The sequence below is a fragment of the Rhinoderma darwinii genome, chromosome 2 (genome assembly GCF_050947455.1).
Source record: "Rhinoderma darwinii isolate aRhiDar2 chromosome 2, aRhiDar2.hap1, whole genome shotgun sequence".
NCBI lineage: Eukaryota > Metazoa > Chordata > Amphibia > Anura > Rhinodermatidae > Rhinoderma > Rhinoderma darwinii.
Window position 1 is genome coordinate 371,282,213 of NC_134688.1, and position 72,089 is coordinate 371,354,301.

Here is a 72,089-nt window from a genome sequence, read left to right on the forward strand (position 1 = left end):
AATTCTCCATGATCTGGTTGATCCTCTCATCTTGCCCATTGCACTGGGGGTGGTAAGCTGAGGAAAAGTCCAAACTCACATCCAGGAGTTTACAGAGGGCTCTCCAGAACTTAGAGGTAAACTGAACCCCCCGGTCGGACACAATGTGAAAAGGTAAGCCATGCAAGCGAAAAATGTGTTGAATGAAGAGACTCGCCAGTTGGGGAGCAGAAGGTAGGCCGGTCAGCGGGATAAAATGTGCCATCTTAGAGAACCGGTCCACCACCACCCAGATGGTGTTGCATCCTGCTAAGAGAGGAAGGTCTGTGATGAAGTCCATTGCAATGTGCTGCCAAGGGGCATTGGGTACAGGCAGAGGTTGAAGCAGGCCGGCAGGCTTGGAGTGAGAAACTTTGTTAGAGGCACACACCGTGCAAGAAGAGACAAAGTCCAGAACATCTTTAGGTAGCGTGGGCCACCAGAAGTGCCGAGCAATCAGGTCTTGGGTTTTACAGACACCAGCGTGCCCAGCCAGTTTAGAACTGTGTCCCCAGCGGAGAATTCTTCTCCTGTCTGCCAACCGAACAAAAGTTCTCCCCGGAGGGATGTCTGTAATCTGCAGCGGATTAGCGGTGACAACGCAAGATGGGCCTATGATAGTCTGAAGGTACTCTACCGCGTCCTCCGTCTCAAACGATCTGGACAGGGCATCGGCCCTCACATTCTTGTCAGCGGGACGGTAGTGGAGCAGAAACTGGAAACGGTTGAAGAACAGAAACCACCTGGCTTGACGAGAATTCAGTCTTTGAGCGGACAGAAGGTAGATACGGTTCTTGTGGTCGGTGTAGCTCAAGATGGGGTGAGCTGCACCTTCTAGAAGATGTCTCCACTCCTCCAGATGGCCAGTAGCGCCCGATCTCCAATAGAGTAATTGCGCTCAGCAGAAGAAAACAGTCTTGAGTAGTAGCCAAATACTACTGCCTTTCCTTTGGAGCTCCTCTGGAACAGAAGTGCACCTGCACCAACAGAGGAAGCGTCCACTTCCAGGGAGAACTGCCGAGATACGTCAGGGTGATGGAGGATCGAAGCTGAAGTGAAGGCTTTCTTGAGGCTAATGAATGCGGACTCTGCCTCTGGAATCCACACGTTGGCGTTCACACCCTTCTTGGTAAGGGTAGAGATGGGAGCCGTCAGAGATGAAAAGTTCGGAATAAACTGCCGGTAGAAATTGGCGAATCCCAGGAACCATTGTATGGCCCTTAGGCCTTGAGGACGTGGCCACTCCAGGACAGACTTTAGTTTCTCAGGGTCCATATTAAGACCTTGATCCGAGATGATGTAGCCCAGGAAGGGCAAAGACTTCTTTTCAAGGACGCACTTCTCCAACTTGGCATATAAGCTATTCTCTCTTAGTCGCAGAACAACTTGAAGGACATGCCTCCGATGGGTCAACGGATCTGGGGAAAAAAAATCGAACTATCATGGAGATAAACAACAACACAGACATAGAGGAGATCTCAAAAGATATCATTGACGAATTCCTGAAATACTGCGGGAGCGTTACACAGTCCGAAGGGCATCACTAGGTATTCGTAGTGCCCATCGCGGGTGTTAAATGCAGTCTTCCATTCATCACCCTGGCTAATCCAGATTAGATTATAAGCCCCCCGTAGATCTAGCTTCGAAAAAATTTTGGCTCCTCGTATGCGATCAAACAGCTCGGATATAAGTGGCAACGGGTATTTGTTCTTGACCGTGATCTGGTTGAGACCACGGTAGTCAATGCAGGGTCGAAGAGATCCATCTCTCTTTTTAACGAAGAAGAAGCCTACCCCAGCCGGGGAGGAAGATTTTCGAATAAAACCCCTCTCCAAATTCTCCTTGATATAGGCTGACATAGATAAAGTCTCTGGCAAGGAGAGAGGATATACTCGTCCACGGGGAAGAGAAGCATTAGGAACCAGTTCAATCGGACAGTCATAATTCCGATGTGGAGGCAACGTCCCAGCCTCTCGTTTGCAGAAGACATCCGCAAAACTGGCTTACTGAGATGGTAGAGTGGAGAGTGATTGAGGCAGAGGGGGCATAACAGGACGGACCTGTGAAAGGCAATGGCTATGGCATCTGGAACCCCATTGAAGAACCTCTCCGGAATTCCAGTCAAGGACCGGGGCGTGTAGGCGGAGCCATGGCAGACCCAGCAGGATAGGATTGATAGCCTTAGGTAGTACCAGGAATGTGATCTGTTCTGAGCGAAGAGCTCCGACATGTAGTGTCAATGGCTCCGTGATGAGCATTATCGGATCGGGCAATGGTAGACCATTCACAGAGGCAACAGCCAGGGGTCTCTCCAGACGGACTGTGGGTAGGCGTAAACGATCCACTAGATCCTGCTGGATGAAATTAGCAGCCGCTTCAGAGTCAAGATAGGCGGAGAAAGGATGTGACTTTTCTCCAGAGACGATGGCCACAGGAATCGATAATCTGGAAGAGGTTTTAACGTTTGGAGATGTTCCACCTAGAGTTGCCTCTCCAACCAACCCTAGGTACTGGAATTTCCGGGTTTCTGTGGGCATTGGCGCACAAAATGACACTTAAGGCCACAATACAGACATAGTCCAGAGGTGCGTCTGCGCTGCTTTTCCTGTTCAGATAACTGGACTCCTGCATGGGTTCTTCAGGTAGCGCACTAGGGGAAGACAATAATGGTCTCTGGACCGAGGGTGCTGGTCTGTGGACCCAGCTCTCCTGTCGAACCTTTTGAGTGCACTCCCGGATTCTCATATCAACGCGGGTGGCTAACAGGATGAGGGCATCCAAGGTAGAAGGAAGGTTGCGGGCCGCCAATTCGTCCTTGATGTGCGAGGACAGTCCCTGCCCGAAGGTTGCCACCAGTGCCTCATTGTTCCATGCCAGCTCGGCTGCTAGGGTACGGAAGGAGATAGCATACTCCCCTACTGTGGAGCCCTCTTGCTTGAGGGTCAACAGAGTGGCTGCGGCAGAGGATGTTCGACCCGGCTCCTCGACCACGGCACGAAAGGACTGCAGGAACAAGGCTAGGTCCGAAGATACAGGTCCTTGTTGCTCCAAGAATGGGTTCGCACATGCGAGGGCCTTGCCAGCGAGGAGGGAGATAATAAACGCCATTTTGGCCTCCTCGGAGGGGAAGAGATGAGGCCGCAGCCTAAAATGAACCGTGCATTGATTAAGAAATCCTCTACATGCTCTTGGATCACCGTCGTAGCGAGGAGGAAGAGGCAGAGGAACTGTGGATCCGGAACAAACAGGAGGAGTAACGGGCAGTGGCACAGCCACAGCCTCAGGAGGAAGAACCGGGGGTGGAACAGTGAGTAGATCCAGGCGGACCAGGATATAATTCACAGCCTCAAGGAGTTGATCCTGACGTGTGCGTAAGTCATGCATCTCTGTCTGTAACTTCTGGACTGCGGTCTTGGGCTGGCTAGCGGGTTCCATGGCCTGAGCGTACTGTCACGGTCACAGGGTATGTGGACCCACTAGGCCGCTCCGCCGTAGCGGGGAGGCAGCTGACCAAGTCACAGTCTGAACGAAAGTCAATAGCAGATAGCAATGCTTGGGTACCTGAACTAGTTCAGACGGTGGCTGGGGCTTCAGCACGGATGGAGGCCGGTGCGGCAGGTAGCGCCAGACGTGGCGGGCAGTATCTGATGCAGCAGAAGACACTGGACATGGAAAAAGACACTGGACGTGGCAAACGACACTGGACATGGCAGAAGACACTGGACGTGGCAGAAGACACTGGACGTGGCAAATGACAGCAGGTGCAGTAGACACGACTCCAACACTGGTAGGTACAGGAACAAGAACAATACGGAATACAGGAACGGGTAACAGGGCACAGGTAACAACTGGAACGGGGAAACACTAACAATATGGGGGTATTATTTAGTCACTATGTGGTTATGGTGTGGCTATATTTTTCAGTAACAATATGGGGGTATTATTCAGTCGCTGTGTGGTTATGGTGTGTCGGTATTATTTAGTAACAATATGGAGGTATTATTCAGTCAATATGGGGTTATGGTGTGGCAGTATTATTCAGAAACAGTGTGGGGGTATTATTCAGTCACTACGTGGTAATGGGGGTGGCAGTATTATTCAGTAACAGCATGGTGGTATTATTCAGTAACAGTATGATGGTATTATTCAGTCACTGTGTGGATATGTTGTGGTGGTATTATTCAGTAACAGTTTGGGTGTATTTTTCAGTCACTGTGTGGTTTTGGTGTGGCAGTAATATTCAGTAACAGTACAGAGTATTATTCAGTCACTATGTGGTTGAGGTGTGGAGTTATTATTTAGTAACAGTATGGAGGTATTATTCAGTCACTATGTGGTTATGGTGTGTGGTATTATTCAGTAACAGTATGGGGGTATTATTCAGTCACTATGTAGTTGTGGTGTGGAGTTATTATTTAGTAACCGTATGGAGGTATTATTCAGTGACTATGTGGTTATGGTGTGTGGTATTATTCAGTAACAGTATGGGGGAATTATTCGGTCACTGTATGGATATGGTGTGGCAGTATTATTCAGCAACAGTATGGAGGTATTATTCAGTCACTATGTGGTTATGGTGTGGCAGTACTATTCAGTAACAGTATGGGGGTATTATTCAGTCACTGTATGGATATGGTGTGGCGGTATTATTCAGTAACTGTATGGAGATATTATTATGTCACTATGTGGTTATGATGTGGCGGTACTATTTGGACCTTATATTGTGTTATTATTGGTAATATTGATCTTATATTAGTGAGCTGTGTTCAGTAACAGTATGCAGGTAATATTTCATCTGGTATAGTGGTATGGTACAATAACTGCATATGTATGTAGATAATTTTTTTGTGTGAGGGGGGGGCGGGACATTTGCTTTTGTGGCTTGCAGCACTCCTGTACGTCTTAGAAATCAGCGATACAATTCTCTGCACACCGTCTGCTGAATCTGCATTATTGATACAGTAAGGCTGTGTTCACATCAGTGTTGGGTTTCCATTGATTGGTTCCGCCAGACCTTTCCACCGGAAGGACCCATCAGCGGAACGGCAAATGGAAACCAATGCTTCCGTTTACATTACCATTGATTATAATGGTAATGCTTCCGTTGCAAATGGCTTCCGTTTGCCTTCATTCCGTAAGGTATTCGTTTTCTGGAGTAAATCAATAGCGCAGTCGAAAAAAACCCTGAAACCTTATGGAAACCATTAGCAACGGAAACATTACAAATGAAATCAATGGTAATGCAAACGGAAAGCTATGGTTTCAAGTTGGTTTGCATTCATGGGTTCCCCTGAAGTAAAGATATGACAGAAGCCATCAATGGAACCGCGACGCAGATGTGAATAGTCTCTAATTCAGAATTTGAGGCCCCACTTTAAGCTTTGCCAAGGGCCACGCTGTCTAAAACCGGCCCTGCTTACTTTCCTTCCAAACTAGGCTTGCCCCTTCCCTCCCTCTCCCAATACAAAGCATAGATGTATATCAACAACTTGTCCAGAAAATATGTAATTTTCATAATGTCATTACCTTAATCTATCTAAAATCTCCAGTTTAGAATTTGCCACCTAAGATTATTGGTAAATCTATATCATTTTAACGTTATTTGTAATTTGGGATAAATGAACTCATGACAAATGTGATCAATATGTGCACTCCAATAGCATTGGTACTGCGGGCTAGGTACGTTCAGAGAGAGAAAACGTCCCCCCATAAATTATCACATAGGCAGCTCCATAATATATCAAAACACAGAGCAGAGAAAAGAGCATATAGCCAGAAATATATGTAGAAAATAGATATTTTATTAACATATATAATCAAAAATTGTAAAAAAAATTTTAATATATATATTGAAAGGACAAGACTCTAGTAAAAAGGTTAGGAGCGATTACTATCAATTATAGTACAAGGTAGGTTAGCAGTGCTACCAAATATCTGATCCAATTCATACATTCAAATAAAGAATTCCCCTTTAAAAAGTAGAGGATAAATTGAAAAAGTGTGCACAGTCTATGTTTAAGTTTAAAGCGACCAAGAGGATTCAAAGATCCTTATAAAGTGCTAGTGCATAAAGATAGGTGAAACAGATGGCAGCAGCTTACCCATAGTATAATGTAGTGATAATCAGTACTCGCTCCAGCACATAAGCCCCAACGCACGTTTCGCTGACAAATTGCTTCCTCAGGGGGAGATATGCGTGTATATGTACTATGCCTTGCTACCCTTTTATAGTGTGGTGTATCTAGGAACAGTAACGACGGTTCTCGGCGCATGCCCCGTGACTCGACCGGAGGCGAGGACTGCCCCACTTCCGTCTCCAGGCGCTGGAGCGCACATCCGGATTCCCGATGCGTAACGGGAGTTCCGGGCATGCGCAGTGCACCATCGGAGACGAAGCGGGGACAGCGTCACACCAGCAGCTGACACGGGCATGCGCACTCATCGTATTGCAGGACTTCAAATATGTAAGTAGAGTAATGTCTGTTTGGGTGTAATTATTTATGTGTGTTCACAAAAGCAATGCCCAACTAACCTCACATAGACATGAAAAAAATGTCTTTGAGTCTGAACAGGTTACATAGTTACATAGTTACATAGTTTTATTCTTTTTATCACAACTATTTATCATTTTTTACTATCTTTCTTCTTCCTTTTTTTACTTTTGAGTACCGTATATATCGGCGTACAAGACGACTTTTTACACCCTTAAAAAAATGTCAAAAGTGTGGGGTCGTCTTATATGCCGGATATTGTCTACATATTGTCTACACACAGGTTGTGTGTTACCTTGTGAGCCTGCAGTCCGGTACACAGGCTCCCGGGATGCACGGAATCCGCCACGGATCTGAGGGAAGCCGGTATTAGCCGCCAGGGAACATCTCTGTAAGATCCTCTGGCCCGCCCTTTCCTCTCATTCCCTGCCTCTCAGATCTCGCGCGATGAAGCAGCCTATCTGCGCATGCGCGAGTTCAAAGAGACAGAGAGTCCTGGGTCCTGCCGCCGATGCCCATAGTGAAGCGCTCCTGCACGAAATGGTGAGTATATCTTAAATTCTATATTTTAAGGGTAAAAGTTGGGGGTCGTCTTATACGCCCAGTCGTCTTATACGCCGCCATATACGGTACTGATCTTGTACTATCTCTTGTATTATTTATTATAATTTCACTCACTTTTTCACTACATCCATATAGCCGCTGGTGTGACGCTGTCCCCGCTTCGTCACCGATGGTGCACTGCGCATGCCCGGAACTCCCGTTACGCGTCGGGAATCCGGATGTGCGCTCCAGCGCCTGGAGACGGAAATGGGGCAGTCCTCGCTTCCGGTCGCGTCACGGGGCATGCGCCGAGAACCGTCGTTACTGTTCCTAGATACACCACACTATAAAAGGGTAGAAAGGCATAGTACATATACACGCATATCTCCCCCTGAGGAAGCAATTTGTCAGCGAAACACGCGTTGGGGCTTATGTGCTGGAGCGAGTACTGATTATCACTACATTATACTATGGGTAAGCTGCTGCCATCTGTTTCACCTATCTTTATGCACTAGCACTTTATAAGGATCTTTGAATCCTCTTGGTCGCTTTAAACTTAAACATAGACTGTGCACACTTTTCCAATTGATCCTCTACTTTTTAAAGGGGAATTCTTTATTTGAATGTATGAATTGGATCAGATATTTGGTAGCACTGCTAACCTACCTTGTACTATAATTGATAGTAATCGCTCCTAACCTTTTTACTAGAGTCTTGTCCTTTCAATATATATATTAAATTTTTTTTTAACATTTTTGATTATATATGTTAATAAAATATCTATTTTCTACATATACCGTGTTTCCCCGATAGTAAGACACCCCCGATTGTAAGACGTATCGGGGGTTTCAGGGGGGTCGGCTAATATAAGCCGTACCCCGAAAGTAAGACATATGTCTTACTTTCGGGGAAACACGGGGGTATTGCCGCCTCCTGCCCACTTCCACTCCCACTTAACGCCGAAGGACGGATATATCCGTCCTCAGCAGCTGCTAGTTCGCGCAGGAGGACGGATATATCCGTCCTGTGATGGCGCGGGTACTGAGACTGTACCCACGCGATCAGCGGCAGGAGCACGGCTGTTATACACAGCCTGGCTCCTGCTGCAACTTCCGGAATCGAAGCGCGCGCCGATTCCGGCAGTTTAACCCATTAAATGCCGCTGTCAATAGTGACAGCGGCATTTAATGTGTTTGACAGAGGGGGGAGCTCCCTCTGTCACCCGATCGGCGCCCCCGCAAACAAATCGCGGGTCGCCGTCGGGTTTCCATGACAGCCGGGGGTCTAACAAAGACCCCCAGGTCTGCCTTCAGCATCTGCCTGTTAGGCGATGCCGGAGGCATGACCTAACAGGTTGCCTGTCAGTTTTACACTGACAGGCAATAATGCTTCGGTATACTAAGTATACCAAAGCATTATATATGCGATCGGCACATCGCATAGTGAAGTCCCCTGGTGGGACTAAAAAAATAAATGTAAAACAGTTAAATAAAGTTTGTGGAAAAAAAAAAAAAAAAAAAATAATTTTTTTACAATATAAGACATACCCCGAAAGTAAGACATAGTGGGGCTTTTGGGGATAAAAAGAAAGTAAGACACTGTCTTACTTTCGGGGAAACACGGTATTTCTGGCTATATGCTCTTTTCTCTGCTCTGTGTTTTCATGACAAATGTGGTTTGAGCTAGAAAATCATGGAAATTGTCAATAGAACCAATATTTGTATGTGTAGTGAATATACTAAAATATGTATTTTATTTTAAATCATGAGAATGGTTCTTCATAAAATGTGACCCACGATACCTATATGTGCATGAGAACAACAAACAAAATAATCTCGTCTACAGTTTAATTATTATTGTTGACTTATGAATCCAACCCCCAAGTTGCTGGTATATTAAGCAGCGTATTCATCCCAAGAAGCCAACTAGTCTGAGCTTACCTGTCCTCCTGATCTCAGCGTTTTCTGAATCACACGGTATGTATTGTCATCTTATTCCCTTTCATAAAAATGCATTATTATTTAAAAAGTAAGAAAATCTTAAATGTAAATTTATTTTCAGCAAATTTTATGTATATTATGTATAGCATAAAGATGGGGGAATCTAGTCCTTTATTCCCAATTGGTTAAGGGTGTGGTAGCATTAAAAGGCTATGGACATCTATGGTGTTTTTTTTTTTTAATGCAATGTTTGTATTTAAGCATTAAAATCATTTTTGTAACTTGCTTTTATTAAAAATATTGCACCATTTAACATCTGCAGCTTTTATGTATTACATTACATAGAAGCTGCAGAACGCCATTGTCAGCCAAATCTGTCAGTAAGCTGGCATGATGGCTCGGTCTGCAGCGGCTTCTGTGTGCTCCTGATCCTCTAAGCCTAAGGGCACGGCCAGACGTGGTGGAGTTTTTCCTCTGCAAATGTTGGTGCAGATTTGGGACAATTAGCAACGAATCTGCACCAACATTTGCATATTTGACAGGTAATTCAGACATTGCAGTAAAGACAGCGGACTTGCCACAGATTTCAGATTTTGCATTGCAAATGCTGAAATCCGCAGCGAAATTCTGCTTCTTCTCCGCAACAGACAGTGCATGCTGTGGAGGGAAAATTCCGCACTGCTACCTATGGTCCGCAGCGGAGTTTTTCGTGATGTCTGAACTAACTCACCTAAAAATGTATTGAAATAACTGTAAAAAACGGCCGCTGGAGAATTCCACTGCGGACTGTCCGCAGCGGAATTCCACAGCTATTCCGCCACGTCTGGCCGTGCCCTAAGACTCTGTTCGAATCTGTGCAGAGGCTTTCTGTTGCTCTGCTCTGTCATGGGAGCAGAACAACGAAAAACCAGAGCCGGCGGATCCATCACATGATGGAAACCAACAGCGTCCGACCCATTGACTTTTATAGTTTTTGTTGAATTTCTGTCACAGAGCCTCTGACGCAGATGTGAACAGAGGCTAAGATAATGGCTCAGGAGCACACAGGAGCCACTTCAGACTGAGCTGTCAGACCAGCTAACTGATGGATTCAGTGTGCTGCTGTAGTGAAGCTGCAGAAGTGTTAGGCTGGGTTCACACGACCATGTTACGTCCGTAATTGACGGAACGTATATCGGCCGGAAGACCCGGACCGAACACAGTGCAGGGGACCGGGCTCCTAGCATCATAGTGATGTACGATGCTAGGAGTCCCTGCCTCGCTGCAAAACAACTGTCGCGTACTGTAATCATGATTACAGTACGGGACAGTAGTTCCACGCAGAGGCAGGGACTCCTAGCGTCGTACATAACTATGATGCTAGGAGCCCGGCTCCCTGCACTGAGTTCGGTCCAGGTCTTCCGGCCGAAATACGTTCCGTACATTACGGACGTAACATGGTCGTGTGAACCCAGCCTAACTGTACAACATATTTCTAAAAGCAAATTCCAAAAGTGCTTTTTATGCTTTAATACATACATTTCATTAAAAGAAAGGCCACCAAAGGTGTCCAAAACTTATAACCAGCACCAGAGGAGGGGCCTATTTTAATCTTTGCTGTGTACTCCCTCATTTCTACGTAGCCACATAATGATAGGTATTGCTCCATTTCTTACACAGAGAAAAAACATCTGTTTGAAAGATAGATAACTATATAAATGACAGGTGAATAGAAGAATAATGCATGTAATCCTAAAGAGGATCTATGATAGAGACAGACGTCAAGAAATGATGGCAACATTCAGATAGCCTTATACACTAATAATGTAGATGCTATTGTACCCACTGAATAAAAAAATGAAAACCGTGTGCCAGAAACATCTGCTTTACTGTCAAATCTATTTATATAAGTGCATCACAATTGTTGCATTATAGTTTTCTTAGATTATGCAAATTGATCTGGCAAGGAGACAACCAATTTTAATAAGGGCATCTATTACATGCCCTAAATAGACTAAAGGCTCTTTACACAGAACGTTCATTTCCGGTAATTTCCCTGTGTAAACAGGGCAACGATCAGCAGATGAAGGAGCAAATGCTCGTTCATCGACTGATTGCATCGCTTTAAATGCTGAAACTATTATCGTTGTCAGCAGTGAATCACCCTGTGTATACAGGAAAACATGCTGCCTAGATGATAATAATATATGGGGACGAGCAATCGGAGTAACGAGCGCTCACCCCCATACTAGCTCCTTGTGAAAGGAGCAAACGAGTGCCGATCAACGAGATGTCTCGGCGCTCGTCCACATGGCCCACGTCGGGTGAGTAATATCACACTGTGACCATCACATGACCATGGACAGGTTTTTAGCTACTGCAAGTAAACACAAAAGGTTCCTAATGACTGACAGAAAGCATAGAAGCAGTGGAGAATTTATACAGAGAGTATATTGAAAAATGTTATATGTTTTAATTCTACCAAGATTAACATTTATTTGTCGAAGTTGGAGTACTCTTATAAAATGTTATTTTGTTTTTTACACTGCAGTTTCTATGTATCCACTAAACATAGAAGTTGCATAGCGCCACAGTTAGGGTATGTTCACACGGCCTATTTTCGACCGTTTATCGGGCCGTAAACGCCCAAAAATTGGCCGAAAATCGGAATGGGAAAACGGCGTTCTGTTCCGACGGAGTGTTTTTCGTGGCGTTTTTTTACGCGTAAAAAAACGGCCGCAAAAAAGTAGTGCAGGACACTTCTTGGGATGTTTTTGGAGCCGTTTTCCATAAACTCTAGTGAAAAAAATTTCCAAAAACGGCCATAAAAAACGCAGTGAAAATCGTGAGTGGCACAAAAAACGTCTGAAAATCTCTTTCTCTTGAAAACAGCTCCGTATTTTGAGATGTTTTTGAGTTTGTGTGTGAACATACCCTAAGCCAAATCCATCATTCAATTTGTCTGACGGCTTGGCTGACAGCAGCTATTGTAATACTAAGGGAACGGCCAGACGTGGCGGAATTGCTGTGGAATTCCACTGAGAACAGTCCGCAGTGGAATTCTCCAGTGGTCGTTTTTTACATTTGTTTCAATACATTTTTAGGCAAGTTAGTTCAGACGATGCGGAAAACTCCGCTGTGGACCATAGGCTGCTGTGCGGAAGTTTCCCTCCGCAGCATGCACTGTTTGTTGCGGAGAAGAAGCGGAATTTCACTGCGGATTTCAGCCTTTGCACTGCAAAAACTGAAATCTGTGGCAAGTCCGCTGTGTTTTCTGCAACGTCTAAATTACCTGTCAAATATGAAAATATTGGTGCAGATTCGTTGCGTAAGTGCCCCAAATCTGCACCAACATTTTCAGCGGAAAAACTCTGCCACGACTGAACGTGCCCTAAATATAACCCTAAGGGCAAAGCCACACGTGGCGGAATTGCTCTTGAATTCCGCTGCGGACACTACGCAGCGTTAATCCGCAGCGGAGCCGTTTCTCCATTGACTTCCACTTCTATTTAGTAGGCTTCGTTTAGACGAAGCGGAAAATTCCGCTGCGGAGCATAGGCTGCGGTGCGGAATTTGGTGTCCGCAGCATGCAATGGATGTTGCGGAGTTGTGGCGGACTGGTTGCGGACTCATGGCGGAATTTCTCCGTTGACTTCAATGGAGATTCTAATTTCCGCAATGAAGTCTGCAGCTGTCATGCACATGTTATGTGTGCTGCGGATGCGTCTTGCTTTTTTGACATGACATTTCTTCATTCCGGCTGGACCTATGTATTTCTAGGTCTACAGCCAGACTGAGGAAGTCAATGGGGCTCCCGTAATTACGGGAGCGTTGCTAGGAGACGTCAGTAAATAGTCACTGTCCAGGGTGCTGAAAGAGTTAAGCGATCGGCAGTAACTGTTTCTGCACCCTGGACAGTGACTACCGATCCCAATATACAGCAACCTGTAAAAAAAATGGAAGTTCATACTTACCGAGAACTCCCTGCTTCTGTCTCCAGTCCGGCTTCCCAGGATGACGTTTCAGTCTAAGTGACGGCTGCAGCCAATCACAGGCTGCAGCGGTCACATGGACTGCCGCGTCATCCAGGGAGGTCGGGCTGGATGCCGAAAGAGGGACGCGTCACCAAGACAACGGCCGGTAAGTATGAAATTCTTTTACTTTCACTAGGGAAAGTGCTGTCCCTTCTCTCTATCCTGCACTGATAGAGAGAAGGGAAGCACTTTTACCGCAGTCCGCAGCAGCTAGTCCGCATCAATTTACTGCACATTTTGGGCAGATCCGCCGCAGAATCTGCAACGCAGATTCTGTGCGGCATTGATGCGGACAGTTGCGGAGGAAATCCGCCACGTGTGGGCATGCCCTAATACTGATCAAATCGAAGTTGCAGCTTCTATCTATAGTGAATACATAGAAGATTTTGTATCTTGCATACATAGCTGATGAAGAGCAAAAACAAAACGAAATAAAATGTTTAATAAATAATATATATTAACACATAAAACTTACTTTTCATTAAAAAAAAATAAAAAAGGCTACAAAGGTTTACTTAGCCTTTATGTAGTAGTAAATGAAAGCATATCAATGTCAATAAATTCCACTTTGGGAAGTGTATACGTTTTTGTTAGGCCAGGATCACACACACAGTTTTGGTGCAGTTTTTGTGGCAGTTTGACGAAAGGAAGGAAATATATAAAGGAATGGCTGATGCATCTCCTTTCTTTTGTGTTTGGCTCAAAAAACTGAGCCAAAAACTGCCACAATAAACTGCACCAAAACTGTGTGTGTGATCCTGGCCTAAAGGCTATGGACATATTTGATTGCATTTTTTTTAATTATTGCATTGTATTGATATTGGACTAAAAATCTTTTTTTCAAAAGGTTTATTAAATATGTTGTACACTTTTTTGCATGCTGCCTGCATGTATTTACACACATTGTAGATTCCTCTGTACGCTCATTTAAACTGAATTCTGATAGTGATAAGATTTCAACTTAAATAAGTGTTTGGGCATGACCACACATGGCGGAATTCCTCCGCAACTGTCCGCATCGATGCCGCACAGAATCTGCGTTGCAGATTCTGCTGCGGATCTGCACAAAATGTGCAGTACATTGATGCGGACTGGCTGCTGCAGACTGCGGGAAAAGTGCTTCCCTTCTCCCTATCAGTGCAGGATAGAGAGAAGGGACAGCACTTTCCCTAGTGAAAGGAAACGATTTTCATACTTACCGGCCGTTGTCTTGGTGACGCGTCCCTCTTTCGGCATCCAGCCCGACCTCCCTGGATGACGCGCCAGTCCATGTGACCGCTGCAGCCTGTGCTTTGCCTGTGATTGGCTGCAGCCGTCACTTACACTGAAACGTCATCCTGGGAGGCCGGACTGGAGACAGAAGCAGGGAGTTCTCGGTAAGTTTGAACTTATATTTTTTTACAGGTTGCTGTATATTGTGATCGGTAGTCACTGTCCCGGGTGCAGAAACAGTTACTGCCGATCGCGTAACTCTTTCAGCACCCTGGACAGTGACTATTTACTGACGTCTCCTAGCAACGCTCCCGTCATTACGGGAGCCCCATTGACTTCCTCAGTCTGGCTGTAGACCTAGAAATACATAGGTCCAGCCAGAATGAAGAAATGTCAAGTTAAAAAAGCAAGACGCATCCGCAGCACACATGACATGTGCATGACAGCTGCGGACTTCATTGCGGAACTTTGAATCTCCATTGAAGTCAATGGAGAAATTCCGCCATGAGTCCGCCACTGCTCCGCAACAGACAGAGCATGCTGCGGACACCAAATTCCGCTCCGCAGCCTATGCTCCGCAGCGGAATTGTACGCATCGTGTAAACGAACACTGCTAATTTAAAGTGAAAGTCAATGGAGAAACGGCTCCGCTGCGGATTAACGCTGCGGAGTGTCCGCAGCGGAATTTAAGTGGAATTCCGCCATGTGTGAACCCGCCCTTTATGAATGCTCAGAAGAGGAGAGAGAAAGGCTGGAGACGAAACCATCAATGCACTAGACTGACGGACTTCACTGGGAACGGGACAGAGCAGCCTGCAATGTATGTGAATATATGAAGGCTGCACAAGAAAATAAACAGTACAACATCTATAATAAAAAATGATTTTTAGCACAAAATCAGTACAATGCAATAATAAAAAAAAAATGCATGCAAAGGTGTCCATAGCTTTTACCTTCCATTCACATTAACACAGTGAACAGAGAAAATAAACATAGAATAAAATGTATAACACCGTCTTGCTCTTAAATAACAACAACATTTATTTGACTTATCAATATAAATGTTTTTTGACAGACCAAAATGGTTTTCTTGAAGAAATCTCTTTTCCTTGTACTTCTCCTTGGATTAGTCTCCCTTTCCATCTGTGAAAAAGAGTAAGTACTCATAAAATATGTATTAACAATGAACTAACAATCTTAATCTGCCTAAGGATTGAACCTACTGAAAATGATCAATTGTAGGTTTGGTTTTTCAGTCCTAATGTAAACTCCGTATGAACACACAATTATAACATGAAGCGCCTGCATCATGATCACCAAAATAGAGACAGCAAGAAAACCCCGAAATACAGCAGTAGTACCAATAGTACCAGCCAGGGGCGTAACTAGGAAAGACTGGGCCCCATAGCAAACTTTTGACTGGGGCCCCCCTCCCCTTGGTGTCACACAACCCCCCTTGTAGATAACGGCATGCAGACCCCTGTAGATGACGCCATACAGCCCCCCTGTAGATAACGCCATACAGCCCCCTGTAGATATCGCCATACAGCCCCCCTGTAGATAGTGCCATACAGCCCCCGCCTGTAGGGAACACCATACAGCCCCCCTGTAGATAGCGCCATACATCCCCCCTGTAGATAACGCCATACAGCCCCCTGTAGATAACGCCATACAGCCCCCCTGTAGAAAGCGCCATTCAGCCCCACTGTAGATAACGGCATACAGCCCCCCCTGTGGATAACGCCATACAGCCCCCCTGTAGAAAACGCCATACAGCCCCCTGTAGATAACGCCATACAGCCCCCCTTTAGATAACGCCATACAGCCCCCTCTGTAGATAACGCCATACAGCCCCCTTTGTAGATATCTACAGAGGGGGCTGTATGGCGTTATATACAGAGGAGGCTGTATGGCGTTATCTACAGAGGGGGCTGTATGGCGTTATCTACAGTGGGGACTGTATGGCGTTATCTACAGGGGGGGCTGTATGGACTTATATACAGAGGGGGCTGTATGGCGTTATCTACAGAGGGGGCTGTATGGCGTTATCTACAGAGGGGTCTGTATGGCGTTATCTACAGAGGGGGCTGTATGGCGTTATCTACAGAGGGGGCTGTATGGCACTATCTACAGAGGGGGCTGTATGGCGTTATCTACAGGGGGACTGTATGGTGTTCCCTACAGAGGGGGCTGTATGGCGTTATCTACAGAGGGGGCTGTATGGCGTTCTCTACAGAGGGGGCTGTATGGCGTTATCTACGAGAGGACTGTATGGTGTTCCCTACAGGGGGGGCTGTAGGGCGTTATCTACAGGGGGGACTGTATGGTGTTCCCTACAGGGGGGGGCTGTATGGCGTTATCTACAGGGGGGGCTGTATGGCGTTATCTACAGGGGAAGCTGTATGTCGTTATCTACAGGGGGGCTGTATGGCGTTATCTACAGGAGGGGCTGTATGGTGTTCCCTACAGGGGGGGCTGTATGGCATTATCTACAGGGGGGACTGTATGGCGTTATCTACAGGGGGGGCTGTATGGCGTTATCTACAGGGGGCTGTATGGCGTTATCTACAGGGAGGGCTGTATGGTGTTCCCTACAGGGGGGGCTGTATGGCATTCTCTACAGTGGGGACTGTATGGCGTTCCCTACAAGGGGGGGCGGTATGGCATTCTCTACAAGGGGGACTGTATGGTGTTATCTACAGAAGGGGCTGTATGGCGCTAACGCCATAAGCCCCCCCTGTAGAGAATGCCATACAGTCCCTACTGTAAAGAATGCCATACAGCCCCCCTGTACGGAACGCCATACAGCCCCCCGCTGTAGGGAACGCCATACACCCCCCCCTTGTAGGGAACGCCATACAGCGTCCCCAACCCCCCCAAAAAATGTGACCTACAGTGTGTTCTACAAAAGACATGTATCCCCTATCCACAGGATAGGGGATACATGTATGATCGCTGGCAGCGATAAGGAGAACGGGGGACCGAAAGTCCCCTGAAGTTCTGCATGACTAACCTCTGACTTCCGGCGTCTGCGTAGCTCAATAAAAATGAAAGTAGCGCTGGTCACACATGCGCACAAGTGCGACCGGCGCTCCATTCATTTCTACAGAGCTGCCGACACAGACCCCGGAAGTCCGAGGTTTGTGATGGAGAACTTCAGGGGACTTTCGGTCCCCCGTTCTCCCTATCGCTGCCAGCGATCACACATGTATCCTCTATCTTGTGGACAGGGGATACATGTCTTTTGTTTAATGGCAGAGCGGGGAGATACCTCCCTGCTCTGACGTAGTGTTAAGAGGTGTCGCGCTGTAGCAGCCATAGCGGCTGCTAGCGGAGCCTCCAGGCATGGTGGGGGCCCGTGCCGGCAGGTGACAGGGGCCCCCTCATGCTGTTGGCCCCGTAGCAGCTACGGCGGTAGTTACGCCACTGGTACCAGCAGTAGTTGTACACACACAGACACCAGCAGTAGCACACACATAATGGCACCAGCACTAGTACCAATAGTACCAGCAGTAGTTGTACACACACAGTGGCACCAGCAGTAGTACACATAAGCACCAGCAGTAGTACCAATAGTACCAACAGTAGTTGTACACACAAAGTGGCACCAGCAGTAGCACACGCATAATGGTGCCAGCACTAGTAAAAATAGTACCAGCAGAAGTACACACAGACACCAGCAGTAGTACACACAGGCACCAGCGGTAGTACACACAGTGGCACCAGCAGTAGTACACACATAGGGGCAAGAGCACTAGTACCAATAGTACCAGCATTAATATACACATAGTTGCGCCAGCACTTGTACCAATAGTATCAGCAGTAGTACACCCATAGTGGTATGAGCAGTACTACCAACAGTACCAGCAGTAGTACCAATAGTACTTGCAGTAGTACCAATAGTACCAGTGGTAGTATACACATAGTTGCTTCAGCAGCATTACCAATAGTATCAGCATTAGTACACACATAGTGTAGCCAGCAGTAGTACCAATAGTGCCAGCAGTAGTAAACACAGGCACTAGCAGTAATACACACAGTGGCACCAGCAGTAATACACACATAGTGGCACCAGCACTAGTACCAATAGTACTAGCATTAGTATATACATAGTTGTTCCAGCAGTAGTACCAATACTATCAGCAGTGGTACACACATAGTGGCACCAGCAGTAGTACGCACACAGTGGCACCATCAGCAGTAGTACACACATAGTGGCACCAGCAGTAGTACCAGAATTAGTATAAACATAGTTGCTCCAATAGTGGTACCAATAGTATCAGCAGTAGTACACAAATAGTGGCACCAACAGTAGTACCAACAGCACCAGCAGTAGTACACACACAGTGGCATCAGCAGAAGTACCAATAGTAACAGCAGTAGTACCAATAGTACAAGTGGTAGTATACACATAGTTGCTCCAGCAGTAATACTAATAGTACCAGCAGTAATACACACAAAGTGGCATCAGTAGTAGTACTAATAGTACCAGCAGTAGTACACACACAGTGGCATCAGCAGTAGTAAACACATAGTGGCATCAGTAGTAGTGCTAACAGTACCAGCAGTAGTACACACACAGTGGCACCAACAGTAATACCAATAGTACCAGCAATAGTACACACATAGTGTCATCAGCAGTAGTACTAATAGTACCAGCAGTAGTACAAACATAAAGGCATCAGTAGTAGTACCAATAGTACCAGCAGTAGTACACACATAGTGGCACCAGCAGTAGTACTAATAGTACTAGCAGTAGTACACACATAGTGGCTCCAGCAGTAGCACTAATAGTATCAGCAATAGTACACACATAGTGGCACCAGCAGTAGTACTAATAGTACTAGCAGTAGTACACACATAGTGGCACCAGCAGTAGCACTAATAGTACTAGCAGTAGTACACACATAGTGGCACCAGCAGTAGTAATAAAAGTACTAGCAATAGTACACACATAGTTGCATCAGCAGTAACACTAATGGTACCAGCAGTAGTACACTCATAATGGCATCAGCAGTAGTACCATAGCTCCCAACGGTCCTGGATCCGGCGGGACAGTCCCGGTTTCTCACCACTGTCCCGCCATAATGGGCGGTCTGCAAAATGTCCCGCTGGGCGCTGCAGCTGTATCAAAACAGCTGATCGCTGCTGACAGGCGCCCTGCATGCCAGACGACTGCAGCAGCGATCAAAAGAAGGCAGGAGTCTTGCGGCGGTGTTCTCAATGGGATTAATGCCGGCATGGGAGCTATCTACAGGGGGCTGTGTCTGGTGCTATGTACAGGGGGGCTGTGTGGCGCTATCTACAGGGGGGCTGTGTGTGGAGCTATCTACAGAGGGGCTGTGTGGAGAGCTATCTACAGGGAGGCTGTGTGTGGAGCTATCTACAGGGGGGCTGTGTCTGGTGCTATGTACAGGGGGGCTGTGTGTGGCACTATCTACAAGGGGCTGTGTGTGGCGCTATCTACAGGGGGCTGTGTGTGGAGCTATCTACAGGGAGGGCTGTGTGTCGAGCTATGTACAGAGGGGCTGTATGTGGACTGCAGCAGCGATCAAAAGAAGGCAGGAGTCTTGCGGCGGTGTTCTTACTGGGATTGATGCCGGCACAGGAGTAGACCAGTCCAGTCACCTGACCTGTCATCTGACCTCACCGGTCCACTCCCGGTCCTCTCCCGGGCCGTCATCGACACCAGTGAGAGCGCCGCCGCAAGACTCCTGCCTTTTTCTGACGGTGAGTGAAAGCAGAGCGGAGAGTGGTAGCAGTAGGGCCGGCTACCTCTTACCTATTATTAGGGGGTTGTGTTGCGCTACCTACGGGGAGCTATCTACAGGGGGGCTGTGTCTGGTACTATGTACAGGGGGGCTGTATCTGGAGCGATCTACACGGGGGCTATGTGTGGAACTATCTACAGGGGGGCTATGTCTGGCACTATGTACAGGGGTGCTGTGTGGAGCAATCTACAGGGGGGCTGTGTCTGGCGCTATTTACATGGTGGCTGTGTGTGGCGCTATCTACAGGGGGGCTGTATGTGGAGCTACCTACAGGGGGAGCTGTCTGTGGAGCTATCTACAGGGGTGCTGTGTGTGGAGCTATCTACAGGGGGGGCTGTCTGTGGAGCTATCTACAGGGGGGGGATGTCTGTGGCGCTACCTACAGGGGGGCTGTGTGTGGCGCTATCTACAGGGGGCTCTGTGGAGAGCTATCTACAGGGAGGCTGTGTGTGGAGCTATCTACAGGGGGACTGTGTCTGGCGCTATGTACAGGGGGGCTGTGTGTGGCACTATCTACAGGGGCTGTTTGTGGCGCTATCTACAGGGGGCTGTGTGTGGAGCTATCTACAGGGGGGCTGTGTGTCGAGCTATGTACAGAGGGGCTGTATGTGGAGCTAACTATAGGGGGGCTGTGTCTGGCGCAATGTACAGGGGGGCTGTGTGTGGCGCTATCTACAGGGGGGCTGTGTGTGGCGCTATCTACAGGGGGCTGTGTGTGGAGCTATCTACAGGGGGGCTGTGGGTGGAGCTATGTACAGGGGGGCTGTATCTGGAGCTATCTACAGGGGGCTGTCTGGAGATATCTACAGGGGGGCTGTGTCTGGTGCTATGTACAGGGGGGCTGTGTGGCGCTATCTACAGGGGGGCTGTGTGTGGAGCTATCTACAGGGGAGCTGTCTGGAGAGCTATCTACAGGGAGGCTGTGTGTGGAGTTATCTACAGGGGGGCTGTGTCTGGCGCTATGTACAGGGGGGCTGTGTGTGGCACTATCTACAGGGGGCTGTGTGTGGCGCTATCTACAGGGGGCTGTGTGTGGAGCTATCTACAGGGAGGGCTGTGTGTCGAGCTATGTACAGAGGGGCTGTATGTGGAGCTAACTACAGGGGGGCTGTGTCTGGCGCAATGTACAGGGGGCTGTGTGTGGCGCTATCTACAGGGGGGCTGTGTCTGGTGCTATGTACAGGGTGGCTGTGGGTTGAGCTATGTACAGGGGGGCTGTGTCTGGAGCTATCTACAGGGGGGCTGTGTCTGGTGCTATGTACAGGGGGGCTGTGTGGAGTAATCTACAGGGGGGCTGTATCTGGAGCTATCTACAGGGGGGCTGTAACTGGAGCTATTTACAGGGGGGCTGTGTGTGGCGCTATCTACAGGGGGCTGTGTGTGGAGCTATCTAGAGGGGGCTCTGTGTGGAGCTATCTACAGGGGGCTGTGTGTGGAGCTATCTACAGGGGGGCTGTGTGTGGCGCTATCTACAGGGGGGGGGGGCTGTGTGTGGAGCTATCTACAGGGGGCTGTGTGTGGAGCTATCCCCAGGGGGCTGTGTGTGGATCTATCTAGAGGGGCTGTGTGTGGCGCTATCTATGGGGGGCTGTGTGTGGAGCTATCTACAGGGGGCTGTGTGTGGCACTATGTACAGGGGGGCTGTGTCTGGCGCTATCTACAGGGGGGCTGTGTGTGGAGCTATGTACATGGGGCTGTGTGTGGCGCTATCTACAGGGGGGCTGTGTCTGGCGCTATATGCAGGGGGGCTGTGTGGAGCTATCTACACGGGGGCTGTGTCTGGTTCTATGTACAGGGGGCTGTGTGTGAAGCTATCTACAGGGGGATGTGTGTGGAGCTATGTACAGGGGGGCTGTGTGTGTAGCTATGTACAGGGGGGCTGTGTGTGGAGCTATCTACAGGGGGGCTGTGTCTGGCACTATGTACAGGGGGGCTGTGTGTGGAGCTATCTACAGGAGGGCTGTGTGTGGCGCGATCTACAGGGAGGGGGCTGTGTGTGGCGCTATGTACAGGGGGCTGTGTGTGGATCAATCTACAGGGGGGCTGTGTGTGGAGCTATGTACAGGGGGGATTTGTGTGGAGCTATCTACAGGGGGGCTTGGTCTGGTGCTTTGTACAGGGGGGCTTTGTGTGGAGCAATTTACAGGGGGGTTCTGGTAGATGTTTTTTCCATTGACCGGTAGCAGAGTTACACAACTGGGGAAAAAAATCCCCATCATGTAACTCTGCCATCTGTCAATTGAAAAGTCATCAAGCACAGGGTCTCCCTCTTGACTTTCATTGTTCTTAGCCTTTTGGTTTGTCCTGCAGCTGCCGCCGCCGTGATGAGCAAATGTTATACCCAAGTTAGGAAAAGTAACATAAAAACGATGAAACCGGATCCATAATATCTGTGATATCCTGACAGACTAGAGATTCGCAGAGACAATGTGTGTGTGTTATTTGCAGAAGGATCTGGACATGATTTGATGTGTTGATGCGGGATATTGGGCGTGGTTAGGGGGCGTGACTTAAAATGTCCCTCTTTTGCGAATTCCAAAGTTGGGAGGTATGGTAGTGCTAATAGTACTAGCATAAGTACGCACATAGTGGCACCAGCAGTAGTACTAATAGTACTAGCAGTAGTACACACATAGTGGCACCAGCAGTAGTACTAATAGTACTAGCAGTAGTACACACATAGTGACATCAGCAGTAGTACTAATAGTACTAGCAGTAGTATACACACAGTGGCATCAGCAGTAGTACCAATAGTACCATCAGTAGTACACACAGAGTGGCACCAGCAGTAGTACTAATAGTACTAGCAGTAGTACACATAGTGGCATCAGCAGTAGTACTAATAGTACTAGCAGTAGTACACACATAGTGGCACCAGCAGTAGCACACACATAGTGACATCAGCAGTAGTACTATTAGTACTAGTAGTAGTACACACACAGTAGCATCAGCAGTAGTACCAATAGTACCATCAGTAGTACACACATAGTGGCACCAGCAGTAGTACACACATAGTGGCATCAGCAGTAGTACTAATAGTACCAGCAGTAGTACACACATAGTGGCATCAGCAGTAGTACTAATAGTACCAGCAGTAGTACACACATAGTGGCACCAGCAGTAGTACTAATAGTACTAGCAGTAGTACACACATTTTGGCATCAGTAGTAGTACTAATAGTACCAACAGCAGTACACACTAAGTCGTACCCAGAATTCTAGAGTGCTAAATACCAAATTTACCTAGTTATGCCTTATTAATCCCTCCCCTAAACATAGGGTAACTTGCCGCTTGGGGTTAGGCATATTTTCCATCAAGGATCCTGGGTAACCTGGGTAAAACTGTAGAAAAGTCATTGTTTTGTGGCAGCTTTTGCCCTAATCGCGGCAAAACCGTGGCATTTTTTTTCAGCAACGATTACAACAAACTAACAAAAAAACGAATCATGGAAAGATACCCTGCGGGTGAATTCACACAGTGCGGTTGTGCCTTTTTCTTCCCTGTGATTTATTGTGGTTCCGCAGCTAGTACAGAAACCGCGGAAAACTGCACTATGCGAATACTTCCTTATAACCAATGGGGATAATCACTGCCACCCTATTTCAACAAACCTTCGATTTCAGCAGTGATGTCATGCTGATACCAACCGATCCCCAGCCGAAGATGGAGGAGGCTGGGAGGAAAGGGCTCCCTCCTAAACTGCAAGACTTCATCAAACCCTCTTGTTTCTGCAGCTTGCTGAAAGTCTTATAGGCTCATAAATAGGGGACATTTTTGCAAAAAAAACGGCGACTTTTAAGGGCATGTTTACAAGTGGCAGAGTTTTTCCGCTGCAAATGTTGGTGCAGATTTGGGGCAATAACGCAACGAATCTGCACAAACATTTGCATATTTGACAGGTAATTCAGACGTTGCAGAAAAGACAGCGGACTTGCCCCAGATTTCAGTTTTGCATTGCAAAGGCTGAAATCCGCAGTGAAATTCCGCTTCTTCTCCGCAACAGACAGTTCATGGTGTGGTGGGAAAATTCCGCACCGCAGCCTATGGTCCGCAGCGGAGTTTTCCTCAATGTCTGTACTAACTTGCCTAAAAATGTTTTGAAACAAATGTCAAAAACGGCTGCTGCAGAATTCCACTGCGGACTGTCCGCAGTGGAATTCCACAGCAATTCCGCCACGTGTGACCATGCCCTTAGGCATTTGCGCCACTCACAGCAAAAAAGCTGTGGTTTTTGAGGCATTTGTGTCGCAAATATGGTTTGACTTTCAGGCTCACACATTTATTAAGAGGCGCATCTCCGCTGCTCTTTAGATTCAGATGCCAGTCTGAATAAAGTCCCACCTTAGAAGGAAACCACCCTTAGCCCCCTACACACAAGACGGAATTGCTGCAGCAAAGTAGATGGCAATTGAACAAATCTCATCCACACGATTCAGAAAAAAATCATCTGGAAACAAGTGTGGAAATTGACCTACGGTGCGGATTCTCAATCTACAGTCATTTTATTTTGTGGAAATTCCGGATGGAAATTCCACAGCATTTCTTTCATGTGTGCCTTAAAGGGATTGTTCAGTATTAGAAAAAACAATGTTTGCTTGTTTTTCGAGAAAAAAAACGCCACTATTGTCAATGGGCTGTGTTTGTGTTTACTAGAATGGGGATGAGCTGCAATACCAGACACCACCAATAAACAATAGTGGTGCTATTTCTGACAAAAAAAAGCACCACTATGGTTTATTGGATAACCCTATTAACTTTTTCCTTTTCACTACTTTACTAAATCTCCCCCTGTAACTGTCACTGATTATCTCTGTTGGAACCAAATCAGGACCTTCAGGATACGTTCTAGAACCTGCAAGAATTCCATCCTAAAAACCAGAACAATCCAGCCATAATCTCCGCTGTGGAAACCATGCTGGAATAAAAAAACAATACTTGCGACGCAGGCGGTGTCATAGTGACATCTTGGTTTGACTTCTGCAGCCTGTAATTGGCTGCAGCAATCACATGAGATCAAACGTCTTCCCAGAAGGCTGGCCTGAATGAAGTACAAAGGAACGCTCGGAGGTAAGTATTAACTTTTTAATTATTTTTTTTTTTTTAAAAAAGGGTTGTTTTTTTCTTCTGATATGCAATTTTTGCTAATTGTCGTGGATTTTCTCCATGGAATTCAATGGGAGGTAAAAAACAAAATAGCAGCGATTCTGCAGCATAAATTGACATGCTGCGGATTAAAAAAATAATCTGCAGTGTTTACGTTGTGTGTGAACATAACCTCAGAGATCATTAATCACTGCATTTAAAAGCAGCACCAGAAGTAAAGAAATAAAATAAATTCTAATTTAATATTGATTGATAATGTGGGAATGATTCGCACAATAATGTTTCATTAAATTTACATTGTCTCCTAACAGAAAAAGAGAAAAAGAAGAGGATGAACATGAAGAGGAAGATGATGAAGAAGAGGGAGATGATGAAGAGAGAGATGTAGAGGAAAGTGAAGAAAAGAGAAGTCTGTTAGGCATTTTTAAAAAAATGATTGAACATCTTCGAGGGAAATAACCACCATAATAACTGCAAAAACCACAACAATAAGTGCAATGTTTAATAACGCAAGGAAGCAGAATTATTACTAATTGTGCCCAAAATACAATAAAGCATATTTAACTGATATGATGTTCTGTGTTTTGTTTTTTTCATACAATCATTTTTCCACGTCCAAACCTGTAAAAACACTAATAAAGGAGTCAAATTACCAAATGTAGGCGTCTATAAGGTTTGCCTTGGCGTTCGTGTCTGCTCAAAGGAGGATTAGTAGGGGGTTACCCAAGAAGAGTCTTTAATTTTGTTTTCACAACTGTATCTGACAAAATTTGGGATTTATTACTATTTCTCAGTTCAGATAATCCACTTAAAAAAAACAACAATAAGCGTAGAAATACTTACAACAAAGTATCATCTGTATACACAGCAATGAATGTCAACAGGTCATATAAAATTATATTAAAAAAAACAACATACCTACATGCAGGCCCTTATTTGCCACTAGGCACTGTGTGAAGTGCTTAGGATGTCCAGCAGGGGGTGGGGGCTTCAGGATTGTTTATATATTTATTTTTTTCTAAAAAAAATAACTTTGTGACCTGACCGACCAGCCTGTGAGGAAGGAGATGGTGAGTGCTCAATCCGTCTGCTGTTTCTGCCTCTATATATCTCTATGTGTGTGTATATTTGACTATGTTTGTTTATATGTCTCTCTATTTGAATGTGTATAAGTTCCAGTATATGTGTATATGTGTTTCAGTGTGTGTATTTATGTGTCTAAGTGGCTATATATGTATCTGTATGTGTATATATTTCAGTATGTTCATCTACTACATTATCTGTACTCAGAGTTATTACTGTGTGTTATCTGTGGTGTTACATAGGACTGCAGGTAACATTCACTAACAGAGGCGTAGCTAAAGGCTCATGGGCCCTGGTGCAAAAATTCAGCTTGGGCCCCCCTACCCCTTTCCAACAGCACCAGACCTCTGTGTGCGCCTATGCCCAGCCGCCTTGCCCGACAGAACGCATGAATGCCTCCACAGTATAATGCTCCCCATAGCTGACACCACAGTATAATGCCCCATAACTGCCCCCACAGTATAATGCCCACCATAGCTGACCACACAGTATAATGCCCCCATAGATGCCCCCACACAGTATAGTGCCGCCAAACCTGCTCCCACAGTATAATGCCCCCCATAGCTGCCCTCCACAGTATATTGCCACTCGTAGCTGTATAATGCACTCCATATAATATAATGTCCCCATACAGTATAATGCCCCCCATCGCTGCCACATACAGTATAATGTCCCCCGTAGCTGCGCCATACACTATAATGTCCCATACAATATAATGCCCCCATAGCTGCCCCATACAGTATAATTCCCCCCATAGCTGCCCCATAAACTAATATATCCCATACAATATAATGCCCCTATAGCTGCCACATACAGTATAACACCCCCATACAGTATAATACCCCCATAGCTGTCCCATACAGTATAATGCCCCACACAGTATAATGCCCTCCATAGCTGTCCCATACAGTATAATTCCTGTGTAATGCCCCCCATAGCTGCCATATACAGTAAAATTGCCCCATACAGTATAAAGCCCCCATAGCTGTCCCATACAGTATAATGCCCCCATAGCTGTCCCAATCAGTATAATGTCCACCATAGCTGTCCCATACAGTATAATGCCCTCCATATCTGCCACATAAAGTATAATTCCCCCATACATCATAATGCCCCCTATAGCTGCCCCATACAGTATAATGCCCCCATAGCTGTCCCATACAGTATAATGCCCAATACAGTATAATGCCCCCATCAGCTGCCCCATACAGTATAATGCCCCCATAGCTGTCCCATACAGTATAATGCCCCCCATACAGTATAATGCCCCCCCAGCAGCTGCCATAACCAGTATAATGCCGCCATATGTATATACCTAAAAGAAAAATAATAACATAATTACTTACCTATTCCCGTTCCCACGACGGGTGGATAATCCTTCTCCTACGGTCTGTGCTGTGAGTGACTTGTGCCCAGTGCCGGCCCTAGGCTACAGGGTGCCCTGTATGGAATTGCCCTTTGGTACCCCCCATTCTATTTATCATTATGTATTGTGGGAATTTGGTGCTTTTTTTTTGTGCAATTGTCACGCTAAAATACTTGTCAAAAATGCTTGGTTTAAGCGTCCCATTGACATCAATTGTACAACGCGCAGTGCATATGACGCGTTTTGTTTAAAAATGTGTCAGGTCAGTTCTTTGGCACGTAAAACGCGCTGAAAATGCGACAAAAACACGGCTAATTTTTATAATCAATTGGAGTTTTGACTGAGCGTCCAAAAAATATGCCGAAGGCGTGCAAAAAACGCGATAAATATGCGTCAAAAGCGCCTGTAGTTTAAAAGGTACTTTACAAAAACACTAGTGTTTTTAACACGTTTACACATTGTTGTTTTTAGCACAGTGTGAACAAGGCCTATGTTTTGGTAAGGCTGTTTTCACATTACGTCCTGTCTGTCCATTTATCATATGCGGCGGGAAAGCTCCTGGCGCATACATTAAATGGACAAAAAAAATGTGCAGTATAATTATTTTTTACTGGACGCCACTACATAAAATAGTGCAGTCCCACCCTAACTGAGGCTTTTTTAACCTCCATCAGGTGTATGAGACTGTTTACCATACATTCTGGGAGCTTTCCCGGTGCATACATTACATGGATGGGCAGGATGTAATGTGAAATTACCTATATGCTAAGTTCACACGGGGTGAATACGCTGCATAAAAGAACGCAGTGTATCCACCCAGGGAATTTCGGGTCTAAAACCGCACCAAACTGTGGGCCAGTTTCTCGCCTGGAATGTTCACTGTAAAAAACTGCAGCACTTAGCCAGCCTGCTTGCAGGCTGTCCACCTGGGATGACGTTTCATCCATGTGACCGCCGCTACAGCCTTTGTTTGGCTGCAGCAGTCACATGAGATGAAGCGTCAGCCCATCAGGATGAAATACAGATTCCTAGGTAAGTATAATATATTGTTTGTTTTCTGAGTTGCGTTTTTTGCAGCAGGATCGCTGCGAACCCGCCACAAAAAACGCAACAACTGCTATATGTTGTGGAATTTACCTCCCATTGAATACAATGGGGAAAACACAGCAACAAATAAGGTGCGTTTACGCAAATACAATTGACATGCTGCGGAATAAAACTCTGCACCGCAGGTCAATTTCTGATAGTTTTTTCCGCTCATCATTTACGCAGCGTGCGGATGAGATTTGCTTTATATCATTCACTTTGCTGCTACTGTATTTGCTGCAGATTTTCTGCAACGAATTCCATTGCGGAAAATCCGCAGTATTTACGCAACGTGTGAACTGGCCCTTGCTCCATTTTCTCAAAGGCTATCTTTTGTATAACAGAAAAAAATATTAAAACTGCTGTCCACATGGGCAATGTTGGTACCTTTTACTTCTTATTTAACTCACACTGTGAAGGCCGTAAAAAAAAAAGTAAATCGCAGTTTTTTTGTTCACATTAGCTCTAAATAAAATGTAATAAAAAATGATCAAAAAGTTGCATGTACCAAAATATTGTACCAATAAAAGCTACAGCTCGTCCCGCAAAAAATAAGCCCTCACATCGCTTCGGCTCTGTTCACATCTGCGTTGGGGTCTCGTTCTGCCGTTCCGTCGGAGGTTTCCATCAGAATGGGACTCTAAGCCGACACAAACTGACAACGACGGAAACCAGAGTTATTTCAATGGTGACGGAGCCTAGGTTTCCGTTTGTGCTTGTTTTGCACCAGACCCATCGTTTTGCCGGAAGAAATAGTCGACTACGCTATTGCTTCTCTATTGCTTCCGGCAAAACAACGTGTCCGGTGCACAATAGAGACAAACGGAAACCACGGGCATCGGCTCCGTCACCATTGAAATCAATGGTGATGGAAATAGAAACCTCTGGTTTCTGTCTGTGTCAGATTGTGTTTGCTCAGGGTCCCATTCTGACGGAAACCTCCGACGGAACGTCAGAACGGGACCCCAACGCAGATGTGAACGAAGCCTTAGACGAAAATATAAAAAAAGTTATGTCTCTCCGAATTATGTCTCTTTAATTTTAACAAATAATTTTCTTTGTACAAGTAGTAAAATATAAAAAAAACTATAGAAATTTGGTATCACCATAATCATTTTGAGCCGAAGAATAAAGTTACGTTGTCGTTTTTACCGCACGATGAAAGCCGTAAAACCGAAACACAAAAAACTATGGAAGAATCATAGTTTTTCCAATTTCAGCCCAGAAATATTTTTTTTCACTTTCCCATTACATTATATGGTACTTTATATGGTGCCAATAGAAACTACAACTCATGCCGCAAAAAAAATTCTGCACCACAAGTAAATTTTCACACGTGTTTTCTGTGCATTTTAAAACCATTTCAAATGGTTTCATAAAAAAAATAGCACTCGTCCCTCATAAGACAAGCCCTCAAACTCCTATGTCAGCAGTTAAATGAAAATGTTAAGGCTCTTGGAAGTCGGTGATTTAAAAACTATTTTTTTTCCAGGAGATGTGCTATTATTGGGCAAAAGAAGTAAAACTATACATATTTGGTATCGCCATAACCGTACAGACCTGTAGAATAAAAGTAACACATTCGTCCTGTTGCTTGATCAGCAGCGTTAAAATTAAAATGCTAAATCAATGGCACAATTGCTTTTTCTTTCATTCCCCCAGATAGAGTTTATGAAAGTTGTATGTACCCCAAAAATGGTGCCATTGAGAAACACACAAAATACAACTTCCCGTTTGTGAATGAGGAAGGAGTTTTGATAAGACAAAATATGGTCAAGGGAGAGTTAAGCGAGCAATGGCTTGCATGCCTTTTATTTAAGTGTGAGGAAGCTGTGAGATGCTGGATTTCACACTAAAACATGACCACTTACAGTGGAGGAAATAAGTATTTGATCCCTTGCTGATTTTGTAAGTTTGCCCACTGTCAAATTCATGAACAGTGTAGAATTTTTAGGCTAGGTTAATTTTACCAGTGAGAAATAGATTATATATAAAAAAAAAAAAAACAGAAAATCACATTGTCAAAATTATATATATTTATTTGCATTGTGCACAGAGAAATAAGTATTTGATCCCTTTGGCAAACAAGACTTAATACTTGGTGGCAAAACCCTTGTTGGCAAGCACAGCAGTCAGACGTTTTTAGTAGTTGATGATGAGGTTTGCACACATGTTAGAAGGAATTTTGGCCCACTCCTCTTTGCAGATCATCTGTAAATCATTAAGATTTCGAGGCTGTCGCTTGGCAACTCGGATCTTCAGCTCCCTCCATAAGTTTTCGATGGGATTAAGGTCTGGAGACTGGCTAGGCCACTCCAGGACCTTAATTTGCTTCTTTTTGAGCCACTCCTTTGTTGCCTTGGCTGTATGTTTCGGGTCATTGTCGTGCTGGAAGACCCAGCCACAAGCCATTTTTAATGTCCTGGTGGAGGGAAGGAGGTTGTCACTCAGGATTTGACGGTACATGGCTCCATCCATTCTACCATTGATGCGGTGAAGTAGTCCTGTGCCCTTAGCAGAGAAACACGCCCAAAACATAATGTTCCCACCTCCATGCTTGACAGTGGGGACGGTGTTCTTTGGGTCATAGGCAGCATTTCTCTTCCTCCAAACACGGAGAGTTGAGTTAATGCCAAAGAGCTCAATTTTAGTCTCATCTGACCACAGCACCTTCTCCCAATCACTCTCAGAATCATCCAGATGCTCATTTGCAAACTTCAGACGGGCCTGTACATGTGCCTTCTTGAGCAGGGGGACCTTGCGGGCACAGGCAGGATTTTAATCCATTACGGCGTAATGTGTTACCAATGGTTTTCTTGGTGACTGTGGTCCCAGCTGCCATGAGATCATTAACAAGTTCCCCCCGTGTAGTTTTCGCCTGAGCTCTCACATTCCTCAGGATCAAGGACACCCCACGAGGCGAGATTTTGCATGGAGCCCCAGATCGATGTCGATTGACAGTCATTTTGTATGTCTTCCATTTTCTTACTATTGCACCAACAGTTGTCTCCTTCTCACCCAGCGTCTTACTTATGGTTTTGTAGCCCATTCCAGCCTTGTGCAGGTCTATGATCTTGTCCCTGACATCCTTAGAAAGCTCTTTGGTCTTGCCCATGTTGTAGAGGTTAGAGTCAGACTGATTAATTGAGTCTGTGGACAGGAGTCTTTTATACAGGTGACCATTTAAGACAGCTGTCTTTAATGCAGGCACCAAGTTGATTTGGAGCATGTAACTGGTCTGGAGGAGGCTGAACTCTTAGGGTATGTGCACACACACTAATTACGTCCGTAATTGACGGACGTATTTCGGCCGCAAGTACCGGACCGAACACAGTGCAGGGAACCGGGCTCCTAGCATCATACTTATGTACGATGCTAGGAGTCCCTGTCTCGCTGCAGGACAACTGTCCCGTACTGTAATCATGTTTTCAGTACGGGACAGTTGTCCTGCAGCGAGGCAGGGACTCCTAGCATCGTACATAAGTATGATGCTAGGAGCCCGGCTCCCTGAACTGTGTTCGGTCCGGTACTTGCGGCCGAAATACGTCCGTCAATTACGGACGTAATTAGTGTGTGTGCACATACCCTTAATGGTTGGTAGGGGATCAAATACTTATTTCTCTGTGCACAATGCAAATAAATATATATAATTTTGACTATGTGATTTTCTTTTCTTTTTTTAATATATAATCTATCTCTCACTGGTAAAATTAACCTAGCCTAAAAATTCTAGACTGTTCATGACTTTGACAGTGGGCAAACTTACAAAATCAGCAAGGGATCAAATATTTATTTCCTCCACTGTAGATGGGTCAAGACAAAAAAAAAAATACTTGTGTATCAAAACTTTGGATCTTTCATATGGTTTCCCCCCCTGGCCCAAAAAAAAAAAACACAAAAAAAACAGTGATTTGTCTGTCTCTATCATTGGTTTTGTGGGACTCAAAAAGAGATTTAGTCTCACATGTAAATTGCTACCAGACGTCCCGCTACTATCCTCAGGGGGCTCTATGGGGGAACTATCTACAGGGAGCATGTGTGTGTGGGACACAGTGTATGGTGCTATTATAATCAGGGACAGTGTATGGTGCTATTATAATCAGGGACAGTGTATGGCAGCGTATAGTGTATATTTATAATCGTTTATACAGATGTAGCCATCTGTCACGGTGCAGGGTGTGGACCCACTGGGCTGTACCGCGTAGCGGGATAGCATCTGGCCAAACAGGTACAATGCAATGTCTATAGTTCAGAAAGTGTACCTGAGGCAATGTAGACAGTAGCGGTAGATTCAGGCTAAAATGGGACTCCGACAGTAGACAGACACAGGTGGGGTGGTACACAATAGATGCAGCGGAGGGCACAACATGATTCCGATTCTAGGCGGCACAGAGGCATGGTAGCACGGGATACAGGGTATAGGCAGCAGGAACGAGTAACACTGGGAACTGGAAATCACTCAGAGACCATTTGCAATGACAAACTTTGGGTAACACAACAAGGCTCAGGCAAGGATCGAGAGGGCAGAGCCTCTTTTATAGTCCCGAAGCATTCTGGGCTAATTGCAGTATTCTGCAACTGTGCTCATACTGACCCTTTAAGGCTGTGCAGGAGACAGCGGGAGACAGCGTCCGGCTCAGGAAGTGAGTTCCGGCGTCTCTCAGGAGGGAGATGCCACCGGGAACTCACTCGTCCATGGCCGCGGCCATCAGAGGGTAAGTCAGGACGACGGTCCGCGGCCATAGACGTTACACCATCTTTAACTTGATTCTGATAAGTTGCTGCAGCTTGATATCACACAACAAAAGCCTATGAAAAGTCATTGAAAAAGTCAAGATAAGAGATCTAGCCATTGTTTATTTAATGCGTTAAAAGTCAAGGTAAAGATGGCTACATCTGTAGGTGCAGAAATGTTTGAAAAGTGAGAAGTTGAAAACATCTGAGCGGAAAACTGCAGAAATGGGCCGTGGCCGGGAGAAGTCGCCATAGAGGTCTGGGCAGGATGGAGAAGAAAAGAGAAAAAGAACAACTAGAATCTGAGATAGAGTACCGGTGAGTCACTTAAAGAAGTTATCCGGGGACCAAAAATTGCTTTGCATTCATATTTTTATGTAAAAAGAAGTCACTTACTAATATACTTTAATTAAAAATTTGGTACTAAATGGTGCCGTTCAAACCCGGAGATCTGTTCCCGGAAGCCCTGGAGCTTTTCTAATATTGATGACGTGCCGACCTGACTGAGGGCTTGCTTCCTGTGCTATTCGTGTCGGCGTGTTATCAATGGCATGAACGTAAGAGTCTGTCACACTGCCTATTGCTGGAGTCCCCGAGCAGAGCATCAGCTAGCGCTTTGTTCGGGACTCCAACATTGCTCCCGACATTTGGTGAGTGACTTCAAGGGTTTCCTATAGATGGAGTTTCCGAGCAGAGCATCAGCTAATGCTCTGCCTGGGGACTCTAGCATTGCTGCCAACTTCACTTTCACTGTCCATATACGGATAGTGATATCGACAGCAGTAGTGGAGTCCACGAGCAGAACATCAGCTGATGCTCTAGCCGGAGATTCCAGCATTGCTGCCACGGGCACGGGTCCGTAAATGCGGGTTGAATATGGGTTAAAAACGTGTGGAAAAGGACCCGTATTTACGGACAGTAATTACGGGAGGGAAAAAATACGATCGTGTGCATGGGGCCTTATTGTGTAGTTTTTTGATCAGTCATTTTTTTCTGTGACTATACGTTTTTCTTATATAACCGCTGGCTATTATCTGGCCTACCAAAGCTGTTACATTTGTTTGGCTCTGTGAAAACTCAGTCACTATGTTGTTATGGTGTGGCGGTATTATTCAGTAATAGTATGGGGGTATTATACAGTCACGATGTGGTCATGGTGTGGAGGTATTATTCAGTAACACTATGGGGGTATTTGTAAAGGATTTACCAGACACAGCTTCTGTGTCGACGCCCGTGATTAATCAGTCTGCATCTGCTCCTAGGTCTGATAGAGTGACTCGATCTGCTAACACTCAGGCTGGCCTGTGATTATGTAATGTTGGGGTAGGGAGACAGACAGGTGAGCCCTAATCTACCCGCCACTCAGTCCCTGCCTACTTGCACGGCCCGTCCTAGGTGACGGCGTACAACTGGGCGACGGTCCCTACGCTCAATAAGTGCACGACAGACAAACCGACGAGGGTACACAGAAGCTAAGGGAAATGGGGAAGTTGCCCACGGCAACACCGTGAGCAACAAGAGTAGTGAACGAGCCGAGTCAAGCCAGGAGTGTACGAGGTACCAAACGCAGAGCAGGAGAGTAGCCAGTAAAGAAAGCGTCAAATTGAAGCAGAGGTCAATAGTACTAGCAGGAACAGCCGAGCCAGGAAACCAGACAGAATCACAGGCAAGGGAAAAGCAGGAAATGAAGGTATAAATAGACCGAGTGCGGGAGCTAGCTCCGTCTGGCCAGGCTGTGATAGGTTCTCCCACTCCTCAGCCTACCAGCCTGAGTGGTAGCAGATCGAGTCACTCTATCAAACCTAGGAGCAGATGCAGACTGATTAATCATGGGCGTCGACACAGAAGCTGTGTCTGGTAAATCCTTTACAATATTATTCAAAAGAAATATTCAAAGATAGGAAAAGAACGGATCTTATGGGACACTGTTACATTACATATGGACAAAGGCACAGGAGATTTCAAGTGAATGAGCTTAAAATATATATCTATTTAATAGAAACAATATTAACAATAGCGGCTACGCGTTTAGACGCCGAACTAACATCTTCCTCAGGCCATATACAGTGAAGGAAATAAGTATTTGATCCCTTGCTGATTTTGTAAGTTTGCCCACTGTCAAAGACATGAACAGTCTAGAATTTTTAGGCTAGGTTAATTTTACCAGTGAGATATAGATTATATTTTAAAAAAAAAACAGAAAATCACATTGTCACAATTATATATATTTATTTGCATCGTGCACAGAGAAATAAGTATTTGATCCCTTTGGCAAACAAGTCTTAATACTTGGTGGCAAAACCCTTGTTGGCTAGCACAGCAGTAAGACGTTTTTTGTAGTTGATGATGAGGTCTGCACACATGTTAGATGGAATTTTGGCCCACTCCTCTTTGCAGATCATCTGTAAATCATTAAGATTTCGAGGCTGTTGCTTGGCAACTCGGATCTTCAGCTCCCTCCATAAGTTTTCGATGGGTTTAAGGTCTGGAGACTGGCTAGGCCACTCCATGACCTTAATGTGCTTCTTTTTGAGCCACTCCTTTGTTGCCTTGGCTGTATGTTTCGGGTCATTGTCGTGCTGGAAGACCCAGCCACGAGCCATTTTTAATGTCCTGGTGGAGGGAAGGAGGTTGTCACTCAGGATTTGACGGTACATGGCTCCATCAATTCTCCCATTGATGCGGTGAAGTAGTCCTGTACCATTAGCAGAGAAACACCCCCAAAACATAATGTTTCCACCTCCATGCTTGACAGTGGGGACGGTGTTCTTTGGGTCATAGGCAGCATTTCTCTTCCTCCAAACACGGCGATTTGAGTTAATGCCTAAGAGCTCCATTTTAGTCTCATCTGACCACAGCACCTTCTCCCAATCACTCTCAGAATCATCCAGATGTTCGTTTGCAAACTTCAGACGGGCCTGTACATGTGCCTTCTTGAGCAGGGGGACCTTGCGGGCACTGCAGGATTTTAATCCATTACGGCGTAATGTGTTACCAATGGTTTTCTTGGTGACTGTGGTCCCAGCTGCATTGAGATCATTAACAAGTTCCTCCCGTGTAGTTTTCGGCTGAGCTCTCACCTTCCTCAGGATCAAGGATACCCCACGAGATGAGATTTTGCATGGAGCCCCAGATCGATGTCGATTAACAGTAATTTTGTATGTCTTCCATTTTCTTACTATTGCACCAACAGTTGTCTCCTTCTCACCCAGCGTCTTACTTATGGTTTTGTAGCCCATTCCAGCCTTGTGCAGGTCTATGGTCTTGTCCCTGACATCCTTAGAAAGCTCTTTGGTCTTGCCCATGTTGTAGAGGTTAGAGTCAGACTGATTAATTGAGTCTGTGGACAGGAGTCTTTTATACAGGTGACCATTTAAGACAGCTGTCTTTAATGCAGGCACCAAGTTGATTTGGAGCATGTAACTGGTCTGGAGGAGGCTGAACTCTTAATGGTTGGTAGGGGATCAAATACTTATTTCTTTGTGCACAATGCAAATAAATATATAGAATTTTGACTATGTGATTTTCAGTTTTTTTTTAAAATATAATCTATCTCTCACTGGTAAAATTAACCTAGCCTAAAAATTCTAGACTGTTCATGTCTTTGACAGTGGGCAAACTTACAAAATCAGCAAGGGATCAAATACTTATTTCCTTCATTGTACTTCACATGCAATACAGCTTCTTATATACCATAGAAAATTTAAATTTAGGAGAAAAGGCCGCCAAAGTGAAAAAGGTCAAAGTGCGACCGTGATGTCATAACCATACGAATAGGGCATTTACGTTAAAATTTAAAACATAACAATTTACATAAAGCATCAATAAAAGTAGATTGCGTTACAAAAGCAGATGCGTGTATATGACTTCAATATTAAAAGTATTAGATAAAAAGGTTTCCAACTGTCAAACAAGTCAAAAATTACATTGCATAAATATAACTTTTAAATATAAACAAACCTGTTTAATAAATATATCGTAAGCAACTTACTTTAAGAAGAAAGCAGGGGAAAGGTAAATGCATTAGAAAGAGACTTTAGCTACAGAGAATGCCGCTGGTTGCCAGGTAACACAGGCGACGCCGAGACGTGTCCCTATAGTCAAGGCAACTACGCGTGGCTACGGAAGCCGAGAGGGATCAAAAGTGAAAGAGGCAAAGCAATGCAGAGGGCAAGCTACGAAAGGGTAAGTGACAACAAAAATTTATATAGCAACATATATTCTAATATATTGTTCATCATAGATGTATATTTCAATTTGGTTAAGCAAACTACGTATATTAACTGGATTGAGCAGAGATAGAATTGGAATGTATTATGCATTGATTTTTTATATTTTTTGTTGTAGACAGGATGAATAGTAGAACAATATATATGTACACACACTCAAACATTCTCTTAACTCGTTAGTGACCGCCAATACGCCTTTTAACGGCGGCCACTAACGGGCTTTATTCTGATGCATATGCCTTTTTACGGCACTGCATCAGGATAAAGTAAACAGAGCAGGGAGCGTCAAATCTCCCTGCTCTCAGCTGCTAGAGGTAGCTGAGGGCTGGGGGCATCCCTGCTCTGCCGTGTGAGATCGGTATTAGTATCGATCTCACCCGTTTAACCCCTCCTATGCGGTGCACAATAGCGTGCACCGCATCTGAGTGGTTTTGGAGCTCCCTCTCTCTCCCACCGACACCCGGTGATACGATCGCCGAGTGTCTGTGTCTTTAATGGCAGCCGGGGGCCTAATAAAGGCCCCCAGGTCTGCCTGGAGCGAATGCCTGCTAGATCATGCCGGAGGCATGACCTAGCAGATGCCTGTCTGTTTTAAATGGACAGGCAGTAATACACTACAATACAAAAGTATTGCAGTGTATTACAATAGCGATCGGAGAATCGCATATTAAAGTCCCCTAGTGGGACTAGTAAAAAAGTTAAAAAAAAAGTTTAATAAAGTTAATTAAAAAAAAATGGGAAAAAAAATGAAAAACCCAGCTTTTCCCCATACATAATGCTTTACTATTAAAAAACCCAAAATAAAGTAAAAAAGTTACACATATTTGGGATCACCGCGTCCGTAACGACCCTGACTATAAATCTATTACATTATTTAACCCGCACGGTGAACGCCGTAAAAAATGTAATAAAAAACTATGGAAAAATTGCTGTTTTCTGTGAATCCTGACTTAACAAAAATGTGATAAAAAGTGATCAAAAAGTCGCACCTACTCCAAAATGGTACCAATAAAAACTACAAGTCTTCTCGCAAAAAAAAGCCCTCACACAACCGCATCGGCGAAAAAATAAAAACGTTACGGCTCTTCAAATATGGAGACACAAAAACAAATAATTTTGAAAAAAAAGTGTTTTTACTGTGTAAAAGTAGTAAAACATACAAAAACTATACAAATTTGGTATAGTTGTAATCGTAACAACCCGCTGAATAAAGTTATTGTGTTATTTATATCACACGGTAAACGGCGTAGATTTAAGATGCGAAAAAGAGTGGCAAAATTTCAGGGTTTTTTCTATTCCCCCCCAAAAAAAAGTTAATAAAAGTTAATCAATAAATAATATGTCCCCCAAAATGGTGCTATTAAAAAATACAACTTGTCCTGCAAAAAACAAGACCTTATACAGCTATGTCGACGCAAAAATAAAAGGGTTATAGCTCTTGGAATGCAACGATGGAAAAACGTAAAAAATGGCTTGGTCATTAAGGTTTAAAATAGGCTGGTCATTAAGGGGTTAATACTGGAGTGGAAAATTTATGGATATACTTTTAGCCTGAAACGGTTAGGTAAATTACGGAACAGAAAGAAGATCTCGCATTATTACATAGGTTAAATGGATAAATGGCACCCATTTAGGCAAGACATATATGTATTAATCAAGTGATGCTTCTGAAATGTCATTAAGATCCCCTGGATGTAATGTTTGGAGCCTGAATATCTAGTAATTCTCCCGCTGTTTTAGCTAACAGAATCTATTTGGAACACCGGAGTGAATATGTTCAATCGGAGTGATGTTAATTGTATCAAATTGTCGGTTATGTAAATAAGCAAAGTGCCGGGAGACACTGTGTTTGAGAAACCCTTTATTAACATTAAACCTATGTTTATTGATCCTAGTGCGTAGACATTGTGTCGTTCTGCCTATATACTGTAAATGGCATAAGCACTCTAATAGGTATACCACATAAGAGCTGCCACAATTGAGGAATGATTTAATGGGAAACGATTCATTGGTAACGGTAGATGTGTATGTATCCTTTCTATGTAGGATATTAATACAACATAGGCATCGTGAATGGCCACATTTAAAAGAACTATGTAAACTGGGGAACATTAATCGGGCTGGATGGTTTGGAATTTTGTACTCTACTAGGAGCAAGAATGTTCCTCAAGGATTGTGAGCATCTGAACGTAATAATTGGTTTATCTGGTAGTTAGTTTTTTTTTAGATATGGGTCATTTCTAAGAATGTGCCAATGTTTGGATAAGATAGCCCTTACTGATTTGTTCCCACTATTGTATGAGGTGATGAAGTTATTGTTGCATCTTTTTTACTCATTTTCCTTATGTATTTGGTTAATACAAAAGTTCTGAGACAACTCGGCAGCTTTAGAGCGTGCACCTTTTATCAAATTAATCGGAAAGTTTTTTTCTCTAAATCTTTTCTCCAAATTATTACATTCTTTAGTAAAGTTACTATCAGTAGAACAATTTTTTCTCACCCTTCTAAATTGCTCGAAGGATAAATTTTTTATCCAAGGAGGGTAGTTTGCACTCTTAAAATCAATGTAGCTGTTGAAATCTACTGATTAAAATGTGTTTTTGTGGTAAAGTTGTTGGTGCACTTATCAAAATTAATAGTCAGATCTAAAAAGTCTATAGATACAACAGAAAACATATGCGTAAATGTTGTCACAATTATTTGAATTTAGAGTTTCAATGAATCGGGAGGCCTCTTCCATCTCACCTTTCCATACAAAGAAAAGGTCATCGATGTAGCGTCTATACAATAAAATGTTATCTTTAAAGGGATGATCACCATAGATATATTTGTCCTCAAAGGCTCCCATATAGAGATTAGCATATGCCGCTGCGAAGCGAGTGCCCATTGCACAACCCTTAACCTGATTATAATAATTTTTGCCAAAGCTAAATACATTGTTTTGAAGAATGAATTTGATACAATTAATTAAAAACACAGCCTGCGCAGTCTGGATTGAAGAACTAGTTTATAAAAATGAATTAACTACTTACAAACCTTTGTCATGTGGGATATTGCTATATAGCGCAGTTACATCTGCTGTCAAAAAGTGTATTGGGGATGTAGAAGAGTCCATTCCTAAACTAAGTAGGTCTTTAATCAATTGAGTGGAATCTCTAAAATAGGATGGCAAAATAAGGACAAAAGGTTGGAGGTGCAAGTTAACAAAGTGGGAGAGGTTACTTGTAAGTGAACCAATCCCAGAAATAATGGGATGTCCAGGGGGGTTAGTAGGTGATTTTTAAATTTTCGGAAGATGATAAATGAAAGGCATATTTGGAAAGGGAACATGTAGAAAAGTTTTTTCTTTTTTCGTAAGAAGTCCATCTTTAAAGGCTGTATCTATTAGGATTTTATATTCACATATATAGGATGGAAGTGGGTTGGCGGACAGTTTACGGTAAACGGTACTGTCAGTTAGAATATTTATGTTTATCTTGGATAAAAATGCCACCCCCTTTGTCCGCAGGGCGGATTACAATATTCTCATTGTTGCGTAATGTTTTAATTGCCCTTCTCTCGTGTGGTGTGAGGTTATCCGGCATAGTACAAGGGTTATCTAATTTTCTAAGTTCATTGCCAACTAAAGTAGAAAAGGTGTCTAAATGAGAGCCTTGATGGTGCAATTGATAAAAGTTTGATTTTGAATGGACATCTACTGTAACGACAGTGGAGGATGTATTAGTCACCATAGGATGAGGTGTGAGAGAGGGCACAAAAGTTGACTTTGAAATGGCAAAATGCCTAACCAATGTCAGTTTCCTGATAAACCTGTTAAGGTCTATAAAAAGTTCAAATGTATTTTATGGGGCTACAGGGCAAAAAGAAAGGCCCTTATTCAATAAACTCGTTTTGTGTCCTTTTAAGGCAGGGGTCTCAAACTCGGCCGTGTAAGTGGGCCACATATAGAAAAAATGGGAAGTTGACGGGCCGCATTACTTTCAAATTTGATACAATCCAAAATTATTGTTAATCAATTAGTTATTTGATCTACTATAACACTACATTACTATAATAATACTACATTACTATAATACTACATTACTATAATGATACCGCTAGGTTTAAAATTTGAGATATTTCTCCACATGCTTATTACAACAATCCAGTTTTCCAGTTTAAGTGTCGCTAAATGCAGTCCGGCGGCTCAGTAGGCAGTGTTTAGCAGACACACATCAAGATTGGGAAGCCCCTTTTTAGATAGTGCCACAGTGCCCTCTGTGGATGCTGCCACAGTGCCCTCTGTGGATGCTGCCACAGTGCCCTGTAGATCCTGCCATAGTGCCCTCTGTAGATGCTGCCACAGAGTACTTTGTAGATGCTGCTACAGTGCCCTCTGTAGATAATGCCACAGTGCCATCGGTAGATAATGCCACAGTGCCCTCTGTAGATAATGCAACACACCCCTAGATAATGCCACAGTGTCCTCTGTACATACTGCCACAGTCCCCTTTGTAGATCCTGCCACAGTGCCCTCTGTAGATGCTGCCAGAGTCCTCTGTAGATGCTGCCACAGTGCCCTCTGTAGATAATGCCACAGTGCCCTCTGTAGATAATGCCACAGTGCCCTCTGTAGACAATGCAACATTGCCCTCTGTAGATAATGCCACAGTGCCCTCTGCAGATAATGCAACACACCCCTAGATAATGCCAGTGTCCTCTGTACATACTGGCGCAGTCCCCTCTGTAGATGCTTCCACAGTGCCCTCTGTAGATGCTGCCACAGTGCCCTCCGTAGATGCTGCCACAGTGCCCTCCATAGATGCTGCCACAGTGCCCTCTGCAGATGCTGGCACGGTGCCCTCCGCAGATGCTGTCACAGTGCCCTCCGCAGATGCTTTCACAGTGCCCTCTGCAGATAATGCCACACACACCCCAAGTAGATAGCTCCATTGTGGCTCCCTCTAGGAGTGGAATCCCCAGCCAGAGAGTTGCCGACGCTTTGTCCCGGAGTCCCGGAGCAGAGACTGTACTAGCGGGCCGCGTGCTTGAGATACCTGATTTAAGGCATAAGATGACAGATTGAATAGTTTTAGTGTTTGATCTGATTTCTCTTTGTATTGAGTGACACTGGTTGGTTTATTACGTTTCCTTCCCTTTCTCCCTCCTCTGTATCTATGTCTAATTTTCTTTTGGTGGAAATTTTCTGGATTTTCGGGAAGAAATTGGTTATAGTTTGTGCTTTTGGACTCGTAATATAGGGTATCAGTAGGTCGTTGCTTTTCACTGTAGGGGTAACTGGGGGCATAGTAAGCTGGGATGGGAGCCCTAAAAAAGAAACTGCAGAGTATGTGTTATCTAAAGAGGATGTAGTGTAATCAGATTTAGGGTAAACAGTAGTACACCTCTGTTCATTATGTGCAGACATGTGTTGGCTATTACATGAGGTATTAGGAGAGCCATCTATATGTAGGGAATGATTACAAATAAATGGTTCCGAAGATATGGGAGTATTGTGTGTGGATAACTGTAATAGGGACAGTAGGCTGTCTTCTTTCAGTGATTCAATTGAATCGTTAAATTGTGGTGTTAGGGGATTTGATGTAGAAATATCTTCCATTATTTCAGATGATAAATGTAAGCGTGAAAGATGAGCCTCTAGATCTGATGATTTAAAAGCATTCATGGGTATACTATGAGTTAGATGTACTGGAGGTGTGGGACTGATTTTAGTTGGGACCGGTACTAGAAGGGGAGTATAATCAATTTTATTACAAGGTAGTGTGAGAGATAATGTAATGTTAGCTGTATCGTTGGTATTAATATTATTCGGAGCGATCTCAACTACTCCATGGTTCATCATCTTGTGATTGTTTCATGAAGACAAAAAAGATGAAAAAGAGGGAGATGATGAAGAGAGAGATGAAGAGGAAAGTGAAGAAAAGAGAGGTGTGTTTGGCACTTTTAAAAAAATAATTGGAAAACTTCTATAGAATCAACCACAATAATAACTGCAATGTTTAATAACTCCAGGAAGCTGAATTATTACTAATTGTGCCAAAAATACAATGAAGCATATTTAACTGATATGATGGTCTGTGTTTTTTTTTTTTCATACAATAATTTTTTCACGTCCATACCTGTAAAAACACAGTAATAAAAGAGTTAACTAACAAAATGTAGGCATCTTTAAGGCATGTCTTGGCGTTCGCGTCTGCTCAGAGGAGGATGAGTAGGGGTTACCTAAGATGAGTCTTTAATTTTGTTTTCACAACTGTATCTGACAAAACTTGGGATTTATTAGTATTTCCCAGTTCAGATAATCCACAAAATAAAAACAAGAATAAGCGTACAAACAGGGGCGTAGCTAACGGCTCATGGGCCCCGATGCAAAAGTCCTTCATGGGCCCCCCCCAGTTCTCTTCATGGCTGACGGCCCACAGCTTTCAGCTCAATCGCTGGGTCTCAGGGGCGTAGTTAAGGGCTTAAAACATCAGGGGCAATAGCCTCAATATATATGTTCCCCCCATAAAAAATTTATGTGTGTGTATATATATATATATATATATATATATATATATTTATATATATATATATATATATATATACACACACAAATATATAATTCTATATCGGAGACAGCATATCTGTAGCACTATGACCCTGTAGCTATCGATAGGATTAGATACAGTGGCTCAGCAGACAGTATCACACATGATAGGATTAGATACAGTGGCTCAGCAGACAGTATCACACATGTTAGGATTAGATACAGCAGCTCAGCAGACACTATCACACATGATAGGATTAGATACAGCAGCTCAGCAGACACTATCACACATGATAGGATTAGATACAGTGGCTCAGCAGACAGTATCACACATGATAGGATTAGATACAGTGGCTCAGCAGACACTATCACACATGATAGGATTAGATACAGCAGCTCAGCAGACAGTATTACACATGATAGGATTAGATATCGGATGTTGGACTACATCGGATTATTACTCTGAATAAAATGGTTAACAAGGGTTTCAATAAAATACATTTTTCTGTCTTTGTATTTTTTTAAATCTTTATTATTACCGCCTTAGTAATGGCCGCTGGCTGATTGACAACCTCCATTACTAAGGTGGGGCTTAATGTTTGCCGGTGAAAAGGTCCACACTAACCCCCATTATTACCCCGGTATCCTCGTCACCTGGCTTCAGGGCCCAGTCTCAATTGCGACCGCTACGACCCCAATAGCTGTGCCACTGCCCAAATCGTAATATCACAAGAAGAAGAAAAGAAGAAAACACAGGTATGATGAGCGCTACAGGAGGAAGCCAGTAGTTTGTGGATTCATTTAAATAATTACTTTGTTAAATACTAAGGCCTAGTTCACACAGAGTTTTTTGCAGGCAAAAAAATCTGCCTCAAAATTCCTTCAGGAATTTTGAGGCAGATCTTGACTTGCCGGCAGAACACTTGCCGTATTTTTTGGCTGCAGCCATTGAGCGCCGCAGGTAAAAACCGCCGCGGAAAACACTTTCTCTGACTCCCATTGAGGTCAATGGGAGGTCAGAGACTATGACGCCTGAAGAAAGGACACAACGCTTTTTTTCCGCTCGTGGGAAAAAAAAAACACCTTTGCCCCCCATTGAAATCAATGGGAGGCGATTTTGAACGTTTTTTGGCCCAATTTCCTAGGCGGTTTCCACGTCAAAAACAGCGCCAAAAGACTGTGAACTCCCCCTAAGCATTACGGCACCGAACCGTAATCATGTAATTGATGGAGGCAGCACTTGCTAGTTATTAATCATTTAAAGAACTACTGGATTCATTCTGCAGCGCTCATCATACCTATGCTTTCTTGCTACTTGTGATATTAGGATGTACCGTGTTCACAGTGCGGTCAAATTGCATTTTTTGCAACGGTTTTCACAAAATCGCAGCACATGATGTGATTTGACAGCACTGTGTCAATTAAGGCCGGATTCAGACAAGCGTGTGCGTTTTGCGCGCGCAAAAGGCACTTAACGGCTCCGTGTGTCAGCCCTGTATGATGTGCGGCTGCGTGGAAATCACGCAGCCGAGCAGCATACAGGGCTGACACACGGAGCTGTTAACTGCCTTTTGCGCGCACATCATGATGACACTCTGTTTGGATGTTTGTAAACAGAAAAGCACGTGGTGCTTTTCTGTTTTCATTCATACTATTCACAGCTGTTGCGCGAATCACGCGCGTCCCACGGAAGTGCTTCCGTGTGGTGCGCATGATTTTCACGCACCCATTGACTTCAATGGGTGCGTGATGCGCGAAAAACGCACAAAGAACGGACATGTTGTGAGTTTTTCGAAGCGGACGCACACTGCATAAAAATCACGCACCTGTCTGCACGGCCCCATAGACTAATATAGGTCCGTGTGACGCGCATGAAAATCACGCGCGTCGCACGGACGTATATCCTGTTCGTCTGAATAAGCCCTAAGCCTAATGTTTTTATGCATCTTGTACTACTTTTAAGCAATCTTCGAATTTGTGATATGAATGGTGCGGTTTGCTGCAAATTTCATAATCGCGGAAAAACCGCGCCATTTTTGCCGCAATTACGAAAATCGCGCCAAAACCGCACCATTTTTGCCGCGATTACGAAAACTTAACAAACCCTACAGGAGTTGGGGTCAGGAGAGACAAGTAAAGAAGAGACAATGGCGGATGCAGGGAGAGAGGGGGTTAAGGAAGCGCTCACCAGGACCTGAGAGGTGAACGTGCCTTCTCTTCTGGCGACTGTGCTGCTGCTATAGTGTGGTAGAAGGACCTGATCGGTGGGCGTGGCTTCTGTTCCTCAAAGGCGAATCAGGTCACATGCGCATGACGTCATTAAAAGTCCTTTAGTAAACGGCATCTGTCCAACTTTAATGCTGCTTATGCAGCGTTTTCACACTAGTAACTTCACGAAAATGTGGTGGGGGGGTCGTGGGCCCCCAGGCTTCGGGGCCCGGTCGCAATTGCAACCGCTGCGACCCCTATAGCTACGCCACTGCGTACAAATATAACACCAAAGTACCAGCTGTATACACTGCAATGAATGTCAACAGGTCATGTAAAATTATATCAAATAAAAAAAAAAACAATACCTACATGCAGGCCCTTATTTACACTGGATGTGAAGTGCTTAGGATGTCCAGCAGGGAGGTGGGGGGCTTCAGGATCTTTTATATATTTCATTTTTTTCTAAAAAAAATTAACTTTGTGACCTAACCGAGCAGCCTGTGAGGAAGGAGGTGGTGAGTGCTCAATCCGTCTTCTGTTTCTGCCTCTATATATCTCTATGTGTGTGTATATTTGACTATGTTTGCTTATATGTCTCTGTGTTTGTATGTGTCTAAGTTCCAGTATATGTGTATGTGTATATGTGTCTCGGTGTGCGTATTTATGTGTCTAAGTGCCTATATATGTGTCTGTATGTGTATATATTTCTGTATGTTCATCTACTACATTATCTGTGGTGTTACATAGGACTGCAGGTAACATCCACTAACAGAGGCGTAGCTAAAGGCTCATGGGCTTTGGTGCAAGAATTCAGCTTGGGCCCCCCTAAGCATTCCCAACAGCACCAGACCTCTGCGCACACCTATGCCCAGCCGCCTTGCCCGACAGATCCCATGAATGCCTCCACAGTATACTGCTCCCCATAGCTGACCCCACAGTATAATGCCCCATAGCTGCCCCCACACAGTATAATGCCGAACATAGCTGACCACACAGTATAATGCCCCCATAGATGCCCCCACACAGTATAGTGCCCCACAAAGCTGCTCCCACAGTATAATGCCACTCATAGCTGCACCAGAAAGTATAATGCCCAAATAAAGTATAATGCACTCCATATAATATAATGTCCCCATACAGTATAATGCCCCCCATAGCTGCCATATACAGTATAATGCCCCCCATAGCTGCGCCATACAATATAATGTCCCTTACAGTATAATGCCCCCATAGCTGCCCCATACAGTATAATGCCCCCCATAGCTGCCATATACAGTATAATGCCCCCCATAGCTGCGCCATACAATATAATGTCCCATACAGTATAATGCCCCCATAGCTGCCCCATACAGTATAATGCCCCCCATAGCTGCGCCATACACTAGAATGTCCCATACAGTATAATGCCCCTATAGCTGCCACATACAGTATAATACCCCCATAGCTTTTCCATACAGTATAATGCCCCACACAGTATAATGCCCCACCATAGCTGTCCCATACAGTATAATGCCCCACACAGTATAATGCCCCCCTAAGCTGCCACATACAGTATAATGCCCCCCATATAGTATAAAGCCCCCATTTTACTGTTGCGTGCTAAAAATGGCTAAACGGTGTCTGGTCCTGAAGGCTCAAAAAAGCGCAATCCTGAATTGGTTAAAATTACACGAGGAGCCGAAGCAGCAATCTTTTTAGTTAAAACGCCAACAGCAACCCTTTCAGGGCCATTTGAGGGTCCTGCCACGTTGGCAGAAACCCACCCAGCATAAAGGTATGTGATTGCGCACGGGGAGCAGCTATGAGGCGCATCCATCCACAAGCTGATATCCTTGTGGTCCCATTACAAACTAGGCCTAAAAGATTTTCTCTGCCTAAACTGTTCATCATATCGGAGCCACGTAGTGCCTCCATAAATACAATAAGCCTCCCGGATAGAATCTAGATAGCAAAACAAAGCTGAACAATTCTGAGGATCTTTTTCACCCACTACACTAGCCAAAATAGCAAAAGCCTGAAGCCAGTTTGAAAAAGAACGAGGAATGAGACTATATCGCCTCTTCTCCTCCTCCTCCTTCTTACTCTCCACAGGCTTTGCACGGTCCAAGTTAAACTTCTCAAGGGGCAAAAGGGAAAAAATGTCAAGATACTCATCACTGCAAATTTTTTCCCGTACCTCCTGCTTCAAATGCGCTCCCAAGGGGCCATCAAACCAGACATAAATCATCCAAACGCACCATATCCACAGCAGATGCCCCAGCTACCGGGGTGGCCTCACCCGTATTCAAACCCAGCTGCTCAGTTGCAAACCCAGGCACCAACAAATCCCTCATAAATCTCAACAACTGCGACATAGCATCACCAGACTCACACACAGCAGCCTCACCAACCGCAACCACAGCTGGAGCACACCTCACAACCGGCATACTATCACCTAAAGGTACACCTGTAGAGGGCCCAGATACGCCATGAGACTTACCAGACTGACTACGAGCTAACCCCGGAACACCAGTTGCATACAGTCAGCGATGGTCAATCCTGGGATCCTCATCGTTCAATAGTTGTCCTTCCTCAGCAGACATCTCTGGATCAAAAATGTCTTCAACTGAGCCAGCAGGTTGCTGGTCCCCGCAGACGGGACCCTCCACACTCCTCCTGGCATGTGAAGGGGCGAAGCTACCTCCGGCAACCGCCGGCCGTCGACCATCATGTCCAGCCACGGGCTCTCCCCTGATGGCAGCAGCAGGATGAGCAGTAGGGCCCACTGATGAACCGGCCCTCTCCACGAGGTGCCCCCTTCGAATGCCACTCGGTCGGCACAGCCACGCAGCAGGCAATGGCAGGGGCAGTTCCTCTGATGACGCAGCCTCCAAGGCCCCGACGTCCCTCCGCTCCACGTCCAGAGCGGCGCGACCACTTGATGCGGCCGCCCGCTGATGCAAGCCGCCTACCAATCGGGGCATCCAGGTAGGGGGTAGCGATGCCACGCCCAAAGGGCCGCGCCGACGCAGCAGATTCCTCCCGGAGCACCGGGAAGCCAGAACCAGATGTGGCTCACCCCCCAGCCTCGGAGGGTCCTTGACTGGGCTCCTTTTCTTGCATGCAGCCCTGGGAGTGATCTCCGGACTAAGGCGCACAGGAGGCCAAGGCCTCGTAGGGTGCTGTGAGGGAGCTGGGACCACAGCTACCTCCTCCACTCCCTTTCTAGCCAGCTCCAGCTGGGGGTGGAGCTATTGAGGACACCACAGGGCAGCCCCCATTCTACACTTGTAGGAGGGGTTCCAGCCCCCATGCTGTGGAAGGAGTCCCAAGCCCCACATATACCAGACTGGTTATGGGGTTCCAGCCCCCTTGGGTGATAGGGGTATCAGCTCCCTCTGTACCCACGATATCGTAGGCGTCCCAGCCCCCTTGTACTATAGAGCTAATAGCCCCCTTCCGAACGTCGGTCACAAGGTCCCAGCCCCCTTCTGTTTTTCCCCTTTTGTCAGCCCTTAGGTGTCTGTCTACCCCCCCTTCCTCTTATTTGTGTAGAAGGTTGAAGCATGGTTTGTTACTTACTATTGTATAATGCCTGTTGTATCGTTAGTGACCACTAGATGGTGGTAGAGCAGTTGCAGTGAGTTCCTGGATAGATTACACTGGACATGAAAACGTGGAATTAAAGGGGGAGGAGCTAAAAACGGAACAGGGGGGGGAGATTAGCAAGTGGAGAGGGGGCAGCCATGTTGAAGGAGAGAGAGAAGAAGTATGAGATATGAGCTCAGGGAAGAGATATTGAAAGTTAAAGCAAACAGCAAGAAAGAGAGTGAAGCAGGATAAGGAGCTCCAGACTGGTATGAGGAGAATAAGAACCTAGGAGTCATATCCAGCAGACTACTTTCTGGTACCCTGAGCGAGAGACTGGGAGCAACGGTGACCAGGCTGCTGCTATTTCACGAGAGAAGCACTCTTGGCTCAACGATCCAAAGAGTGGACTAACTGGACACCGCGCATACTGCCAAGGTGAGCTGTCAGCCGATTACAGAACCCTTTCCAGGCCCGCCGCTATTACTCCATAGCATCCGGAGACGCGTAGAGGACAGAGACTGATATCAGGCGGAGCCATTGAAAGATAAATAGACTGTTGAACTTATACTGTTGCTGATTTCATCTGTTTATACGGTTATTGATTAAGTAAAGATTTATAAAGAAATCCGGAGTAGTGTTGTGGTGTCCACGTTTTAGTTCCATCTAACACACTAATACACACAGATATCTCCCTGCTCTGCTGTCTTCTAGCGCCACTGTAGCTCCCTGAAGGAGCTGCTTGATATCTCTGTTCATATATGGACAGTGACATCAGGGGAAACTCCAGAAGCGGAATCCCCGGTCACAGCATTGCAGACTCTTCCACTCCAGGAGAAGCCAATGACGTCATGGACACAGACGACAGGAGCTTCTCCTGGAGTGGAATCAACGGTCATATCGTCTGCAACGCTGTGGACGGGGATTCCGCCTCAGGAGTTTTCCCTGATGTCACTGTCCATATATGGACAGAGGCATCAAGCAGCGCTCCAGGAGCGGAATCCCCGGCCACACGGGGATTCCGCTCCTTCAGAGAGCTACACTGGCGCTATCTTTACTGGAAGGGGGGTTTGCTATCTACAGGGGGGCTGTAGGCTGTGTGGAACTACCTACAAAGGACAACTGTGCAGGAGCACACAAAATACCCAGATGTCCCGGGTATAAAAAAAAAAGTGTGGAAATAAACATTGATCTTACTTTTATTTAATCTAGCTAAAAGGATTAATCCTTTACTCAGACTAAATAAAAGTTATATCTTAGTTTATTTTCACACATTTATTTGATAGCTGGGAAAGCTGGGTATTTTGTGTGCTCCTGCACAGTTGTCCTTTTTTGAATGCCTATTGCCCGCCAGCTATCAGGATAATTTCGTAGTCCTTGCACTACCTACCAGGGGGCTGTGTGGCACTATCAACCAGGGGGCTGTGGGCTATGTGGCACTACCAACCAGGGGGCTGTGGGCTATGTGGCACTACCAACCAGGAGGCTGTGGGCTGTGTGGCACTACCAACCAGGGGGCTGTGTGGCACTACCTACCAGGGGGCTGTGTGGCTCTACCAACCAGGGGGCTGTGGGCTGTGTGGCACTACCAACCAGGGGGCAGTGGGCTGTGTGGCTCTACCAACCAGGGGGCTGTGGGCTGTGAGGAACTACCAACCAGGGGGCAGTGGGCCGTGTGGCACTACCAACCAGGGGGCTTTGGGGCACTAGCAACCAGGGGGCTGTGGGGCACTACCAACCAGGGGGCTGTGTGGCATTACCAACCAGGGGGCTATGTGGCACTCCCTACCAGGGGCTGTGGGCTGTGTGGCACTCCCTACCAGGGGTCTTTGTGACACTTCCTACCAGGGGGCTGTGCGGCACTCCCTACAGGGGGCTATGCGGCACTCCCTACAGGGGGCTGTACAGCACTCCCTACAGGGGTCTGTGTGGCCCTCCCTACAGGGGGCTGTGTGGCACACTCTACAGGGGGCTGTGTGGCGCTACCTACAAGGGGGCTGTCTGGCGCTACCTACAAGGGGGCTGTCTGGCGCTACCCACAAGGGGGCTGTGTGGTGCTATCTACAAGGGGCTATGTGGTGCTACCCACAAGGGGGCTGTGTGGCGCTACCCACAAGGGGCTGTGTGGCGCTACCTACAAGGGTGCTGTCTGGGACTACCTACAAGGGGCTGTGTGGTGCTATCCACAAGGGGCTGTGTGGCGCTACCTACAAGGGGCTGTGTGGCGCTACCTACAGGGGGAATCTGTGAGTGGGGGGCTGATAGTCATTTTACTGTGAGTGGGGGGCTGATGGTCTTCAATTGGTTTCCACCTCTGACCTCCAATTGAAATTAATAGGAGGCAGAAAATACCTGCGGCGCACGTTAGGAGCTTTTTTTTCCTGCGTCTTTTGCATTCGCTTCAACAGCTTAAGAAAAAACACAAAAAAAAAGGTCACACAACGCTGTCAGTTGCAGAAGGAATTTTGAGGCAGATTTTTTTTGCCTTACAAAAAACGTGTGTGAACATACCCTACGAGTGTAGTGCTTGTTCTTAGCCGTTTTCTGTCTTTCTCAAAACAATTTTTGGTAGGGGGGCCCTGAGGAAATGTTGTTTTTCCAGTGCTGCCTCGAGTCTGAAAAGGTTGGGAAACTCTGTACTAGGCTACAGGGTCCCGTCATGGAACAGCTCAGTTCGTCATGGGAACGGGGCCTAGGTGAGTACAATTTCTGTTTTTGTTTGGGGGCACTGTCTACAAGGGGGAGGTGTAAGACTGTATGGCACTGTCTACAAGGGGGAGGTAGGGGACTGTATGGCACTGTCTACAAGGGGGGAGGTGCGGGGACTGTATGCCACGATCTAAAAGGGGGAGGTGGGGGGCTGTATGGCAATGTCTACAAGGGGGAGGTGGGGGACTGTATGGCACTGTCTACAAGGGGGAGGTGGGGGGCTGTATGGCACGATCTACAAAAAGGAGGTGGGGAATTATGGCACTGTCTACAGGGAGGCTGTATGGCAAAATCTACAGGGGGGGCACTATACTGTGTAGGGGCCACTAAGCGGACATTATACGGTGTAGGGGTACTACAGATGACATAATACTGTGGACACAATTAGAGGACAAAATACTGTGTCCTTGAAGGGGTTGTAATATATTATATTATTAAATATTATTAATTTACTATATGGGGGCACTAAAGGGGCATTATAATTTTTTTATGGGGCATTTTTTTTTAATGATGGGGTGGGGCGCCGAAAGATCATTTAGCACAGGGCGCCATCTATCCTAGGGCCGGCCCTGTGTATATATACATATATATATTTGGCTGTCATGAATAAATATGTGCCTTTATGTATGTACAGATGTAGCAATCTATATATTTACTTTAAATGCATTAGATACGCAGTGTCAAGCAACTTTAATCTGACTTTTTTTAATCGATTTTAAATTACTTTTGTTGTGTAATATCACGCTGCAGCAAGTTACCAGAGTCAAGATAAAGATGGCCACGTCCGTACAGTATATACGTGGTTCATTTTTGGTTTGTGGAGGGCAGCAATAAAGAGTCTTGCACAGGATGCCATCCAACCTAAGGCCAGCTCTGCTCATACTTATAGTTTATGTAGCGCTACAGTCATTTATGGACTGCGCTGAGGGAAACAGCGGAAACACGGCACAACTGGAGTGCACCAGGTAAGGTATGTAATATTTAGCAATGTTGTATGTCACAGTACCTGGGACCAGAGGGTCGCTTCAATTGTATCTGCGTCCTTAAGACGCAAATTCAATTGAAAGCACTGGTGAGGCAAGTGAACCATCTGTTCCCTTCCTTGCCATTCGGAGCTTTTCTTATGGCAAGGTGGTGTGATTATGTCATCGTTCCATCTGGGATTGTTCCACTAGAGCATGCCCGATCATAAAAGACCAGGCCTGCATCAATGGCAAACGTAAATGGTGATTCCAAGACGACGCTAGTAACTTCTAGAGCGGGGATTCCGTTGTTTCAAAAGGAGTCCAGCACAAGGTTCATAGTGGCAAACACACCCGAGATGCGCCAAAATTCTGGCGCATCTTGGGTGATCCTGTGCCACTTACAAGGCTAAGTAAACTGAGCAGTGACAGCTCTAAGCTGTCATTGTTTAGTTTACATCACGTGGTGGCTGGTTACCTAAGTTCATTGGCCTACTTTTAAAATAAGGCCAATGACCCAGGGATAACCAGGGACCACGTGATGTAAACTAATCAATGGCAGCTTAGAGCTGTCACTGCATAGTTAACTGTCACCGACCCAGGAAGGTAAGTATGATAATGGTTTTGCTTATTTGATTATTAGTGTTACTGATGTTTTTTCTTTTTTTTTTGTGTTTAATTACATTTTCGGTTGTTGGACTATTTCTGATTCGAGCACTACTTAGATGTCGGTGTTTTTCTTTTCTATAAAATAGTGAGGGTTGTGTGGGGTTGTCACGATTTGTGGGTTTGCGGACCCACTGGGCCGTACCTCTATAGCGGTATAGCAGCTGGCCAAATAGGGTACAAAGTCAATGTCTATTGATTGGGTAAAGGTACTGGTGGTAATTCAGACAGTAGCGATGGTTTAGGCTCAGATGGAACTCTGGCAGCAGGCAGACAACAGGTGCGGAGAAACACAGCGGGAGTAGTAGGCGACACAACACGACTCCAACTCAGAATAGCACAGGAACACGGTAGCATGGGAAACAAGATACAGGTAGCAGGAACCGGAACACTGGAACTAGAAAACTCTCAAGGAACCATTTGGAAGAGAGACACGGGTAGATACAAACACGCTCAGGCAATGCAGGGAGGGGCAGAGCCGTTTCTTATAGTCCAGGGTGATTAGGACTGAGCTTGCGAGCGCACCTTAATGGTCACTGCGGAACAGGATGGCCGCATGTGCAGAGATCTCTGGAGAGAAAAGAGTCAACAGGATGGGAGGAGTTCGTGGTCAGCGATCACGGACGTTACAGTATCCCCCCTCTTACGCCCCCTCCTCTTGGTACCAGAACAAGAGAGAAACTTTTTAATGAGGGTAGGAGCATTGAGATTCTCTTCTGGCTCCCAGGACCTCTCTTCTGTACCAAACCCCCTCCAAACTACTAAATAAAAGGTTCTTCCTCTTACTTTTTTTGGTGTCCAGGATCTCCTTGACCTCAAATATCTCGGCCGAACCGCTGGGGGCAACTGCAGGGCTAAGCGTCTTAGAGTAACGGTTCAGGACCACAGGTTTCAGGGGAGAAACGTGAAAGGAGTTTGGGATCCGGAGGGTCGCTGGCAGCCGAAGTTTATAAGATACCGGGTTGATCCGCTGCAGGATCTCAAAGGGGCCGAGGAACCTGCGAGCAAATTTGCATGACGGCACCCTCAGTTGGATATTTCTTGAGGACAGCTAGAGCTTGGGTGTGGACCCACTGGGCCGTACCGCGTAGAGGAATGGCAGCTGGCCAAACCGGTAAGTACAGAGTTCAATTAGTTCAGCGAGGGTACCTGAGGCAATTGTAGGCAGTAGCGAGACAGGCACGTCCAGGACCAGGCGGTGGGAAGTTGTCAGGTGAGGTGTAGCAGATCAAGCGTAGGCTGTAGCACTGCACGGCAATAGCACAGCACAGCAATAGCACTAGGTAGCACGGAAACAGGATAAGGGATACAGGATACAGGAGCAAGGTACACTGGGAAACTGGAAGACACTGGGAGACCATAAGCACAAAAAAAGGGTAACAAACAGCGCTCTGGCAAAGAGCAAGAGGACAGAGCCTTTTTTATAGCCTAGGGCATCCTGGGCTAGATTGCAGACTTCCTGCAAAAATGCGCGCACTGACCCTTTAAGGCCGTGCACGCGCGGGCGTGCGCGTTCGCCGGAGACACTCGAGGTCCGGAAGGCAGTGCCCGAGCCTCACAGGAGGACGACGCTGCAGCGATGTAAGATGTCCATGGCCACAGTCGTCGAGGTTAACGACCGAACAACGGACCGTGGCCATAGATATTACAGTATCCCCCCTCTTATGCCCCCTCTTCTTGGGACCAGAGCGGGAGAGAAACTTCCTCACGAGGACAGGAGTATCGATGCTCACCTCTGGCTCCCAAGACCTCTCCTCTGGACCGAACCCCATCCAATCCACTAAAAAAAATGTTCTTTCTCCCACCTTCTTGGTAGCCAGAATCTCCTTTACTTCAAAAGTCACCGATGAGCTGCCAGGGGCCACTGTGGAGCTAGGAGTCCTGGAGTAGTGGTTCAGGACCACAGGTTTCAGCAAGGAGACATGGAAGGAGTTAGGAATCTTGAGGGAAGGGGGGAGCCGCAGCTTGTAGGATACCGGGTTGATCTGTAGCAGGATTTCGAAGGGTCCGAGGAACCTAGGGGCAAATTTGCACGACGGCACCCTCAGCCAGATATTCCTAGAAGACAACCAGACTTTTGTCCCTGGAAGGAACTGCGGAGGAGCCCATCTTCTTGTATCTGCCTTTCTCTTTATGCGGTCCACCGCCAACAGGTTAGAAGATCGGGTCCGTTGCCATATCTGTAGAAAGTCCCTAAAGGTAGAATTGGCTGCAGGCACCTGGGACATAGTAGAAACAGGAAGAGATATCCGAGGATGTTGGCCATAGACAATGAAGAATGGACTGGAAGTGGTCGACTCACTGGTGTGGTTGTTATACGAGAACTCTGCCCACGGGAGCAACTGCACCCAATCATCATGGCGTCTGGAAACAAAGTGATGTAGATAGTTCTCCATAATCTGGTAAACGCTCTCGACTTGCCCATTGGATTGGGAATGATAGGCCAAAGAGAAGTCCAATGTTACACCGAGGAGGCCGCAGAGTGCTCTCCAAAACTTTGAGTTGAACTGGACCCCTCGGTCTGAGACAATATGCAGGGGCAAGCCGTGCAGATGGAAGATGTGCTGTATGAAGAGGTCAGCCAATCACGTAGCAGACGGCAGAGCGGTCAAGGGAATGAAGTGAGCCATTTTGGAAAATCGATCCACCACCACCCAGATCACACTGCAACTCGCAGAAGAAGGAAGGTCCGTGACAAAGTCCATAGCGACATGTTGCCACGGGACAACGGGCACAGGCAGTGGTTGGAGCAGGCCAGCAGGTCTGGAGTGAGCAACTTTATTTGCTGCGCATACCGTGCATGAGGAGACAGTCCATAACATCTTTGTGCAGCGTGGGCCACCAGAACTGACGGGTGATTAGATCTTGGGTCTTACAAGCACCCGTGTGACCTGCCAGCTTAGAACTGTGACACCAGCGAAGAATTCTTCCTCTGTCAGCAAGACGTACAAAAGTCCTACCCGGAGGAATGTCTCTAACTTGCAGGGTATTCACAGAGAAGATGCAGGATGGATCAATAATATTCTGTGGAGATTCCATGACATCTTCGGTTTCAAAAGATCTAGACGAGGCATTGGCCCTCACATTCTTGTCGGCGGGTCGGTAGTGGAGTTAGAACCGGAACCGAGCAAAGAACAATGACCACCTGGCTTGGCGAGGGTTCAACCGCTGGGCCGTCTGTAGGTAGGTCAAATTCCTGTGATCCGTGAAGATCAGGATAAGATGAACCGCGCCCTCCAGTAGATGTCTCCACTCCTGCAGAGCCAGCTTGGTGGCCAGTAACTCCCGGTTCCCAATCGAGTAGTTTTGCTTTGCGGAAGAAAACAGCTTGGAATAGTAGCCACATACCACAGCCTTGCCTTTCGATCTTTTCTGGAACAACAGTGCACCTGCACCAACCAAGGAAGCGTCCACCTCTAACAAAAACTGTAGGGATACATCAGGATGGTGCAGAATGGAGGCAGACGTGAAGGCTTTCTTTAAGGATTCAAATGCGGCTTCAGCCTCCGAAGTCCACATCTTGGCATTCATACCCTTCTTAGTTAGGGTGGAGATAGGAGCAGTCAAAGATGAGAAGTTGGGGATGAACAGTCGGTAGAAGTTGGCGAATCCTAGGAAGCGTTGTATGGCCCTTAAGCCTTGGGGCGTGGCCACTCCAGGACAGCCTTTACCTTCTGGGGGTCCATCTTGAGGCCCTGATCGGAGATAATGTAGCCCAGGAAGGATAAAGACTTCTTCTCAAAAACACACTTCTCCAACTTGGCATAAAGGCGATTCTCTCTTAGACGGAGCAACACCTGGCGGACATGACTCTGATGAGTTACTGGATCTGGGGAAAAAATCAAAATGTCATTGAGATACACCACAACACAAACATAAAGGAGATCACGAAAAATGTAATTGACAAATTCTTGAAATACTGCGGAGGCGTTACACAGGCCGAAGAACATAACTAAGTATTCGTAGTGCCCATCACGATTATTAAAGGCAGTCTTCCATTCGTCACCTCGACGAATCAGATTGTAGACACCCGCAGGTCTAGTTTAGAAAAAATGTTTCCCCCCCCCCGTATGCGATCAAACAGTTCAGAAATCAAAGGCAGGGGGTACCTCTTCTTCACCGTGATGGGGTTTAGGCCTCGGTAATCAATGCAAGGACATAACGATCCATCTTTCTTTTTAACAAAGAAGAACCCCGCTCCGGCTGGGTATGAGGATTTACAAATGAAACCCCTCTCCAGGTTCTCCTTAATGTAGGCCGACATGGAATGGGTCTCTGGCAGGGAGATAGGGTACACTCTACTACGAGGAGGAGACGATTCCGGAACCAGGTCGATCGGACAGTCAAATGCCGGTGTGGTCTCAGCCTCCCTTTTATTAAAGACATCGCAGAACATGGAGAAACAAGAAGGCAACCCTGTCAAAGACTGAAGAGGAGCAGGCTGTGGCGACTGGATATAGCCCAGACAGCGGTCAAGACACTTCGGACCCCACTGGAGAACTTCTCCAGAGTTCCAATCCAGGACGGGGGCGTGCAGACGAGGCCAAGGCAAACTCAGCAGTACGGGGTTGACGGCCTTGGACTGGACAAACAGGGAGATGAGTTCAGCATGAAGGGCTCACACTTGGAGTCTCAAAGGCTTGGTTACGGACACAACTGGGTCCGGCAATGGCAGTCCATCCACTGAGGCAACGATCAGCGGCCTTTCAAGCGGGATAGTAGGCAACTGTTGGACATCCACAAGGTCCTGGCAGACGAAGTTGGCTGCAGAGCCGGAGTTCAAATATGCGGAGACCTGATGGGACCTCTCGCCAGCAATGATGGTTATGGGAATGAATAGTTTGGAAGAGAGTTCTTTATTCAATGTGTTGACGTCCAGGGTTGTCTCTCCAACCAAACCTAGGCGCTGGTTTTTTTTGGATTGTGAGGACACAGACGCACAACATGGCCAGCGAGGCTGCAATATAAGCAAAGTCCAGAGGTGCGCCTGCGCTGCTTCTCCTGGACCGATAATTTTAGTCGGTCTACTTGCATCGGGACCTCGGGCAAAGCAATAGAAGCAGGCAAGAGGGGTTGCTGAAAGTTGGGCGCCAGACTAGGGCGTCGACGCTCCTGACGAACCTCGTGAGATCTTTCCCTCAGCCTTATGTCTACCCGAGTGGCAAGCAGAATCAAGTCATCCAAGGCAAAAGGCAGGTCTCGAGCAGCCAGTTCATCCTTGATCTCGGACGACAGGCCATGCCAATAGGATGCCACAAAGGCCTCATTGTTCCAGGATAGCTCTCCTGCCGGAACTGGATTGTATACTCGCCCACGGAGATGTCCTCTTGGTGAAGGTTGAAGATGGCAGTGACTGCAGATGAGACTCGCCCAGGCTCCTCAAAAACAGTTCGGAATATTCGCACAAACTCCTGGAAATCTCGAAGTCTAGTTTGATCTCCAGCAGTTTGCAAAAGGCTCTCCAGAATTTGGATGCGTACTGAACTCCTCTGTCAGAAACAATATGCTTAGGAAGACCATGAAGGCGAAAGATGTGCTGAATAAACAGCGTTGCCAGTCAGGAAGATGACGGAAGGCCTGAGAGGGGTACGAAGTGTGCCATCTTTGAAAAGCAATCCACTACAACCCAGATCACGGTACACCCAGCAGAACTAGGCAGTTCGGTGATGAAGTCCACCATGGCAATGGGCGACCAGGGAGAGTTAGGCACGGGTAGAGGATGCAAAAGGCCAGCAGGTCTTAAATGGGAGACTTTATTCTGAGAGCAGGTGGAGCAGGCTGAAACAAAGTCTTTAGTGTCTTGGAACATGGAAGGCCACCAGTACTGACGGCCAATCAAATTGAAAGTCTTTTTGATGCCAGGGTGCCCAGAAACCCTGGAGGCATGACCCCAGTGAAGAGCACAATCCCTTTGATTAGGGTGTACGTAGGTCTTTCCTCGGGGGAACGTGTACCACTTCAGCTGGAGCAGCGATCACAATACGTTTGGGATCTTTAATAAACTGCGGGCTGGGCTCTTGGTCTGTGGGGTCAAAACAGCGAGATAAAGCGTAAGCCTTGGTATTCTTTCCAGCGGGTCTGTAGTGAAGCTGAAAATCGAATCTGGAGAAGAATAATGCCAACCGAGCTTGACGAGAGTTTAGGCGTTGAGCAGTTTGCAAGGATAGGAGGTTCTTATGATCTGTGTAAATGATGATGGGATGTCGTGCACCCTCAAGCAGATGTCTCCAATCTTCAGCGGATGTGAATGATTTGGAGAAAAAGCAACAGGCCACCAGTCTCCCTCTACAAGTCTTTTGTGAAAGAATAGCTCCGACTACCACAGATGAAGCATCAACCTCAAGAACAAAGGGTTTGGTGGAATCTGGTCTATGTAGTACTGAAGCAGAAGAGAAGGCAATTTTAAGGGCTTGGAATGCGGCTTCAGCCTCTGTGGTCCAGTCTTTGGCATTAACCCCCTTTTTGGTCAGTGCAAAAATAGGAGCTGTCATAGAGGAGAAATGAGGAATAAACTGGCAGTAATGATTTGCAAATCCCAGCATGCGTTGGACAGCTTTGAGTGCTTGCGGATCCATTTGAAGCACCTGGTCGGAAATGACATACCCCAAGAAAGGCAAGCTGGTTTTCTCGAAGAGGCATTTCTCTAGTTTGGCAAACAGTTTGTTCTCTCGCAGACACTGTAACACTTGGCGCACATGTACACGATGAGTTTGAATATTGGGAGAAAAGATTAGAATGTCATCTAGGTATACCACCACACAGCTGTACAACAGATCCCGAAAAATGTAATTAACAAAAGCCTGGAAAACCGCAGGAGCATAACAAAGCCCAAAGGGCATGACAAGGTATTCGAAATGCCCATCACTAGTGTTGAAGTCGGTTTTCCATTCGTCTCCCTCGCAGATACGGATGAGGTTAAAAGCTCCACGAAGGTCTAGTTTGGTGAAAATTTTCGCCACCTGTAGGCGGTCAAAGAGTTTTGAGATTAATGGCAACGGTTACTTGTTCTTTTTTATCGTGATATTATTTAATCCTCGGTAATCAATACAAGGACGCAGGGAGCCGTCTTTTTTTCCCCACAAAGAAAATCTCTGCGCCGGCAGGAGAGGAGGACTTACGGATGAATCCTCTCTCTACATTTTCTTGGATATACCGAGACATGGCCTCCGTCTCGGGCAAGGACAAAAGGTACTCTACCTCTATCAGGTGGCGTTGGGGACCAGGTCTATGGCACAGTCGTATGGCCTGTGAGGAGGCAGCGATTTAGCTTGTTGTTTACAGAAAACATCCGAGAAACTTTTGCATGGAGTAGGAAGTCCTGCTGAGTTAGGTGCTGTAGACTGAGGCATGGGTGGGCGAATATATTGTAGACAATGTTGGTGACAGAATTCACTCCAGCGGGTAATTTAACCTCCAGTCCAGTCAATAACAGGAGAATGCTTCTGCAACCATGGTAGACCCAGTAGCAAAGGGTTTAGAGAGTTCTTTAACCCCTTAGTGACCACTAATACGCCTTTTTACGTCGGTCACTAATGGGCTTTAGGCTAGGCTGACGCCTTTTCACGTCAGCCTAGTCTAAGTCCTGCACGGGTCTCCCGTTCAGGCTGGAGTCGGGGCTCTGCTGTCTGATGACAGCTGAGCTCCTACTCCAACGCCCGCGATCGAAGTTTGCTTCGATCGCGGCCGTTTAACCCGTTAAATGCCGCCGTCAATAGCGACCGCGGCATTTAACTTTGTTTACAGAGGGAGTGCGCTCCCTCTGTCACCCATCGGCGGCCCGCGAATGAAATCGCGGGTCTCCGATGGGGTGTCATGGCAGCCGGGGGCTTGATAAAAGCCCCCAGGTCTGCCCTGGACATATTCCTGTTAGGACGCGCCGGAGGCACGTCCTAACAGATTGCCTGTCAGATTTACACTGACAGGCAATAATGCTCTGGTATACGAAGTATACCAAAGCATTATAGCAGCGATCAGAACATCGCACAGTAAAGTCCCCTAGTGGGACTAATAAAATAAGTCATCAAAGTGAAATAAAGATGATTAATATAAAGTACAGTAAAAAAAAAAAAAAAAAAAATGTTTTCCATAAAAAGTTATTATTTAGTAAAAGTGTAAAAAAAAAAAAAAAGTACACATATGTGGTATCGCCGCGACCGTAATGACTCCATTAATAAAGTTAATATGTAATTTAAACCGCAAAGTGAACACCGTAAAAAAAAAACGCAAAAAACCATGGCGAAATTGCATTTTTTTTCCATTGCCCCCCAAAAAAGTCATAATAAAAATGAATCAATAAGTCCCATGCACCCCAAAACAGTACCATTCAAAACTACGTCTTGTCCCGCAGAAAACAAGTCCAAAAAATCACTACATTGATGGAAAAATAAAAAAATTACGGCTCTTGGAAAGAGACGATGCAAAAACCAATAATTTTAGTTCAAAAGAGTTTTTATTGTGCAAAAGTCGTAAAACATAAAAAAACCTCTACATATGTGGTATCGCCGTAATCGTACCGACCCATAGAATAAAGGTAACATGTTATTTACGTCGCATAGTGAACGGCGCCAATTTAAAAACTCATAGAACAATGGCGGAATTTCAGTTTTTTTTTATAATCCCCCCCAAAAGGGTTAATAAAAGTTAATATAAAAATTATATGTACCCAAAAATGGTGCTATTAAAAAGCTCAACTAATCCCGCAAAAAACAAGTCCTCATACAGCTATGTAGACGAAAAAATAAAAACGTTATAGCTCTTTGAATGCGACTATAGAAAAACGAATAAAATAGCTTGGTCATTAGGGCCTAAAATGGGCTGGTCACTAAGGGGTTAAAACATAGAAGGAGATACGTTCCTGGTGCAGCGCCCCTGTAAACAAGAGAATGAGCTCGGTGATGAGATAGATAGTTTCCTGTAGAAGCCTCCCATCTACAGAAGCAATGGACAACGGTTTAGTTCATTTTTTCACTGGGATTTGGTAGCGATTACCAAGGACTGGCACAGAAAATTCCCAGCGGATCCGGAATCTAGGAAGGCTTGAACGCAGAAAGTGGTTCCTGCAAAGGACAGTTTTGATGGAATTGTCATCTTCTGAGAGGAAGGTATTCCACCTAGAGTAGCCACTCGTACTTGCCCTAGGCGATGGAGTTTTCCAGCCTCACTGGACAGTCTTTGAGGAAATGCGTTTAACTACCACAATACAAACATAAATTCAACTTGCGTCTATTTTGGCGCTCCTCAGGCGTGAGTTCTCTCCACCTGCCTGGGTTCACCAGACCGAGAGGCAGATGAGGCCAGAAGAGGTCGTTGGAAGGTTTGAGCCAACCGTGATGTCCGATTGCCTCGAGCAGATTCTTGTTGTCTCTCACGGAAACGTATATATCAATGCGATTAGCAAGAGTAATCAAGTCATACAAGGACGGTGGAAGGTCTCGGCCAGCAAGTTCATCCTTGATTCGGCCCGCCAGACCCTCCCAGAAGGTAGATACCAAAGCCTAATTATTCCACTGGAGTTCTGTAGCCAGGGTGTGAAATTGAATGGCGTATTGGCCTACTGTGGAGGTTCCTTGCCGTACCTTGGGTAAAGAGTAAAGAGGAAGCTGCAGAAGAGGCTCGACCCGGTTCTTCAAACACCCTTTTAAAAGTGGAGAGAAAGTTCTGAATGTTGTACATGATGGGGTCGTTTCTCTTCCAAATGGGTGATGCCTAAGCTAGCGCTTCACCAGACAGCAGTGACAGGATGTAGGCCACCTTAGCCCGGTCTAAAGTAAAATAATGCGCCATGAGTTCGAAGTGGATGGTGCATTGGTTGACAAATTCCCTGCAGGTCTTGGGGTCTCCCTCATAGCGGGCAGGCGTAGGCAAATGTAGTCCAGGACTGTAGACAGGAGCTTGCTGTGGTGGTGGCGGTGGTATCGGAGGCGCCGGAGGCGCTAGTTCATTCAAACGAGTGGACACATTTTGCAGCAACTGAAACAGTTGATCTTGGCGGACTCTTTGTCTGGAAAGCTCCTGAGCCATATCAGCCGTGTCAGGCAGGACTGTGTCAAGGGGATCCATGGTTTGTTCAACCTATAACGTTTCTCACCGGTTTGTTCGTGGATCCTAAGTGTCATCTGGGAGATGGGGCTTGGAACCCAGGCAACTCTTGGCACAGCGGGTAGAGGCGGTCGGATGGAAAGGCAGAAGTCAAGACAGGCAACAGACATCGTAACGGGTATGGAAACAATAGGTCAAGGCAGGCGGCAGGAGTCGTAACGGGTATGGATAGCAATAGGTCAAGGCAGGCGGCAGGCAAGGATAGTCAAGTTCAGGCAGAGGTGAGCAACGGGAAATCCAGACAAAGGCAGAAGGGAAGGAAACAGAGAACCAGGGCACAGGGAAACTCACGGGGAACTTGGTTGAACAAGCAAGGATGAACAGGAGGAGGAACCTTAAATAGGAAGTCTTTAAAATTAAGGCGCGCGCTGGCCCTTTAAGACAGAACGAGTCATCGCGCGCGCCCTCTAGAGACTGCAACCGCACATCGAGGATGACGGCCGCAGAGTTAGGTAAGGGATGCACTTACCTGACGCCGTCCAGGGCCAGCAGAGCGTCCAGATCGGGTAAGTAGAGCTCTGGATGAGCACACAGTAATGGAGGGTGCAGGAACCGGAGCACAGGCCGTAGGGAAGGCGGGGAACGGCGCAGAAGCCGTTACACCATGTATCTAAGCCTACCATGTGATTGGCTTAGATACAGGGCCCAGCAAACAGCATAACACAATCTGTGATCCTGTCTCATGGGCCCTCTAAGCCTGCTACATCGTAGGCATAAAGGGGTTGTCCAGTCCCTAAACATTGATGGCCTATTCTCAGGAGCTGATGGGTCGGGGTCCGTCTCCCGGGAGCCAGCCAATCAGCTGTTTGGAAGGGGCCACAGCACTCGTATGACAGCTGCTTCCCCTTAATTTTTCTTACTCGCTCGCACTGTGAATCACCATCACGGATTCACAGTGTGAACAAGTGACCGGAATGAAGGAGAAGCAGCTCTCGTACGAGTGCTGCGGCCCCTTCAAAACAGCTGATTGGCTGGCTCCCGAGAATCGGACCCCGCCAATCAGCTTCAGCAGACAAGGATATTAATCTTACCCTCCTCTTCAGCCATGGCGGAAGTTCTGTCCTGACTCAGCGCTGTGATGTCAGGACCTCCAATGCGCTCCGGAACCAGGAAGGTAAGTACTGTCAGTTACTATAGTAATAGGGGCCCCGGCCCGAGTTACTATAGTAACTTTTTATTGATGTGGTCCGGGGGGGCCCGCGGGCCTCCTGGCTTCGGGGCCCGGTCGCAATTGCGACCGCTGCGTTCCCTATAGCTACACCACTGATGGTGATGATGATCATAACAGCAGGATTCAGGAGACAACAATCGGCAGCAACACAGGCCTCAATAACCAGTATGCACCAGCTCTGCTTACCATTCCTAACCAGAATGAGGTGGGCAGAGCTAGTGTAAGGTGTTTGAAACACCCACCATGGCTGTGATTGGTCGGTCTATGCAGTCCGACCAATCGTAGAGATAGGGGAGGTGTCACTACAGCTACTGGCCCATGAATGCAAAACATAGATTGGTGCTGTCCTAGATAGCCCAGATCACCATCTATCACTGTGCTCTGTGGCACAGTGATAGGTTCATGTTGATTGGCCAGTCATTACTGACAGGCCAATCGCAGCAATCACCAATGCAGGGGGGGGGAGCGATTAGTCCCTGGTTAGACCTTGGTGACAGTGACGTAATAGTATGTAATATGTCGCCAAGGTGTTAAACAGCAATATATTCTGCAGTAAATAAGTGAATGCGGCTCTTATCGCAATTTTTCTTATCCTCATGCAGGTCTTTGGGGAAGGATATCAATAAATATGCAGCGTATTAGCAACATAAATTGACATGCTACGTGATTTATTTAGGCCTCATTCACACGGTTGGGTTTCCCGTTCATAAATCGGCCGGCACCCGGCTGCATTAGGAATAATAGACCCCTAATGGGGATATTCACACGACCGATTTTTTGACAGCCGGGAAATCCGGCCGTCAAAAAACAGGACATGCTCTATCTTCGGCCGGGTGCCTGGCCGCCCGGCTCCCATAGGAGTCTATGGGGCCGGGTAATACACGGCCATCACCGGGATGTGTCCCGAGAGATGGCCGGGTTTTCCGGCGCTTGCCTCAGGGCTGTTACTAGCTTTTCTGATGCCTGAGGCGAAAAATGGCACCCCCCAGATTTTCATTGACATCACCTTGGCTATTCTACATTACTACCAGCCTCCTCAAACCCTTGCGGATGCGCCATTGCCTTGTACTCACCTGGCATGCGCGGTGCAGCGATGAAGCTGGGCAGAGTAAACCTCTCTGCGCGTGCGTGCCCAAGTAGTACAAGGCAAATGCACATACGAGAAAGTTGTATTTAGCCAGGGGATGTCATGATTTCATGACTCTTTAATGAGTAATTAGCATATAGTGTGCGCTGTTTTAAAAGTTGATTTTATAGATTTTGCTGCATTTGAAAAAAACATACATTTGGAAATATTGTCAGGTCATGTATTACGGCATGGTGGCGGTTCAAGGGGTTAAAACTACCAGACAGGTTCCCATTAAATATACAGTGAATTGAAAAAATTTAATCTTCCCTGCAATTTTGTTATTATAAATAATACATATATACAGCACCAGAACCAAACTCAGTACATAAAAACAGCACTAGAACCAAGCTCTGACATATATACAGTACCAGAACCAAGCTCAATACATATATAAAATAACAGAACCAAGCTCAGTACATGAATACAGCGGCAGAACCAAGCTCATAAATACATAAATACAGTACATAAATACAGCACCACAACCAAACTCAGTACATAAATACAGCACCAGAACCAAGCTCAGTGCATATATAAAGCACAAGAACCAAGCTCAGTACATATATACAACACCAGAACCAAGCTCAGTTCATAAATACAGCCCCAAAACCAAGCTCCTTACATATATACAGCCCCAAAACCAAGCTCAGTACATATATACAGCACCAGAATAAATACAGCTCAATTTAGTGCAACCCCTGCTGTATATGTTTGTACGGCGAAAAACTACAGCTCCCAGCATGGCCCGAACAGTGGTAAGGATATGCTGGGAGATGCAGTTTCACAAAAAAAAATCATATCATAATCAAACCACCCATCATCTCGCTGCAGATCAAACAGTGGCTACATTATTGATTAAGAGACAGAATAAACATTTACATTTAGTGACTCATCGGCGACATCTCAGATTCTAGTTCTTTTTCTCTTTTCTTCTCCATCCGTTCCACACCCCTATGATGACTTCTCCCGGCCACAACCCATTTCTGCAGTTTTCCGCTCAGATGTCTTCAGCTTCTCACTTTTCATTTACATTTCTGCACCTAGAAATGAAGAAAATTCTAAAAATCTCTGTGGTGATACCGGGTGTTTGGTATCGCTGTTGTGGGTGAAATAATCCATGCGGATACAGAAAATACTTTAACAGTTAATACGGCGTATTTATTTGAGGGAGACACAGAGGGGCACAGTAAACATACCACTCGCAGTGATAAAGTCTATTGGTTGATGGTAAATACTCTGTTTTCTTTTTTTACACTCGACCCTGGATATCCCATCTGTAAAATAGCTGACTCCAACCTCCAAACTGCTTTTTCTTACCAACTGTCATGCAACACCTTCTGCGTACGGAACAGTCCAAAAGAGGAAATCCTATGAGGGTAAATAGAGGGGAATAATGGAAGAGTCCAGGAGGGGAAATAGAGGAGAATAAAGGGACGATACAAGGGCCGATCACAGGGCTTCATTTAAGAACAACTGTTTAAAGGCAAAGACTGACATGATCTGACACTTGTGCCAGAAGACCACTCCCGTTCCACCACAACCCCTAAATATAATAGTGCCATACACTGCAACTCTAATTATAATAGCGCCATACACGGTGTCCCTGATTATAATAGTGCAATACACTGTGTCCTACACACACACACACACACACACACACATACACACACACAAACACACATACACACACACACACACACACACAAGCACACACACCCCATGCCCCCTGTAGATAGTGCCCCCAGAGCCCCTGTAGATAGTGACCCCATAGAGTCTCTCTGTAGATAGTGCCCTACATAGAAGCCCCTGTAGGTAGTGCCCCATATATGGACTCCAGAGCTGCAAGGCAATAGTGCTAACCACTGAGCCACCATGCTGCCTTTCATATAGCTCCCCCTATAGATAGTGCTCCACATATAGCCCATCTCTGTAGATAGTGCCTCACATATAGCTCCCCCTGTATATAGTATCCCTCATATAGCACACCCCTGTAGACAGTGCCCTACATAGGGCCCCCCCTGTAGATAGTGTCCCACAGGTAACCGTCCCCTGTGTATAGTGTCCCACATATAGCCAAACCCTGTAGATAGTGCCCTACAGATACCTCACCCTATAGATATTGCTCCACGTATAGCCCACCGCTGTATATGGTGTCCCACTTATAGATGTAGCTGTCTTTACCTAGACATTTAACACATTAAATAAACAGTGGCTAGATCCCTTATCTTGGCTTTTTCAAGTACTTTTCAATGGCATTTGTTGTGTGATATCACGCTGCAGCAAGTTATCAGTGTCAAGTTAAAGATGGCTACATCTGTATAGCCAACCCCTGTAGATAGTGCCCCCTGTACATAGAGCTCCCATTCCCGCACCATCCGGTGGTAACGCAGACCTATTCTCTTCTGCTGGGGCTGAACGATGCAATCAGCGTGATGACATCATAGCGCCGCTAGCGTCATTGAAAGGCACTGATTGGCAGGGCAGAATGACTTGCAACGTCAAGCAGCGCCTTTCAACAATAGAAGCGACGCAATGACGTCATCGCAAATGCATAACTGAAAGGCGCTGATTGGTGGGGCATTTGCCCTGCCAATCGGCGTCATTGTAAGGCCATTCAGCGCTAATGCATGATTGTGTACCTGCGTGCTATAGATGCAGGTACAATTAGTGCAAGAGAGGGTATCAGTGGCTGTTTTCAGTGGCACCGCCGCCCCCTCAGAGTGGCAGAAGCAGCCTATAATATTTATTTGTATCTATGTCCAGAAGTTGCAGAGACAAGTGAATGTGCTGTCGTTAGAGACCGGGGCGGCGCAGGCACTGCAATAGTGTCGCTGCCGCTGTAGCAGCCATAACGGCTGCTAGCAGCACCACCGGGCATTGGGGGGCCGTGTAGGCGGGCAGCATGGACCCCCTTATATCGCGGGCCCTGCAGCAGATACTAGGTGGTAGGCTTAGATACAGGGCACCAGCAGACAGTGACGTTAAACTTACCCTCCTTTTCGGCTCCAGGTGCAGTGCATGTCCTGACTCCATCCAGTGTCGCAATGTTGTGCACAGCGCTCAGCGTCATAACGTCATGTCACGAGAAGACGTCAGGTTAAGTTTAGTTATGTTATATGTTATTATATGTTATTACTATAGTAACAGGGGCCTGTTTATTTTATGACATAGGCCCCAGTTACTATTTTTGTAGACGCGGTGCGAAGGGCCGCTGTTCGGTTGTAATTGCGACCGCATTAGCGGCAGTCGCCCGGAGATCCGGGGCATCGGGTCAAAGATTCGGGGCTTGGGCACCAAAGGCCTTGCGCTAGCGACGCCACTGGTTTGACCCTTTATAGGGCTACAGTGTAGCCACTTTTAGGTGGCAATAGTGTTTTCTTCCTTCTAGAGAAGAATTATTTTGCATACTTTTTTCCTAGGGAGCATTGCACACTCTGTCTTCCGGATCTCCACAAGGAGAATCAGTACCTACCAAATGCACCTGCTAGGAGAGATATATCAGTCAGTAAGTTCAGAACCTCAAGCAATATCCTAACCGAGGTGCTAACATTAGTAGACTGATCCAATTAGAAAATCCCTACGTGTTTCATAACTTATACATCTGTGTCTTGGGCAGACAAATTAGAAATATATTGTCTAATGTCAATACTTTTTAATGTTTTGATTGTAATAGAAGCAAGCGTCTCACATGTATTTCCAGTCTACTATTCCCTGATAAAACAGTGGAAAGAGGCATACTTTTGTGGAATTTATTGACCTATACTGTCCATATGCCATAAATGTCTCAGATGGGAACACACCTTTAAATTTCATTGCAGCCCTTTATAGTACAATCTAACAATGTGACCCTTAGAACAGAAAAGGTTGTGCATCCCTGCTCCAAAGGGCTCCCTGTTTCTATCAGAGGCTGCACTGACCATCTTCTCAGCAACACTATCAGTTATCTAAATGGTGGATGCAGAGCCGTCTCCAGGTATATGTGGGCCAACAGAGTGGCCCATGTCTACTCCACCCTTTGCTTGACATGTGTTAAACATGTTGGACTAAAATGTAATAGGCAAAAAGGGGTTTTGGTGCTGATGTCATCCTTGGACTGTTGGGTGCAGCACTTCTCTAGAGCCCTTTGTGAGCTGCTCATTGGACTACCCTGTGTCAAAAATATTTTGATATCTTTATATGTGAACCTAAAAGTGCTATAGACAGTTGTCACTGGAGCTCACAGATCTGCTGAAACAAGAGCCTACATGGGGGGATGGCTATTCTATTCTAAGTTGTTTAGTTTATGGCTTTGCATTTCAGCTGTTACAAAGGCAACGTGAGAAAACGTGCTGACATTGTATTTCTTATGGCTAAAGATATATGTGGAGTTTTTGGGATATTACCATATTTAGAATGCTCATGCTTTGCAAGTATGAGGTTACCACCTACTCTCATTTTCTTATAAATAAAGATGGATCGCCCCCTGTGGGCAGAGACTGTTTGAACACTGAAGCTGCGTGTCATGGTCTCTCTCCGGCCGGCCTCTCTCAGATCCACCATTGAGAGGGCATTCATTAATTTGGAACTCATAGACAAATGCAGATAATGTCCAACGTTAATGGACAATGTAAATTCTGCAGCGACACCTGTGAATCCATCTTCTCAACAAAACTAACAGTTATCTAAATCGTGGATGCAGAGCCCTGTGAACCCCCCTAGTCAGCAATCAAGTAAGCCCGTCTTATATTACCTCTCGCCTGTAAACTCTTCCCTTACTTGCCCTCCAATCTAGGCTTGTCCCTTCCCCTCCAAATACATTTTCATTCAGCACCAAAGCATAGATGTATATAAACAACTTGTCCAGAAAATACATAATCCTTATAATGTAAATTCCTGAATCTATCTAAAATCTCCAATTCAGAATTTGCCGCCTAAGGTTATTGGTTGATCTATATTATTTTTTTATAAATTCTTTATTTTAAAGTTTTTCATAACATTTGCAAAGGGGGTACAGAAAGGAAAAAAAATAGGGGAATACACAGTAAGGGGGGTAGATACATATCTCGAATTCGTCATACCATAAAACAAGTTATCAAGAATACATAGGTGCATATACAGCAAATATCACGCATTCTCATAAAATATTTCTAACATTACATCTGATAGGCTGTTATTTCGTAGAGAACCAACATCCTAAAATCACCGACAGCTCTCGTGGAGTCTACTAAGATTTACTACCAGGAGTAATCCAGGTACCTACTGTTCATAGAATTAGGGGGTAGGCAGGAATAGGCACCTTTCGGTGTGGATATACAGAAAGAGAAAAGAAAAAGACAAAGAACAAAATAAAATGCACCAGACAGACGTATGTTTAAGAGTTAAGCGCTTCAAACTCTGGAGTGGCACGGAAATCATGCCATTTCTGCCAAATCTGACAGTGTGAGGCAGAGCGCTGGTGGACTATAGCTATCGACTCTTCCAT